The sequence below is a fragment of the Myotis yumanensis genome, unplaced genomic scaffold, assembly GCF_028538775.1.
Source record: "Myotis yumanensis isolate MYYU_CA2020_CCGP unplaced genomic scaffold, mMyoYum1.0.hap1 SCAF_2, whole genome shotgun sequence".
Taxonomy (NCBI): domain Eukaryota; kingdom Metazoa; phylum Chordata; class Mammalia; order Chiroptera; family Vespertilionidae; genus Myotis; species Myotis yumanensis.
This window is the reverse complement of record NW_027223753.1, coordinates 108,786,117-108,858,205: the sequence shown is the minus strand read 5'-3', so window position 1 is coordinate 108,858,205 and position 72,089 is coordinate 108,786,117. Positions and strand designations below refer to the sequence as shown.

Sequence of the window (72,089 nt, the reverse complement as noted above, 5' to 3'; positions counted from 1 at the left end):
AAGATAATACCGAAAATCAATGAAACTAAGAGCTGGTTCTTTGAAAGAATAAACAAGATTGACAAACCTCTAGCCAGGCTCACCAAGAAGCAAAGAGAGAGGACCCAAATAAACCAAATCAGAAATGATAGAGGTGAAATAACAACAGACTCCACAGAAATACAAATGATTGTTAAAAAATACTATGGACAGCTCTACTCCAACAAACTAGACAACCAGGAGGAAATGGACAAATTCCTAGAAAAATACAACATTCCAAAACTCAATCAGGAAGAATTTAAAAATCTCAATAGGCCAATAACTGTGGAAGAAATTGAAGCAGTCATCAAAAAGCTTCCAGCAAACAAAAGCCCAGGGCCAGACGGCTTCACAGGGGAGTTTTACCAAACATTCAAGGAAGAACTAAAACCTACCCTCCTCAGACTACGACAAAAAATTCAAGAGGAAGGAACACTTCCAAGCTCATTCTATGAAGCCAGCATCACCCTAATACCAAAACCAGGTAAAGACAACACAATGAAAGAGAATTACAGGACAATATCCCTCATGAACATAGATGCCAAAATCCTCAACAAAATCTTAGCAAATCGGATCCAGCAGTACATCAGAAAGATCATACACCATGACCAAGTAGGATTAATCCCAGGGATGCAAGGATGGTAAAATATACGCAAATCAATAAACGTGATACATCACATAAACAAATTGAAAGAAAAAATCCACATAGTCATATCAATTGATGCAGAAAAAGCATTCGACAAAATCCAACACTCATTTTTGATAAAAACTCTCAGCATTGTGGGAATAGAAGGATCATACCTCAACATAATAAAAGCCATATATGACAGGCCCACAGCCAACATCATACTCAATGGACAAAGACTAACACCATTTCCCCTAAGAACAGGAACAAGACAGGGATGCCCACTCTCACCACTCCTGTTCAACATATTCCTGGAAGTATTAGCCATTGCAATTAGACAAGAAGAAGAAATAAAAGGCATCCAAATTGGAAAAGAGGAAGTAAAACTGTCCTTATTTGCAGATGACATGATATTATACATACAAAACCCTAGAAACTCCATCAAAAAACTACTAGACTTAATACATGAATTTGGCAAAGTAGCAGGATACAAAATTAATGCCAAGAAATCTGAGGCATTTCTATACACCAATAGTGAACTGTCAGGAAGAGAGATTAGAAAAACAATCCCATTTACCATCGCACCAAAAAAATTAAGATACCTAGGAATAAACTTAACTAAAGAGGTAAAAGACCTCTACTCAGAAAACTACAGGACATTGAAAAAAGAGATAGAGGAAGACATAAACAGAGGGCAGAACATACCGTGTTCATGGATTGGTAGAATCAACATCATTAAAATTTCCATACTACCCAAAGCAATCTATAAATTCAACGCACTTCCCATTAAAATACCAACAGCATACTTCACAGATCTAGAACGAACTCTCCAAAAATTCATCTGGAATAAAAAAAGACCCCGAATAACTGCAATAATCCTGAGAAAGAGCAAAGTAGGAGGGATCTCAATACCAGATATCAAGCTGTATTACAAAGCCACTGTTCTCAAAACTGCCTGGTACTGGCACAAGAACAGACATATAGATCAATGGAATAGAATAGAGACCCCAGAAATCGGCCCGAACCAATATGCTCAATTAATATTTGACAAAGGAGGCAAGAACATACAATGGAGCCAAGATAGTCTCTTCAATAAATGGTGTTGGGAAAATTGGACAGATACATGCAAGAAAATGAAACTAGAGCACCAACTTACACCATACACAAGAATAAACTCAAAATGGATAAAGGACTTAAATGTATGACTGGAAACCATAAAAATTCTAGAAGAATCCAAGGGCAACAAAATCTCAGACATATGCTGAAGCAATTTCTTCACTGATACAGCTCCTAGAGCAGTTGAAACTAAAGAGAAAATGAACAAATGGGACTACATCAAAATAAAAAGCTTCTGCACATCAAAAGAAACCATCAACAAAACAACAAGAAAACCCACTGCGTAGGAAAACATATTTGCCACCGTCATATCTGATAAGGGCCTAATCTCCAACATTTATAGGGAACTCATACAACCTAACAAAAAGTAGATAAACAATCCAATCAAAAAATGGGCAAAGGTCTAAATAGACACCTTTCAAAAGAGGACATTCAGAAAGCCAAGAGACATATGAAAACATGCTCAAAGTCACTAATCATCCGAGAAATGCAAATCAAAACAACAATGAGGTACCATCTCACACCTGTCAGAATGGCTATCATCAACAAATCAACAAACGACAAGTGCTGGAGAGGATGTGGAGATAAAGGAACACTTGTGCACTGCTAGTGGGAATGCAGACTGGTGCAGGCACTATGGAAGACAGTATGGAGTTTCCTCAAAAAACTGGAAATGGAACTCCCATTTGACCCTGTGATCCCACTTCTAGAAATATATCCCAAGAAACCAGAAACACCAATCAGAAATGATATATGCACCCATATGTTCATAGCAGCACAAATCACCATAGCTAAGATCTGGAAACAGCCTAAGTGCCCATCAGTAGATGAATGGATTAGAAAACTCTGGTACATCTACACGATGGAATACTATGCTGCTGTAAGAAAGAAGGAACTCTTACAATTTGCAACGGCATGGAGCTGGAGAGCATTATGCTAAGTGAAATAAGCCAGTCAATGAAGGAAAAATACCACATGATCTCACTCATTCATGGATAATAGAAACCATTATAAACTTTTGAACAATAATAGTTACAGAGGCAGAGCTGCCTCACACAGATTGTCAAACTGCAGCAGGAAGGCCGGGAGGGTTGGGGGGCAGGAGGGAGGGGGGTAAGAGATCAACTGAAGGACTTATATGCATGCACATGAGCATAACCAATGAACATAAGACACTGGGGGTTAGGGGAAGCCGGGTTATTGTCAAGGGTGGGGGAAAAAAAGGACACATATGTAATACCCTTTGTAATGCTTTAGGCAATAAAAACAATTAAAAATAAATAAATAAATAAATAAATAAATAAATAAATAAACAACAAAAAAATCATTGATTTGATTCTCAAAATCCTCTACTCTACTGTTGAATCCTTCATATTCTTTATTTCAGTAAGTGTATGCTTAATTTCTGACTAGTCCTTTTCCAATTTTTTTTTTTGGCTTTCTCATTAAGTTACTGGAAAGTTTCACTAAGTCTCTTGGAGGTTTCTAGAAGATTCTTGAGTATCCTTATAACTGTGGTTTTGTACTCTATATCCAGTAGTTTGCTTTCTTCCATTTCTTTCAGTTGTGACATGTTTCTTTGTCTCCACATTTTGGCTGCTCCCCTGTGTTTCTTTTTTTTTCTCTTCATATTGGGTAGAGCTGCTATATCTGCTTGAGTTGGTAGAATGGCCTTGTGTACTAGGCATCCTATAGTGCTCCATGGCTTAGCCTCCCCAGTCACCTGAGCTGGATATTCTAGGAGCACCACTTGCGGGCTGGGTGCACAGTCTTGTTGTAGTTGAGACTTGATTGCTGTTTGTGTCACCAGGAGGAATTGACCTCCAGGCCAATTGGCTGTGAAGTCCAACTGAGACTACAGTGGGAGAGCTGCTGTGTAGGAGACACCCCTATGGAGCAGGACTTCCTTCAGGGGGGCTTTGGTGCTCACTGAGTCTGCACCTGAAGTGTGGCACTTATGGATGTGTAGAGTTGTAATCTGCTATGGTCTGACACTGACCACTGGGTGCACTTGTTCTTGGGTCTCCAGGGAGGTGCAAAGTTAGCCACTGTCTAAGGCCACCCAACAGGAGCTATAGAGAGATCTGCAGATTCCTCCTCTTTGTATTGGGTTTGGCAGTGCCCAGGCGAGACCCAGTTGTGAAGCAAGGCAGGGTTGTGCCAGTGCCAGATAGTGGGCCCTTTATTGATAGGATTGGGCCTCCCTGATACAGTAGCAGCTTGTTTGAGAGATTTTAGCAAAGTCTGAAGCCTGTGCAAGGACAGGTCATTCATATGCAAAAGCTACTGCAAATAGGTTGGGTGGGGCTGAAAATTGGATGGGGCCGTGTTCCAGGGAATCACCAGGGTGGAGCAAACAGAAATCACTGCCAGATAGCCATGTGACAGGGGAGGTCCTAGCATAGGAAAAGTGACCCCTGTGAGCACATCTGTGTAGAAGGAAGTTGCCCCTGAGTTCCTGTCCTGATGCCAGACAATGTAGTTCCTCCTCTTATATGTCTATGTCCCCCAGAGCCTAGCCTTGCTGCTGGAGCTCAGAGGAAGTGGGACCTTGTAAGTTCAGTTCATGTGCCAGCCCTTTAATAGGAACTGCTGGGTCTCCAGTAGCCTCTGTGTTACTGATCCCCACTCCCCACTGTCTTTTAGAGCCCATAGTTATAGGGACTTCTCTTCCCATCTCTGGGATCCTGTGCTGGGGGTCTGGTGTGGGACTGGGACCCGTTGATCCTCAAGTGGGGCTTCTGCAGAGATGATCTCCCTCCCAATTAAAAAAAGTGGTACACTGGGTGTCAGTTCAACCCATTCTGCACCTCCACCCCCGCCCCCCCCAGTCTCAATGTGCTTCCTTATTTACTTCTCTAGTAGGACTTCCATTCATCGAGCTTTTAGGCAGTTATGGATGCTGGTTGTTCTGTATTTCAGTTGTAATTTTGATGTGATTGTGGGAGATGGTGAGTAGAAGCATTTACCTACATGCCATCTTGGTTCTTCTGGTTCTCAACTTTTAATGTGTTTTGTTATCTTGTTATCAATATATGCTTTGTTTTTCATTTCAAATTCTATGGATATTAAAATTATAATAGCAATTTAATAATGTGTTCTTCTATACTCTCTAATTTTATTACTTTGTTTATATAACTATTGAAGAAAAAATTATCCAGAAAAATGATTTTAACCTTTAAGTATCTGATCAAAGTATAAAATTCTGAAAGCAGGGCCATATTGTTAGGAGGGGTTTTAAGAATGTTGAATAGGTTTATGTAGCTTCCTGCTGGTGTCATAACAACAGAAATGTTGGATGTGTAAGTTAGAGAGTGACATATGGTGATGTATTCTCACAAGAAAGGTGGTGACCACAGTCCCCACTACTCTGACTTCTTCCACTGTAGTTAGGCTTTGAAACAGCAAATAATTTTGAAATTCTAAATGAATATTGATTCCTTAATTCATTTGCTCTCTCATTGATTCTAACTAACATTGGCAAAAATGCATAATATATGTGATGAGACCCCTTATTTTTTTATTAATAAAGCATAAAATAACATTGGCAAATAAATGCCATTTTTATTTTTAATTAAAAAAATAGTTGAAATATATGGTGCTCTGGCCTATATGGATCAGTTGGTTGGGCATCGACCCTTGCACTAAACGGTTGCTGGTTTGGTTCTGGGTCAGAGCATATGCCCAAGTTGAGGGCTCAATTCCTGGGTAAGGGGTGTGAAGGAGGCAACCCATCCATCTTATGCTCTCACATTGATGTTTCTCTCTTGCTCCCTCTCCCTTCCCCTTTCTCTGAAAACCAATTAAAATTAAAAAATATATATGGTGATGGAAGGAGACTTGACTTGGTTTGGTAATCATGCAATAGAGATGATGTATTGTATGATTGCATAGTTTAAACCTATATAATTTTATTAACCAAAATCACCCCAATAACTTCAATAAAAAATAAAAATAAATAAATATTTTTGAGTTAAAATTTAAAACTGGACATTTTAATTCAGTTATTTGCTGCACTCAAGCATGCACTTCTTAGTTCTCTGTCCTATGACACCTAATTTTCTGTATCTGTCAAATTTTACAATAACCCATACTGTTTCTTGTCATGCTTATTCTCTATGTTTAATTTATTAAAAAATATCTTTCCCGGGCGGATACCCAGCACCTTAGAGCCCAAAGGGAAGCTAGGAGGTGGAGAGGGCTATGTGGGATGTCAGGGAAGTGTTCCCAGGAGGGGTGTCTGGACAAGGATTTGATGGATGTGTAAGAATTGGCCTGAAACCTAAGGATGGGCAGGAAGGTGGGTCTAGGGCAGGAGTGGGGAAACTTTTTTCTGCTGAGGGCCATTTGCATATTTATAACATCGTTCCATCATTCGTGGGGGCCATACAAAATTATCAACCTAAAAATTAGCCTAGCTATCTTTGGTCAAACATTTAATTAACTCACCCTTAGTGCCTTGGCAGGGCCAGACCAAATGATTTCACAGTTGGTCGAAGGGCTGGATGTTCTGTACCCCTGGTCTAGAGACCTGGAGGCTGGGCTTGGTTGTGTGTAACTGCAGTGTTGCAGCTACAGGGAAAGTGTGAGGGAATGGAGGCAACATGGGCAGGGATCCTGAGGGGCCTCAAGTGTCCTGTCTAGGGCTCTGATGTTATTCTGGGAAGAGAGGGTGGTGAGGTTTAAAACACCAAAGAGCTGTCAGGTTTGGATTTTGGAAGTAGTAGCAAGTCAGCCTTTATGAAGAGCTTGCATTGAGTGAGGTCCTGTGCCAAGCTCTGGTAGTGGTTGTCATGCTTAATCCTCACCCTAACCCTCTGAGGTGAAGGTACGTGAAGACCCCAGTTTTACAGACGAGAAAACAGAGATGCAGGTGATGCATCTTGTCCAAGCACAAATACCAAGTAAGTCAGTATGTGGCAGAGCTGGGTTTGACTGAGGTGCTCAGGATCCAGAGTTGGAATAAAAAGGTTGCAGGGGACCAAGATTTGCAGACAGTTTTCCCTGGGAGTGGGGGAGGCTCAGGGCCTGCTGATCCACATCCCTATGGTCCTGTGTGGATTTCTTGGGCACTTCTAGGCACTAAGGCAGGACTCCATCTCTCCTTGGTCGAAGGTTGTTAAATCTGGGGGTGGGCTCTGGCATTCAGTTTTGTAAAATTGTTCCCTGGGTGACTCCAGTCACCTTTAATTAGGGTGCCTGATGGTCAGTGTTTGGATGTTGGGGTGTGTGCTTCTCCTGAGCAGTCCAGACGTTCTTGGGGCTTTGCCAGGTGGACTTTGGTGTCAGGGAAGAGCAGGTTCTCCAGGACCATCCAGGAGCTGTGGGGGCTGCTCTGGGCCTATTGTCTTGCTTCATGACCACTAAATCATTTGTCATCTCTGCTGTCTCTGTGGAGATGAGTCTCCTGCCTGCCACCAGCACTCACAGAGTTGCATCAGACCCACTCTATCCCTTGTTTCCTGATGCTGTGGGTGAGATTACTTTAATCCCTGGTGGGCTGGGAGTTGCAAGGGATCTGGCCTGGCTCCTGCTTGCTAGTCCCAGCCGGCTTCTGGGAACTATCCAGGGAATAAACAATGCTGGTGGGTCCAAGGCCAGCAGCAGGGCCCATGCTCAGGAGGCTCTAGGAGACAGTGATGGGGCCCAGGCCTGTTTCCTTGCATTTGTCGCCTTAGGCTCTGCTCCTGGGCTTTGGAGGTCCTGGGAGCTGGCAGCCTGGCTCGACCTGACCTGGCAGAATTCCAGGGTTGTTGGCCCCTCTGAGTGTGTGTGACAGGACCCTTGGAGGCAGGTGGATGGGTAATAGAGGAGACTTCATGCTCTTCTTTACACCCTCAAGCTGCTTCTGGGAGATTTCCAGAAGGCTGAGGGCTAGGACTCAAGAGAGACTGGACCCTTGGGTGCAGATGGTGAGGCCCCTTCTGGCAACCCATCTGCACTCTGTGGGCTGCCCCAGCCATTCTGCCTATCCACCCTGCAAATCCCCTCCTCAGGGAGAGGGAGATAGATGAGCCTTCTCTTCTCCAAGGGAGAAGGGCTGAACTTGAAGAAGCCAGGAAGCCTTCTGGGCGAGGGTGTGGATGTGCAGGGGACCCAGCAACCTCTTCTGGGAGGCTTGGTGCCTCTTTATTAGTGTCTTGCAGCCACCCTCTATTTGAGACCCCTTGGCAGGACCTGGGTGAGAGTCTGACCCATGTGGGCTCCCGAAGCTCCCAGCCTTTATTAGGTGAACCAAGCAGCCTGAAAACGGTGACATCACTCAGCAAAATTCTGCTACTCTAATTGTAAAGTTTTATCATGGAGAATTTGAACATATATAGAGGTAGGCAGAATAGCCTGGTGAACCTCAGGGACCCACTGCTCTGTGGCCTGATCTGCCCTTCACCCCCACCCCCCTTTTTGAAACAAATTCTAGCATCCTATTCTTTGATCTATAAGCATTTTGGAGTGTATGGCAACACCATGATTATACTTGCAACAGTGAGAAATTCCTTGATCCCATTATATGTCCATTGTGTTCAAATTTTTGGTTGTCTTAGTTTTTTTTATATATATATAGTTGATTTCAGAGAGGAAGGGAAAGAAAGATAGGTCTATGATGAAAGAGAATCATTGGTCAGCTGCCTTCTGCACATCCCCTATTGGGGATCGAGCCTGCAACCCGGGCACGTCTCCTTGACTGGAATTGAACCCAGGACCCTTCAGTCCACAGGCTGACACTCTGTCTATTGAGCCAAACTGGCTAGGGCAGCAGTCATCAACTGGTGGTCCGCAGACCACTGGTGGTCCATGAGGTCCAAAAGGTTGGCGACTGCTGGGCCAGGGCGTCTCAGTTTTTTATAGTAGCTTGAATTAGGATCCAAATAAGGCCCACACAGTGCAATTAATTGGTGTCTTCTTTTTTAAAAAAAGGTAGTCTTTTTTTTTTATTTCAATTTTTTATTTTTTATTTTTTATTGATTTTAGAGAGGGCGCGATACATCAGTACATCCATGAGTTATCTCCCCTATGAGCCCAGTATGTGCCTGACTGGGAATCAAACCTGAGACCTTCCAGTCTGTGGACGACACTCCAACCAGCAGCCTCACCAGCCAGGGCAGTTGGTGTCTTTTAGATCTCTGCTGATGGATAGGCTTCCCTTTCATCTTTCCCCTCTTGTGCACTTTGTTGAAGAAACTGGCTTGACAGTCCCTCGGGTTGGCTTGTGTCTCTGCGTCACCTCCATGGCATCATCCAACATATCCCTCTGCCCTCTGTTTCCTATAAATTGATAGTTGGGTCCAGAGCTGCATTGTGTGGCGACGCATATTTCAAGTGCTCTGGAGCCAAGTGGCTACTGTGTTGGAAAGGACAGCGCAAAGATAGGATGTTCGTGACCACAGAAAGTTCTGGATGTGACAGCACTGCTGCTCCAGGTGTGGTCTGTCCATCAGTTAGTTTCGGGGTTGGTGGGGGGTGATTTTGGCCGAGCATTTCTCAGGTATTGTGTGCTGCTAATTTTGGCCAGGGACCCTTCCTGGGTTTTGTGTACTGCCTTGTGCATGTTTTCTGTCTGGGTCTAGGCTAGGAACAGGAACTCAACTGGTTTGCTGATTAAAATTTTGGGGGCCTTAAGATCATCTGTTGGCTGGGAGCACTCAGGACCTCACCCTTCCCTACCTGTACCCGTAAATGACAGGAGAGTGTGGGGGAAGCTCAGCCCCTGATGTCTGCACAGGATGTGTGTGAGGTAAGGTGAGCAACTCCTGGACTTGGTCTGGCCTGGTGTGTGTGTGTGTGACATGTTAGACTGCAGGTGCCCCATGCGATGCTGCCTTAAGGGCTGACTCAGCAACAGAGGGTTCCTTCTATGAGCCCTGGGCATGACTGTTGTGTGCCAGCCCTGTGCCAGGGGTCTTCAGGACCCACCTTTTTGAGGCTCAGTTATGAGGGAGCCATTGTTAAACCATAGACAGATAATGGGGGGGGGGGACACTTTGGAGGGTCTGTCTACAAGGTCCCCCAGTGTAAGTGACATTGAAGTCAAGACTCACAGAAATCATGTAGGGGCTAGTGAGAGTATCCCAAACAGATGGGGGACAGCCTGGCAGAGTGTCAGATGGAGAGGTGGGAGGTGGGGCCTTTATTGAGAGAACAGGTAGGGGAGGCATTGAAGGATCTAGGAGGAAAGTGGCATGGTTGGCATCTTCTAGAAAGAACACTGGCTGCTGTGTGGAGATAGCATGTACTAGGACAGTGGTCGGCAAACTCATTAATCAACAGAGCCAAATATCAACAGTACAACGATTGAAATTTCTTTTGAGAGCCAAATTTTTTAAACTTAAACTATATAGGTAGGTACATTGTTATTAACTTAATTAGGGTACTCCTAAGGCTTAGGAAGAGCCACACCCAAGGGGCCAAAGAGCCGCATGTGGCTCACGAGCCGCAGTTTGTCGACCACGGCAGTAGGAGGATCCGTGTGTCCTGCACATTCTGCTGGTCTCACCCTCACATTTCCTGAGCTGCACATGACAGTTGGCACTTGGGAATTCAGACTATAAATGTGTGTGTAATGTTAGTTTCCTGATGAGGCACAGAATGCAGATTTGCCAAAACTGTGGACAGGAGGGCACACACCTCCTATCCGTGGTCCCCTGAATGGGGACCAGGCTGGAGAAAATGTTCAAGTCATCTATTTGATGAGGGACTTGTAGCCAGAATATATAAAAAACCCTTGAAACTCAATGCAAAAAAAGACAAATGACCCAATTTAAAAATGGGAAAACGGACATATTTCTAAAAGAGATATACAAGTGACCAATCAGCACATTAATAGATGCTCAATAGATGTTTAGCTTTCAGAGAAATGCAAATCAAACCCCAGTGATAACATCCACTGGGATGACTAACACCAAAAAGACAGACAATAACAAGTATTGATGAGGATGTGGAGAAATTGGAAACTTCCTCCACTGCTGGTGGGGATGTAGAATGGGGCAGTCCTTTGGAAGACAGTTAGGCAGTTCCTCAGGAGAATAAACATAGAGGTACCATAGGACCTAGCAATTTTGCTTCCAGGTACCTACCCACGAGGAATGAAACGTACATCCACACAAAAACTAGTATGGGAATCGAATCTGAGGCCTTCCAGTCTACCTTCCAGTGTAGCTCAGTTGGTTGGGCGTCATTCCATGTACCCAAAGGTTGCTGGTTTAATTCCCTGTTAGGGCACATGCCCCGGTGGAGGGTATGCAGGAGGCAGCTGATCAGCGTTATGCTCTCACACATTGATGTTTCTCTCTTCTCCCTTCCTCTCTTTCTACAAATCAATAAACTATTCTATTTTTAAAAAATACATATATTTCCTTTTCTCTCTCCAAAACTAACTCATATGCTTTCCTTAATGTCCAACTCAAGGCAATCTTCCCTAACCAGTATCTATCTTTCCTTTCTCCTTGTTGCATACAGATGTTATATCTATTTGTATGCTGCTTCATGGTATTGAGTTTCTATTATTCATGGTATCATTCATATGTTAGCTCTTCAATGTAAATGTATGTTCCCTGATAATAGGGCCCGGCCATAGAGTCTTTATATAACAGAATAAATCCTCATATTTTGTATTTCATTGTCCAATGTTCTTTTGACTTTATCATGAACTGATATTATTATGACAGCAAAAATGGAGTGTCTTTTTATATGTTTAACTAATCCACTCATGTTTAATTGCTACATAGCCAGTCAAAACAAAAATATGAACTTAAATTCCTTCATGTATGTAATGTGGCATCTACTGGAAGTTTGCCAAGTGCCCTTAAAGTGAGCTTAAGAAACTTAAATCAACTTATTTTTAAAAATCATTGCCACAGTGTTTAGCAGAAGTTGGACATAAAAATAAATGTTTAAAAAATTGAAGCTCCAAGATGGTGGCAGATAGGATGGCAGTGAGAAAGAGAGTGTGAGTGAATGAAAGAATGAAAGGGGAGTGTATAGAAGTGTGGGGCATGTGTGTATGTGTGAGTGAGGGACAGCTATGTTCTGCAGGACTGTTGGGATATATATGGTGGTGGAAGGAGACTTGACTTGGTGTGCAATACAAACATGCAATACAGATGATGTATTGTAAGTGGACCAGGTTCCCCTAGCCAGGCAGCCTCTACTACTGCTGAAATCTCTCCTGGGTCAGCCAGCTCTGCTGCAGAGACTGTGCCGTCTTGAAGGGGAGAGTGGCTGTGACCGAGAGCCCAGCCTCACATCCACCCAGGGAGACCTTGGACACCACCTGGGATGCTACAGCCACATCAGCCAGGGACCAGCTGTCTTGGCTGTGAACCCACGAACATCAAGACTCCAGTCTTCCTGCCCACGGGCTCCTAAAATGTTTGTTCAGGGGGAGACAAAATGGCTGCCGAATAGGCGGCCAAGTCCGGTGCCTTCTCATGGAACAGATAGAAGAAACAGCTCAATTGACTAATATCCACGCGGAATTGGTGAATTAAACACAACCGGAGAAATAATTCATGGAAAAAAAGGTCAGAAGTAGTCAGGAGACCGGTGGGATGGGGATCTGGGCTGGAGGGAGAAACGCGCATAGTTGGGACTAGAGTGTCAGAGGGAGACTGCACTGCACTAAGTCCGTGTACATGGGGGACATATATAGCATTTGACTGTGGAAGGGTGTCCACAGGGCTGCTGGCAGTGGAGGACTCTAGATCTAAACTCACGGCTATGGGAGGCTGTGTGCAGAAAGGCAGCCTGAAGCTCTGCACTGGCCATTCAGTGCCTGGGGGAAAGAGTTGCTCAGCTGCGTGGTTGCCCTATCTTTACAATTTCCTTGCTTTTACCCAGAATCTTTCCATCACAAACACTAACTTAGGTTGCAGTGCAGGGGAGGGTGGTTTTGTGGAAACTGGGGAACAAAATAGGGATAAGTGATCAGGAAGCCAGCTCTGGGATAGTCCTTTCCCTCCAACCCTGAACAGACATTTTTCTCCTGGAGACCAGACCCCTCCTAGCAGCGCAGATGCACCCAGCCTTGATCTTGGCAGGGAAACAAAGATTCAAAATACCCCCAGGGAGCCCTTAGGGCCTGGGTGGAGGGACCACATTGTCCCAGAAACTAATACACAGACACCGCCACCTACAGACTGTGTCAGAAATAGACACTTGTGTGCATACAACTGAAAGCAGGCAGAAAAACAAAGCAGGCAGATTGATCCTGCTGGCTGAAAACAAGGCAATGGCATCTGATGTAGAGGAGTGGTGGATCACTGGGAGCTTCAACATGGTGCTGACTATCTAACAAGAATCTGAGATGTGGCAGACAGAACAGAGGAGAGGGGTCTTAGACCAGCCTCCATGGGACATTAAATATTCAGCTGAAGTGAATGAACTTCACTATTTCACTTTTTAAAAGATCTTTTACCTAAGAAACTAAAATTTTCTTTTCTTTATTTTATACTAGAGGCGCAGTGCACAAAACTTGTGCCCTGGTAGGGTCCCTGGCGGCTGCCGGCTGCCTGCCAGGGCCACCCTCCCTTCCCCTGGCTGGCCCTGCCCACTGGTCGAACTCCCGGACAACTCCCGGTCTAGGGGAAAATTTGCATACTACACTTTTAATATATATATATATATATATATATATATATATATATATATATATATTTTATTTATTTATTATTATTGCTAGAGTACTGGTGCATGGATACATGCACTGCCAGAATCCTTCGGCCTCGCCTATGGTGATCTGGCCGAGGCCGGCAGTCCAACATCCCCCAAGGGGTCCTGGAGTGCAAGAGGGCACTCTGCAAAGTTGTTGTGGCTCAGCAGCTCTGGCATTGAGTGTCTGCCCCCTTGTGGTTGGTGCACATCATAGCTACCAACCAGTTGGCTTGTCGGACTGTTGCTTAGGCTTTTATATAGATTATCATTCTTTCTTTTGTTAGTGTTCTACATTCTATTTTTACATTATTATTATATTTATCATTATTTTACTCTACCTCATTTTTTCCTTTATGCCAATACTTTCTTCCACATTTCCCTCTTTTTAATTCCTGTTTCTCTTCTCCTGTTCTTGCTTTAGTTTTTCTCTCTCCTTTCTTTTTACTCCTTGATAAAAATTGATCTTCTTTATATGCTCTATTGACACATTACATTACTATTTTAGTGGTCTCTGTTGGCTTATTCATATATCTAATTTCCTTTCCCCTGCTCCAATTCCCTGCACCCTTCTCTTTTCTCTTTCTTCGTGTGCCAATTTTTTTCTTCTTGTTGTTGCTTGTTTGATTGTTTGTTTTTGTTTTGATTTTGATTTTATGCTTTTGTTTTTTCCTTTCCTTGTTTGTTCACTTCTTCTACTAACAGCTTAATTAGTTTCACTCACCAAACTAAGGCCTATCTGTGCCCTACCCTATTCTTTTTCAAAAATAGATAAATACATAGAAAGATTAAAGAAAGGGGAAATGTTTTTTATTGAGTATCTGTTTTTTACTTTTCTTCTTACACACTCATTCTCTTTCTACCTCCTCTATACTGAATCATGGCCATTCCCCCATTCATTCAATTCCTTTACCTTACCTTCTGGAAATAAGCTCTGCCCCTTCAGATTCAGCTCCCCTCCTTTTTTTCTGGCTGTTTGTTGTTTGCGTTTTCTGCATTAGTTGTTGGTTTTGTGGAGTTTCCCCCCATATACATATATTTTTCCCTTCTTTTTTCTCCTTTTTTCTTTTTTCTCTTACCTTTTTTTCCCTTTTCTCAGTATAATTTTTGTGCTCTCTTCTCTCCCCTAATTCCTTTTTCTCTGAAGGTGACCTTAATTTGGGGTTATCTGTGTCGTGAATACACTCTTGTTTTGTTCTCTTTCTGTTGTGTCTTGTCGAGTTGTATTTTGTACCATTTGGTCAATGTGGTAGAGAGTGAGCCACATAACTAGACACCCTGAGAAGAACAAAAATGGGAAGACAAAAAAGCAAACAAAAATCAACCACCATACCAAAGAAAAGGAGTAATTACCGTAAAAGGAAGGTAACGAAATGGAAGCAAGCAATTTGTTAGAGAAAGAATTCAGAGCAATGGCCATAAGGATGCTGAAAAGGATGGAAGATAAATTCAACAACATGTGTAAGAACAAAGAAGAAATGAAGAAGAACCAAGAGGAAATGAAGAATGGCATCACTGCAATAAAGAACACAACAGAAAGCATCAACAGTAGACTAGAAGAAGTGGAGGACCCCATCAATGAGTGATAAAACAAGGTAGGAAAAAACACTCAAGCAGGGAGAAACCAGATGGTGGCATAAGGTATAAACCTGTACATGCTGCCCCTCACAATAACATTAAAACTACAACTATAAGACAAAAACAGCTATCATCCAGAGCCACGGGAAAGCTGGCCAAGTGGAAGTTCTACAACTAGAAGGAAAAAAAAAAAGCATATTGAGACTGGGTAGGAGGTGCAGAGGTGCCAAGAACAGAGGTACGGAGGCGCGCGAACCTGGCTGTACCTGGGTGCGCGTTTTTTGTTTGTTTGTTTGTTTTGTTTTTTTTTCAATTGGAAGGGGATACAAGCTCTCGAATGCACTGAACTCCTTTACGACAAGACTCTGGGGTCCCAGACTCCTACCGGGAGAAACTGGACTGTCTTACAGCGGGTCAGAAAGCAAGGGTGACTTTCTCACAGAGCTGCTTGCAGGGATCATTGTTGCGGTGGGGGTGCGGGATTCGGGGACGCAGAGACATGGAGTCGTAGAGACAGCTGACAACAGCCATTGCTGTTTGCCCCACCCTGGTGATTCTCTGAGACCCCGCCCCACTCAATTTACATGTCCACCCAAGCTGTGCGCAGCAGTGCAAAGGAATTACCTGTGCTTTTGCAGCCTAACCTAACAAACTGCAGCGGGCTCAGAGAGCTCCAAAACTTCCAAACCCCAAACAAAGAGGAAAAATCTGCTGATATCACTGTAGCTCCTGCTGGGTGGACTCACACAGTGGTTGACTTGGAGATCCAGGAGCCAGGGTACCCCTGGTCAGATACCAGATTTCAACTCATCACATCCATAAGGGACACACTCAAGAAGCAGACTCAGTGAGCACCAAAGCCCCACTGAAGCAAGTCCTACCCCATAGGCTGTCTCCAGCACAGCAGTTCTTCCACTGTAGACACAGCGGGTCCTCGCAGTCAGCCAAAAATGCGGAGACAAAGAAACATGTCATAAATGAAAGAAATAGAGGAAAGCAAATTAATGGAGGGCATAGAGTTCAAAACAACAGTTACAAGGTTACTCAAGAATCTTCTACGAACCTCCGAGGAATTTAGTGAGACCTTCGAGGATCTTAATGAGAATGTCAAAAAAATGGAAAAGGACCAGTCAGAAATTAAACATACACTGACTGAAATTAAAAATAATATACAGAGATCCAACAGCAGACTAGAGGATCCTAAGAATCAAGTCAAAGATTTGAAATACGAAGAAGCAAAAAAACACCCATCTGGAAAAGCGAAATGAAAAAAGAATTCAAAAATATGAAGATAGTGTAAGGAGCCTATAGGACAACTGCAAACATACCAACATCTGAATTATTGGGGTCCAGAAGAAGAGAGAGAGTAAGATACTGAAAGCCTATTAGAAGAAATTATGACAGAAAACTTCCCCTACCTGATGAAAGAAATAGACTTACAAGTCCAAGAAGTGAAGAGAATCCCAAATAAGAAGAATCCAGAAAGGACCACACCAAGACACATCATAATTAAAATGCCAAGGGCTAAAGACAAAGAGAGAATCTTAAAAGCAGCAAGAGAAAAACAGTTAGTTACCTACAAGGGAGTACCCATATGACTGTCAGCTGATTTCTCAACAGAAACCATGCAGGCCAGAAGGGAGTGGCAAGAAATATTGAAAGTGATGAATAGCAAGAACCTACAACCAAGATTACTCTACCCAGCAAAGCTATGATGTAGAATTGAAGGTCAGATAAAGAGCTTCACAGACAAGAAAAAGCAAAAGGAGTTCATCACCACCAAACCAGGATTATATGAAATGCTCAGGGATATCCTTTAAGAAGGGGAAGAAGAAGAAAAAGTTAAAGATAAAAATTATGAACAACAAAGTGACAACAAGTAAATATCTATCAACAAGTGAACCTAAAAATCAAGTCAGAATAAACTGGTGAATATAATAGAAGAAGGGGAATAGAAAGGAAGTGGATTGACAATTCTTGGGGGGAAGGAGGTGTGGGGGGTGCGGGAAGAGACTGGACAAAAATCTTACACTTATGGATGAGGACAGTGGAAGGGGGTAAGGGCATGGGGTGGGGTGGGAACCAGGTGGAGGGGAGCTATGGGGGAAAAAAAGAGGAACATCTGTAATAATCTGAACAATAAAGATTTATTAATTTTAAAAAAACAAACAACAACAACAACAACAACAAAAAACACTCAAGCAGAGCAGCAATTGGAAAAAAATACTTAAAAAAAAAAGTAGGAGAGGAGACAACCAAGATGGTGGCATAGGTAAACACCTGAACTTGCTGTCGAGTACAACCACATTAAAACTACAACTAAAAGACAAAACGAATAGCATCCAGAACCATGGGAAGGCTGGCTGAGTGGAAATTCTACAACTTCAAGGAAAGAGAAAAGTGCATTGAGTCTGGTAGGAGGTGCAGAGGTGTGGAAGTATAGAGGTACGGAGGCGCACACAAAGGGGGCTGGCAGCTGGGTATGCTGTTGTCTTCAACCAGGAGGGAGATACAAGCTCCCAACTGCTCTGAAATCCAGTTCTGGGTGAGAATCTGGGGACCCAGACTCATACAGAGAGAAACTGTAGTGTCTGGCATTGTGCTGGAATGTGAGGGTGGCTTTCTCACAGAGGTGCTTGCAGCATTCATTGTTCCTGCATGGGGCCAAGGGACATGGAGATCCAGGAACCTATCGGGGGAGGGCCAACGGCAAACATTGCTGTTTGCACTGCTCCTTGACTCCCTGAGACCATGCCCCACCCAATTTACAACCCCACCCAAGCTGTGCATAGAGGCTTTTGCATACTAAAGGCCTGGCTTTTCTCTGCCTAAAAACCTGTCAAACTGCAGCTGGGTCAGAGAAACCCAGAGCTTCCAAAAGAAGGCCTAAGGCTTTTCAGCAGCCTGAATTACTTCACAGCTGTGCCTCATCTGGGCACCTCTAAACCCCAAAGAGGAGGTATCTGCAGATCTCTCTGTAGCTCCTGCTGGCTGGCCTCAGGCAGTGGTGGACTTTTCACCCCCTTGGAGATCCAAGAGCCCATCTACCCAGTGGTCAGAGTGAGACCATCCAGATTACAACTCTTCACATCCGTAAGAGACACACTCAGGGGGCAGACTCAGTGAGCGCCAAAGCCCCACTGAAGCAAGTCCTGCCCCATAACGGTGTCTCCAGCACAGAAGTTCTCCCATTTTAGACACAACTGGCCCTCACAGACAATTGGCCTCGAGGTCAATTCCTATCAGTGATACCAACAGCAATCAAAGCTTAACTACAACAAGACTGTGCACACAGCCCACAAAGGAGTGCACCAAGAGTGTCCACCTCAGGTAATTGGGTAGGCTGAGCCACTGGGCCCTATAGGACACCTAGCACACAAAGACACTCTATCAACACAGGGAAGCAGCCAAAATGTGGAGACAAAGAAACAGGTCACAAATGAAAGAAATGGAGAATGCAAACTACTGGATATAGAGTTCAAAACCATTATTATAAGGCTACTCAAGAATCTTCTAGAAACCTCTGAGAAATATAGTGAGACCCTCAAGGATATGAAAAAGGACCAATTAAAAATTAAGCACACACTGACTGAAATAAAGAATAATATACAGAAATCCAACAGCAGACTAGAAGATCCCAAGAATCAAGTCAAAGATTTGAAATACAAAGAAGCAAAAAAACAAACAAAAAAACAAACAAACACCCAACTGGAAAAGCAAAAAGAAAAAAGGATACAAAAATATGAAGATAGTGCAAGGAGCCTCTGGTACAACTTCAAGTGTACCAACATCCAAATTATAGGGGTGCCAGAAAAAGAGAGAGAGCAAGATATTAAAAACCTATTTGAAGAAATTATGACAGAAAACTTCCCCTACTTGGTGAAAGAAATAGATTTACAAGTCCAGGAATCGCAGAGAACCCCTAACAAGAGGAATCCAAAGAGGACCACACCAAGACACATGATAATTAAAATGCCAAGGGCTAAAGACAAAGAGAGAATCTTAAAAGCAGCAAGAGAAAAACAGTTAGTTATCTACAAGGGAGTACCCGTATGACTGTCAGCTGATTTCTCAACAGAAACCATGCAGGCCAGAAGGGAGTGGCAAGAAATATTGAAAGTGATGAATAGCAAGAACCTACAACCAAGATTACTCTACCCAGCAAAGCTATTATTTAGAATTGAAGGTCAGATAAAGACCTTCACAGATAAGAAAAAGCTAAAGGAGTTCATCACCACCAAACCAGTATTGAAAGAAAAACAAGGTAAAGATAAAAATTATGAACAATAAAGTGACAACAATTACATATCTATAAAAAGTGAATCTAAAAATCAAGTGAATAAAAAATCTGATGAACAGAATAAACTGGTGAATAAAATACATCAGGGGCATAGAAAGGGAGTGGACTGACAATTCTCGGGGAAAGGGAGTGTGGGGGTTGCAAGAAGAGTCTGGCCAAAAATCATACACCTATGGACAGGACAGTGGGTGGGGGGGGGGTAAGGGCAGGGGATGGGGTGAGAACTAGGTGGAGGGGAGCTATGGGGTAAAAAGGAAAAACTGTAATAATCTGAACAATAAATATTTTTAAAAATAAATAAATAAATAAAAAACAGTAGGACAGCCTAAGGTAGCTTTGGGACAACGTGAAACAAAACAACACCTGCAAAATAAGGGTGCCAGAAAGAGAGAAAACTGAGCAAGTAATAGAAAATCTGTTAGAAGAAATAATGACAGAAAACTTCCCTGATATTGGGAAGAAAAACTCAAACAAGTCAAGAAGCTCACAAAGTTCCAAATAAGATGAACTCAAGAAGACTGACACCAAGACACCTCATAATTAAGTTGGGAAACACCAACAACAAAGTAAGAATCTTATAGGCTGCCAAAATGAGACAGAAAGTTACCTACAAGGGATCTGGCATTAGACTATCAACCGATTTCTCAACAGAAACACATCAGGCCAGAAGGGAATGGAATGAAATATACAAAATGATGCAAAGCAAGGGACTGAATCCAAGAATAATGAACCCAGCAAGGCTATCATTCAAAATTGAAGGGGAAATCAGGAGCTTCACAGACACAAAAGGGATAAGGGAGTTTATTACCACCAAGCCAGCAATGCAAGAAATGCTAAAGGGACTGATGTTAAAAGAAGAAATGGGAAGGAAAGAAGGAGCACAGGCATAAAGAGTAAAAATGGCGGCAAAAAAGTGCCTATCAATAATAACCTTAAATGTAAATGGATTAAATGCTCCAATCAAAAGACAGGGTAGCTGAATGGATAAAAAGACATGACCCATATCTCAGCTGTCTACAAGAGACCCAACTCAGAACAAAGGACTCACACAGACTGACAGTGAAGAGATGAAAAAAAATATGTTTCAGGTGAATGGAAATGAAAAAAAAAAGTGGGGTAGCAATACTTATATCTGACAAATCAGATGTGAAAATAGAGGTCATATGAAGAAATAAGGAAGGCCACTTCATAATATTAAAGGGAGCAATTCAACAAGAAGATAAGACTCTGGAAAACATATATGCACCCAATACAGGAGAACACAAATACATAAAAAAAAACCTTCTGGAAGATATCAAGGGAGAAATTGACATCAATACTGTTGTAGTAGGGGACTTTAATACCCCATTGACATCACTGGATAAATCCTCTAAACAAAAACTCAGCAAAGAAACAGAAATTCTAAATGACTCATTAGATCAGATGAACTTAATAGACACCCCAAAGCTACAGAATATACATTCTTCTATAGTGCACCAGGGACAGTTTCAAAGATAGACCACATATTGGAACACAGGCAAACTCTCTTCAAATTCAAGAAGATAGAAATCATAACAAGCATCTTCTCAGATCACAATGGCATAAAATTAGAAATCAACTACAATAAAAACAATGAAAAAATTTAAACACTTGGTAGCTAAATAGCATGCTATTGAATAATGATTGGGTTACCAAAGAGATCAAAGAGGAAATAAAAAGCATCCTGGTAACAAACAACAATGAAAACACAACAATCTATGGGACACAGTGAAAGCAGTCCTGAGAGGGAAGTTCATAGCTCTACAGTCCTACAGCAAAATACAAGAAAAAAATGGTAATAAATTATCTAACCCTACAACTCAAAGAATTAGAAAGAGAGCAAGAAGAAAAGCCCAGAATAAGCAGAAGAAAGAAAATAATAAAGATTAGAGCAGAAATAAACAACATAGAGACAAAAGAAATAAACAATACAAAAGATCAATACAACCAAGAGCTGGTTGTTAGAAACAATCAACAAACTTGATGAACCTCTAGCCAGGCTCACCAAGAAGCAAAGAGAAAGGACCAAAATAAACAAAATCAGAAATGAAAGAGGTGAAACAACAACCGACCCCACAGAAATACAAAAGATTATGAAAAAATACTATGAACAATTCTATTCCAACAAACTGGACAACATAGATGAAATGGACATATTTTTTAGAAAAAAAAACAACAAGCTCCCAAAACTGAATCAGGAAGAATAAAAAACATGAATAAGCCAATAACTACAAAAGAAATTAAAGTAGTAATCAAAATATTCCAGCACACAAAAGCCCTGAACCAGAAGGCTTCACAGGGTACTTTAACCAAACATTCAAAGAAGAAATAAAACCTTTCCTCTTCATACTATCCCAAAAAATTCAAGAGAGGGCACACTTCCAAGCTCTTTCTATGAAGCCAGCATTACCCTAATCCCAAAACCAGATAAAGACACCACAAATAAAGGGAACTACAGTCCAATATCCTTGATGAACATAGATGCTAAAATCCTCAAAAAATTCTAGCAAATCAGATCCAACATTACATTTGAAAGATCATACATCATGACCAAGTGGGATTTATTCCAGGGATGCAAGGATGGTACAATATCCACAAAGCAATAAATGTGATACATCACATAAACAAATTGGCAGACAAAAATCACATAAAAATATCAATCGATGCAGAAAAAGCATTTGACAAATTCCAACATCGTTTCCTGATAAAAATTCTCATCAAAGTGGGAATAGAGGGATCATACCTCAACATAATAAAAGCCTTATAGGACAAACCCACAGCCAACATCATACTCAATGGGGAAAAACTAAATTCATTTTCCCTAAGAACAGGAACAAGACAGGGATGCCACTTTCACCACTCTTGTTCCATATAGTACTAGCAGTGCTAGCCATAGTGATCAGACAAGAAGAAGAAATAAAAGGCATCCAAATTGGAGGTGAAGAAGTAAAACAGTCATTTTTCCCAGATGACATGATATTATACATAGAAAACCCCAAAGACTCCATAAAAAAACTACTAGACTTAATAAATGAATTTGGGAATGTAGCAGGATACAAAATTAACACCCAGAAATCTATTGCTTTTTTATACATGAATAATGACCTTACTGAAAGAAAAACTGGAAAAAAAATCATGTTTACCATTGCACCAAAAAATTAAGATACCTAGGAATAAACTTAACTAAGGACGTAAAAGATCTGTACTCTGAAAACTACAGGACATTGAAAAAAGAGGTAGAGGAAGACATAAACAAATGGAAGAACATACCATGTTCATGAATTGGTAGAATCAACATCATTAAAGTGTCCATAGTACCCAAATCAATTTATAGATTCAATGAAACCCCCATTAAAATACCAATGGCATATTTAAAAAACCTAGAACAAACTCTCAAAACATTCATTTGGGAAAAAAAGAGTGTGAATATCCACAGCAATCCTGAGAAAGAAGAACAAAGGAGGAGGGATCTCAATAGTAGATATTAAGCTGTATTACCAAGCTATGGTTCTCACAACTGCCTGGTTCTGATACAAGGACATATAGACCAATGGAACAGAACAGAGAACCCAGAAATAAACCCAAGCCATTATGCTCAATTAATATTTGATAAAGGCAGCAAGAGCATACAATGGAGTCGTGACAGTCTCTTAAATAAATGGTGTTGGGAAAATTGGATAGATATATGCAAGAAAATGAAACTACACCACCAACTTACACCATACACAAAAATAATCTCAAAATGGATAAAGGACTTAAATGTAACACGGGAAACCATAAAAATTCTAGAAGAATCCAAAGGCAATAAAATCTCAGACATATGCTGAAGCAATTTCTTCACTGATACAGCTCCTAGGGCACTTGAAACTAAAGAGAACATGAACAAATGGGACTAAATCAAAATAAAAAGCTTCTGCACAGCAAAAGAAACCATCAACAATACAACAAGAAAACCCACTGCATGGGAAAACATATTTGCCAATGTCATATCTGATAAGGGCCTAATCTCCAACATTTATAGGGAACTCATACAACTTAACAAAAAGAAGATAAACAATCCAATCAAAAAATGGGCAAAGGACCTAAATAGACACCTTTCAAAAGAGGACATTCAGAAAGCCAAGAGACATATGAAAACATGCTCAAAGTCACTAATCATCCGAGAGATGCAAATCAAAACAACAATGAGGTACCATCTCACACCTGTCAGAATGGCTATCATCAACAAATCAACAAACGACAAGTGCTGGAGAGGATGTGGAGAAAAAGGAACACTTGTGCACTGCTGGTGGGAATGCAGACTGGTGCAGCCACTATGAAAGACAGTATGGAGTTTCCTCAAAAAACTAAAAATGGAATTCCCATTTGACCCTGTGATCCCACTTCCAGGAATATATCCCAAGAAAACAGAAACACCAATCAGAAAGGATATATGCACCCCGATGTTCATAGCAGCACAATTCACCATAGCTAAGATCTGGAAACAGCCTAAGTGCCCATCAGTAGATGAATGGATTAGAAAACTGTAGTACGTCTACACAATGGAATACTATGCTGCTGTGAAAAAGAAGGAATTCTTACCATTTGCAACAGCATGGATGGAACTGGAGAGCATTATGCTAAGTGAAATAAGCCAGTCAATGAATGAAAAATACCACATGATCTCACTCATTCATGGATAATAGAGACCATTATAAACTTTTGAACAATAATAGATACAGAGGCAGAGCTGCCTCAAACAGATTGTCAAACTGCAGCGGGAAGGCGGGGAAGGGTTGAGGGGCAGGAGGGAGGGGGTAAGAGATCAACCGAAAGACTTGTATGCATGCATATGAGCATAACCAATGGACATAAGACACTGGGGGGTAGGGGAGGCCAGGGGATTGTCAAGGGCAGGGGAAAAAAAAGGACACATATGTACTTTAAGCAATAAAAAAATTTAAAAAAATAAATGGTGCTGGAAAATTTGGTCAGATACATGCAAAAAATGAAACTAGATCACCAACTTAAAGCATACACAAAAACAAACTCAAAATGGTTAAAGGACTTAAATGTAAGATGGAAAACCATAAAAATCTTAGGAGACCTAATAGGCAGCAAAATATAAGACATATGTCATAGCAATATCTTTACCAACACAGCTCCTAGGGCAATGGAGACTAAGGAGAAAATAAACAAATGGGACTGTATCAAAATGAAAAGTTTCTGCACAGCAAAAGAAACCATCAATAAAACAACAAGAAAGCCCACTGAATGAGAGAACATATTTGCCAATACTATTTCAGATAAGGGTTTAATTGTGGGAAGCCATCCATTGTCTTCACTATTAGAGAAGTATAAACAAGGATCCCGGAAAGCTGGTGAACCTTGAGCCCCTGGCAAGGGCCAGAGCTATGCACCGATTGTTTAGTCCAGACAATGGGGGCTCAAGCAATTTCCTTACCAAATAGTCTCAGAGTAAATCTTTCTAATATTTACTGACCTTTAAGATAGTCTGTCTGTTACCGAAATTACCTGCCTGACTAAGAGCTAGATGTGTATCCAAAATTGAATAAAAGGTTGGCAAGGCCTGAGCACCAGTGGAAGTCCTTTCCTTTCCATTGGGCTTCCCGCCTGGCCCCTTAATTTCCAAATGATTATTTCTTGTCTCGTCTCTGTCATTGGCGTGCGGCCCTTCTCCAGATCCCAAACCCTGGAACACGCAGGACATAGATACACATTTAATTTCCAAAATTTACAAAGAACTCATACAACTTAACAAAAGGAAGATAAACAATCCAATCAAAAAATGGGCACAGGACCTAAGTAGACACTTTTTAAAAGAGGACATACAAAGGCCGACAGACATGAAAACATGCTCAAAGTAACTAATCATCTGAGAGATGCAAATCAAAACAACAATGCAGTACCATCTCACACCTGTCAGAATGGCTATTATCAACAAACTAGTGGCCTGGTGCAGGAAATTCTTTCATTCAGCCCAGCCTGCACTCTCTCCAATTGGGGAGCTCTTGCAAAATGTCCAACTTCCTGTTTAGGCCCAATCCCACAGGGACTGCTGACTCCTAACGGCTCACCTGCCTGCCTGCCTGATCGCCTCTAACTGCCTCTGCCGGTCTGACTGATTGCCCCTAATTGCCTCTTTCTGCTTGCCTGATTGCCCCTAACCCCTCTGACTGCCTGCCTGATCGCCCCTAACCTCTCTGCTTGCCTAATCACCCCTAACTGCCTCTGCCTGTCTGATCACCTCCAACTGCCCTCCCCTGCCGGACTGGTTGCCCCCAACTGCCCTCCCCTGTTGTACTGATCTCACCACCAACTGCCCTCCCCTGCCAGCCTGATCTCACCCCCAACTGCCCTCTCCTGCCGGCCTGATCACCCATAACTGTCTCTGCCTTGACCCCCACCACCATGGCTTTGTCTGGAAGGAAGTCAGACATCCAGAAGATGGATGGTTGACCAGGTCTAATTAGCACATTACCCTTTTTATTAGTATAGATAGAATATATAGGATAGGATTGCTTAAATGGAGAGGGAAAGCCTTTTTTCAGCAGGAGGAGATGCTCTTACAGACAAAAATACATAATCCCTATATCTGGACTAATAGCCAGCCATATGCACTATACAGCCAAATTGGTCATTAAAAAATTGAACCGCTTTCTTACACCTTACACCAAATAGCTATTGCCCTTAAAACTCCTCCTCAGTCCCCACCTTAGGTTCTGCCTTTGCAGTTTACCAAGATTTGGTTCTGATTGGTTGATTTCTATGCCAGTCAGTATCAAAAGCTCCGCCTCCTAGGCAGCCATTGGCTCCTCGCAGTTCACCTATATTTGGTTCTGATTGGTTGTTTTATTTTTTTAATGTATTTTATTGATTTTTTACAGAGAGTAAGGGAGAAGAAGAGGGATAGAGAGTTAGAAACATCAATGAGAGAGAAACATTGATCAGCTGCCTCCTGCACACCCCATACTGTGGATTTGCCCACAACCAAGGTACATGACCTTGACCAGAATCGAACCTGGGACCCTTCAGTCCACAGGCCCATGCTCTATCCACTGAGACCAACCAGTTAGGGTATGATTGGTTGGTTTTTATGCCAGTCAGCATCTCCAGGCCCATCTCCGGGCCTGATCAGAGAGGTGGGGCTCATCAACAGCCAACCCAAGCTGCTGGCAAGTGGGCTAAACTGTTGATCTCTTGGAGAGAGAGAGGCTCGGCTTCTGGTAAGGCCTAGAGAAAAGCAGGGTCTGATCCGCAGCCTTAAAGATCAGACCCTGCTTCTCTCTCTCTCCAGGCCTGGCCAGCAGCTGTGGTAGCCGCTCTACAGCCCCACCTCTCTCTCTCCCCATGAGGTCAGCAGTTCAGCCTGCTTGTCAGTCCCTGCCCACCTGAACCTGCTGCACAAGCATCCTGGTGTTCGGTTGAGCCTTCAGTCCTTTTGGATGTTATGGACCCTGGGTTTTCATATATTATAATCACCGAAGACAAGTGCTGGAGAGGATATGGAGAAAAAAGAACCCTCTTGCACTGCTGGTGGGAATGTAGATTGGTGCAGCCACTGTGGTAAACAGTATGGAGTTTCCTCAGAAAACTAAAAATGGAACTCCCATTTGACCCAGTAATCCCACTTCTAGGAATATATCCCAAGAAACCAGAAACACCAATCAGAAAGGATATGTGCACCCATATGTTCATAGCAGCACAATTCACCATAGCTAAGATTTGGAAACAGCCTAAGTGCCCATCAGCAGATGAGTGGATTAAAAAACTGTGGTACATCTACATAATGGAATACTACTCTGCGATGAAAAAGAAGGAACTTTTACTATTTGCAACAGCATGGATGGAACTGGAGAGCATTATGCTAAGCAAAATAAGCCAGTTGGTGAAAGATAAATATCACATGATCTCACTCATTTGTGGGATAATGATCAACATAAACTGATGAACACTAATATATCCAGAGACAAGGGGTGGTGATGGTGGGGGGAGTTAGAGATCAACCGAAGGACTTGTATGCATACATATTAGCATAACCCATGGATACAGACCCTGGGGCAGTGGGGGCTTGCCCTCGGAAGTGGGAGTGGCTGGGGACAGTGGTCAATTGGAGAAAAAGGAGACATATGTAATACTTTAAACAATAAAAAAAAATCATTAACACCGGTGTGGTTATTAATTCATTTCATGGTTTCATATTACATTATATTTCACTTGATTTAATAAAGTAAGAATGCTAGATTACTTAACTTAACAATCATGTATCTTTACTTGGTTTATCTTTATATAGCATATTTATGTCTTTGAATTTTGTTTAAAAATCTTTAGGTATGTATTGTTATGGTATATTAGCATTTTATTTTAAATATGAATTAGTTAAATGTATAACTCAGGTTATAGAAAGCATAATAAAATGTTGATATTTCTAAACTTAAAATTAATATAATGAAAATTGTGTTTTATTGAATATTTACAATAGAAATATTTTCTTTTAAAATATAAATGAATAAATATAAATAGCTTTTTTGAGAATAATTACTTAGAAAGAGATTTCTATTCTCTACTTGGTATATATTATAATTCAAAAAATATATTTTTAACTGATTTCAGAGAGTAAGGAAGAGGGAGAGAGAGAAATATCAATGATGAGAGAAAATCATTGATAAACTCCCTCCTGCACACCCCCACCTGGGGATTGAGCCACAAACCAGTCAAGTGCCCTGACCAGGAATTGAACCACCCCCACCCTTCTTTTCATGGACCACTTTTGTAGGCTACTAGTATAGGGTTCCAGGGAAGAAAGTTGGGGCCTGGTACCCCCACTATGCTGCCAACCCTGCACTTAGAGAACAAGTCAAAACTATAAATTATCATAGCAATTAGCACCTGTACTTGGAAGATGGGCAAAGTGAGGGGGCTCAGCCTTAAGGAGTTGATGTTGATAAAACCAAGGGCATCCACTGGCTAGTAATTATCCTGAATGTTCATGCTCACCGGCTGCTCTTTGTAGAGGGATAGTAGGAACTCCCTGCCCAGGATGTACATCTGGCCCTTGAAGGGAGATACCAGAACTTTCCTTTCCACATAATCCTGTCACTTAGTGATTCAGTGGCAGATAAATTCATACTCAGAACTGTGCCAGAACCTGGTATGCTGGGTGAATTTCAAGCCAAGGCTGTGTTTTATTTTGCATACTTCCTAATCCAATGTGAAGGTCTCAGTGTTTAAATGAGTATGATAAAGGACTACCTCAGATGGGATCTTGTAAATACATCTGGACTTCATCCTGATGAAGTGGTTTTCTTGATGTCACTGCAGCCCAGGCCATGCTTTCCTGCAACTTCATTCAAGTAAATAAAGAGCTCCAAGGACATGCCATGGGTGGTGCCATCCTTAATGTTGGTCACCTTCTCAAGGACCTCTTTCTTGAACTCAATTTCAAGAATGTCAAGTCTGTTTGGACCTTCGGCAAGGTCCTGGGTCTTTGTGTTGCGGCTTTATTAGATGTATTGCAAATACGTTCTCCCAGGATTCTAGCTTGTACATGAGGTCTTTTCCATGCTCCATGAGTCCTTAAAGGTGACTGGGATGGGGATTCCATGTTGCTTTATATAGTCTACTAGAGGCCCAGTGCACGGATTTGTGCAACAGTGGGGTCCCTTGCCCTGGCCTGCAATCTGGGACCCCTTGGGGGATGTTGGAGAACCAGTGTTGGATCAGTGGGGTCCCACAGGGCAGGCCAAGGGACCCCACTTCCATGCACTGGGCTGGTTTTGGCCCAATCCCCACAGGCTAGGCCGACAGACCCCACTGGTGCATGAATCTGTGCATGGGGCCTCAGTATGCATGTAAGATCTTTGGTTAATCTCTTCCCGCCCCCCATCCTCCCCCTTTCCCTCTGAGATTCATCAGTCTGTTCCATGTTTTCATTCCTATGGTTTCTGCTCCTGCATTGAGTGTCTGCCCCCTGGTGGTCAGTGTGCATCATAACTACCAGTTGGCCAGTCGCTTAGGCTTTTATATATATAGACTAGAGGCCTGGTGCACAAAAATTTGTGCACTCGGGGGCGGGGGGCGGGTGTCCCTCAGCCCGGCCTGTGCCCTCTCCCAGTCTGGGACCCCTCGGGGGATGACCACTTGCTGGCTTAGGCCTGCTCCCCGGGGGATTGGCCCTGAAATGGCAACCAGACATCACTCTAGCAGCCCAGCAGCCCTCGGGGGATGTACACTTGCCAGCAGGGAGCAGACCTAAGCTACAGTCAGACATCCTTAGTGCTGCTGAGGAGGCAGGAGAGGCTCCCACCACCACCGCTGCACTGGCAGCCATCAGCCTGGCTGGTGGCTGAGCAGAGCTCCCCCATGTGAGAGTGCACTGACCACCAGAGGGCAGCTCCTGCATTGAGCGTCTGCCCCCTGGTGGTCAGTGTGTGTCATAGTGACCAGTCCTTCCCAGTCTTTCTGCTGTTAGGGTCAGTTTGCATATTACCCTTTTACTATATAGGATAGAGGCCTGGTGCATGGGTGGGGGCCAGCTGGTTTACCTTGAAGGGTGTCCCGGATCAGGGTGGGGGTCCCGCTTAGGTGCTGGCCAGCCTGGGTGAAGGGCCAGTGGCTGTTTGCAGCTGGTCACACTCCCTTCAGGGTGGGGCTCCCCACTGGGGTGCCTGGCAAGCCTGGATGAGGAGCTGTTTTCAGGCTGGCCACACCCCCTTTAGGGTGGGGGTCCCCACTGGGGTTCCTGGCCAGTCTGGGTGAGGGGCTGAGGGCCGTTTTCAGGCCAGCAGGCTACTGAAGCTCCCAGCCTCCCCTTTTTTTCTTTTTTTTTTTATTCTGGGATTTATTTACCTTCTATAATTGAAACATTGTTGCCATCACTGGTGCTCCCAGCTCTGAGGCTGCAGCCAGCTGAAAGCAGGTATCTGGGGTTTGTTTAGCTTCTATAATTGAAACATTGTTGCTTCCAGAGTTCAGAGCCAGGCGGCGGCAGGCGGGGAACCTTGGCTTCCTCCATCACTGGAGCAAGCAAGCCTCATGTTCGTTTCAGCTGCATGGCTGCCGGCTGCCATCTTTGTTGGCAGTTAATTTGCATATCGCCCTGATTAGCCCATGGGAAGCCTAGCGGACATATGGTTAATTACCCTTTTTGTCTTTTATTAGATAGGATTAGATCATTGCATTTCTGGACCTGGTTGCAGAACTCAGGCATCCTCTATCAAGTGATTACCTTAATCTGGGGGGCCAGTGAGTATCAGGTTAGCTTAAAACATATCTGGTTATTTCCCCTTCCCATGGCACCTTGGGACACATACTTGACTCCCTCTCACTGGTGGATCTCTACTTGTTTGTGGGGATCCAGATCCTGGCCAGAGAGGTGCCCAGAAGGAAGCAGTCCTCTATAGTGCACTAGACTGGATGGCAGGACAGATGAACTTCACAAACTCTTTGCTGACATCCTTGATGAACACCTGTTTGGTCCCAAGATTTAGCACCTTGCTGGTTTCCTCAAAGTCTTCATTCTTACTGATTTGGGCCAGGCAGGCAATAACATTATAGCCTTGTTCCTGCAGCCACAGGAGAAAGCAGTAGGTATCCAGGTCACCACTGTAGGCCAGAACCACAGAGACTTTGCTGGACACTGTCTGGGGTTGGCAGTGTGTGTTTTTGGCTTCTCAAATCTGTTGTCACCTCTTGGAAAAGCACTTGGGGTCCAGGTGGTAGTGGCAGAGCAGGGGGCCAGTTGCAGTAGGTATCCTGGACTATAAGCCCAGGGCCAGGGCAAGTTTTTTTTCTCTTTCTCCCCTTTTTTCCCCTCAATACATCCATACCCTCTTCCTCAGTTGTCAGCCTGCTCTTAATGAATCCATTTCTATTTTGTTTGTTAGTTCATTTTGTTCATTAAATTCCACATATGAGTGAAACCATATGGTACTTGTCTTTCATTGACTTATTTCACTTAGCATAATGTTCTCCAGTTCCATCCATGCTGCTGTAAAGGTTAAACTCCTCTTTCTTTTTATGATTGAATAGTATTCCATTGTATAATTACAGTTTTGTTATTCACTCATCTGCTGATAAACACGGGGCTGCCTCCAAATCTTGTCTATTGTACGTAACACTGCAATGAACATAGGGGTGCTAGTATTCTTTAGAATTAGTGTATTGGGTTTCTTTAGATAAATTCCCAGGAGTGGAATTCCTGGGTCATAAGGCAGTTCTGCTTTTAATTTTTTGAGGAAACCATACCGTGTTCCACAATTGACTGCAACAATCAGCATTCCCACCAATATTGCCAAGGCTTTCCTTTTCTCCATACCCTCACCAGCACTTGTTGCTTGCTGATTTATTGAGGATAGCCATTCTGACAGGTATGAGATGTTACCTCATTGTGGTTTTAATTTGCATTTCTCTGATAATTAGTGATGTTGAGCATCTTTGCATATGTCTATTAAAGATCTGTATGTCCTTTTTTTATGTTCTTCATAAATTTTGGATTTTAACCCCTTGTTAGATGTATTGCAAATACGTTCTCCCATTCAGTGAATTGTCTTTTCATTTTCTTGATGGTTTATTTGCTGTGCAAAAATTGTTTAGTTTGATGTAGTCCCATTTGTTTATTTTTTCTTTTGTTTCACTTGCCCAAGGACACATATTAGAAAATAACATAGCTACAAGAAATGCCTGAGATTTTACTGCCTATGTTTTCTTTGAGGATTTTTATGGTTCTGAGTGTAACATTTTTTTTTTTTTACTTTTAAAGTATGTTTATTTTTAAATTTCAGTAACATACATTATTATATTAGTTTCAGGTGTATACCCCAATGATTAGACATTACATAACACATTAAGTGGTCATCCAATTAAATCTAGTACCCATCTAACACCATACATAATTATTACAATATTATTGAGTACTAGAGGCCCGGTGCACAAAAATTCCCTCAGCCTGGCCTATGCCCTCTTGCAGTCTGGGATCCACCTGCAGGGAGATCAAGGCTCAAGCTGGCAGTCAGACATCCCTCTGGCAGCTGAGGAGCCCTCAGGGGATGTCCACTTACCAGTAGGGAGCAGACCTAAGCTGCAGTTGGACATCCTTAGTGCTGCTGAGGAGGCGGGAGAGGCTTCCGCCACCACCGCTGCACTGGCAGCCATCAGGCTGGCTTGTGGTTGAGCAGAGCTCCCCCTGTGGGAGCGCTCTGACCACCAGGGGGAAGCTCCTGCATTGAGCATCTGCCCCCTGGTGGTCAGTGTGTGTCATAGTGACCAGTCATTCCCAGCTGTTCTGCTGTTAGGGTCAGTTTGCATATTATCCTTTTACTATATAGGATAGAGGCCTGGTGCATGGGTGGGGGCCAGCTGGTTTGCCCTGAAGGGTGTCCTGGATCAGGGTGGGGGTCCCACTGGGCTGCCTGGCCAACCTGGGTGAGGGGCTGATGGCTGTTTTCAGGTTGGCCATAGCCCCTTCAGGGTAGGTGTCCCCGCTGGGGTGCCTTCCCAGCCTGGGTGAGGGGCTGAGGGCCATTTTCAGGCTGCCCAAACCCCCCGGTGACTGAAGCTCCCAGCCTTTCCCCTTTTTTTTATTCTTTCCAGCTCCATGGCCATGGTGACTGGAAGCAGGTATCTGGGGTTTATTTACCTTCTATAATTGAAAGTTTGTTGCCTTGAGAGGAGGCAGAAGCCAACCGGGAAGCTTGGCTTCTTTTATCACCAGGGCAACCAAGCCTCCTGCTCGCGGCCGGCTGGAAGCAGGTATCTGGGGTTTATTTATCTTCTATAATTGAAACTTTGTTGCTTTGAGTGGAGCTCAGAGCCCACTGGGAAGCTTGGCTTCCTCCATCATTGGGGCAACCAAGCCTCCTGCTCGCTCCAGCTCTGTGGCTGCTGGCCGCCATCTTGGTTGGGTTAATTTGCATATAGTTGCTCTTATTGACTGGTGGGCGTGGCTTAAGGTGTAGCGAAGGTACGGTCAATTTGCATGTTTGTCTATTATTAGGTGAGATATCCCCTATGCTGTCCTTTACTTCCCCATGACTATTCTATACAACCAATTTGTACTTCTTAAACCCTTCACCTTTTTCATTCATCATCCCAACTCCCCTTCTATCTGGCAAACAACAAAAACTAATCTGTATCTATGAGTTTGTTTCTGTTCTTCTTATTCATTTTTTTTGTAGATTAAATTATTGATAAATATGTATTTATTGCCATTTTATTGTTCATATTTTTTATCTTCTTCTTAAAGAATGGCCTTTAACATCCCATATAATACTAGTTTTGTGGTGATAAACTCTTTTCGCTTTTTCTTGTCTAGGAGGCTCTATATCTGTCCTTCAATACTAAATGATAGCTTTTCTGGATAGAGTCATATTAGTTGTAAGTTCTTGCTTTTTATCACTTTGAAAATTTATTGCCTGCAATGTTACTTTTCAGAAATCAGCTGACAGTCTTATGAGAGCTTCCTTGTAGGTAACTAATTTTTTTCTCTTGCTTCTTTTAAGATTCTCTGTCTTTAAAATTTGGCATTTAATGATACTGTGTTTTTGTATGGGCCTCTTTGGGTTCATCTTGTTTGGGACTCTGTGTTTCCTGGACTTGTATGTCTGTTTCCTTCACAAAGTTAGAGAAGTTTCCTGTGATTATTTTTTTCAAATAACTTATCAATTCCTTGTTCTCAGTCTTCTCTTCCCAGTACCATGATGAGGGGAATGTTGGTGTGCTTGAAGTTGTCCCAGGGGCTCCATACACTATCCTCATATTTTGGATTGTTTTTATTTTTTTTCTGTTTTGATTAGATGTTTTTTTGCTTCCTTATATTCAAATTTCCGATTTGATTCTTGCTTTATCTACTATATTGTTGTTTCTCTATAAATTATTCTTTATTTCAGGTAGTATATCCTTCCTTTCTGACTGATCCTTCATTTTTAAAGATTTTTTAAAAAGTTTATTTTTAGACAGAGAGGAAGGAAGAAGGAAAGAGAGAGAAATATCTATGTGAGAGTGACACAGCATTAGCTTCCCCCACATGCCCCATACTGGGGATTGAGCCTACAACCCGGCATGTGCCCTGACCAGGAACCAAACAGGCAATCCATCAATGCCAAGGACAATGCCCAACAAACTGAGCCACCTTGGCCTGGCCTAACATTCTTTTTGATGCTGTTGAGGTTCTCACAACATTCAGTGAGTATCCTTATAACCAGTGTTTTGAACTCTGCATCTAGTAGATTGCTTGCCTCCATTTTGTTTGGTTCTTTATTTGAAGTTTTGTTCTGCTCTTTCATTTGTTTCTTTATTGCCTCATTTTGGCAACCTCCTCGTGTTTGTTTCTATGTATTTAGTAGAGCTGCTATGTCCTATAGGGTCAAGTGGCACAGTCTCCCTAATAACCCAAGCTGGGTACTCTAGCCCCATATGGGCTGTGTACACCCTCTTGTTGTAGTTGAACATTAATTGCTGTTAGCACATCAATGGGAGGGCTTTATCCCCAGGCTGATTTGCTGCAAGGATTGGCTTCCACCACTCATGACAGTGGAGGATTATTTTAGAGGTCCATCCAACAGTGCAGGACTTACGTCAGCAGTGCTCTGGTGCCTGCTGAGTTTTCCATTTCAGTCTGTCACTGTGGAGGTGATTGGGTAGTGTTTTGATGTAGTCTGAAGCTGTCCACTGAGTGTGCTGGCTCTGGGGTTTCGTGGGAGGTACAGGCCTGCACTTACAACTCAGGCCCAGATACCCCTAGCAGACATTGCAAACAAATTTCACATGAACAAGGTGGGTGTGGGACAGGCCCTCATTCCTGCAGAAGGGGGGGATTGGAACCTCAACCCAATACAAATTAGCTGCGGCTGTGTTTACTCAATAGGGCAGGACAAAGAACTCGAGTTCAAAATTTAAGTATTTAATTCATATTGAGTTTAATCTTGTGTATGGTGTAAGAAGGTGATCTAGTTTTTTGTGTTTTATTTTACATATTTTTCCTTTATTGATTAAGGTATTACATATGTGTCCTTATCCCCCCATTGCCCCACCCCCCTGCTCATGCCCTCACCCCCTGGTGTCTTTGTCCATTGGTTACACTTACATACATGCATACAAGTTCTTTGATTGATCTCTCCCCCAAACTCCAACCCTCCCCTACCTTCCCTCTGAGTTTTGAGCATTAGATAAATGCTTCTCTGTCTCTGGATCTGTTTTTGTTCATCAGTTTATGTTTTTCATTATAATCCATCCACAAATGAGTGAGATCATGTGATATTTATCTTTCTCTGAATGGCTTATTTCACTTAGCATAATGCTCTCCAGCTCCAATCATACTGTTGCAAATGGTAGGAGATCCTTTCTTTTTACAGCAGCATAGTATTCCATTGTGTAGATGTACCACAGTTTTTTAATCCACTCATCTGCTGATGGGCACTTAGGCTGTTTCCAAATCTTAGCTATGGTAAATTGTGCTGCTATGAACATAGAGGTGCATATATCCTTTCTGATTGGTATTTCTAGTTTCTTGGGATATATTCCTAGAAGTGGGATCACTGGGTCAATTGGGAGTTCCATTTTTAGTTTTTTGAAGAAACTCCATACTGCTCTTCACAGTGGCTGCGCCAGTCTGCATTCCCACCAGCAGTGAAGAAAAGTTCCTTTTTCTCCCCATCCTCGCCAGACTTGTCCTTTGTTGATTTGTTGATGATAGCCATTCTGACAGGTGTGAGATGGTACCTCATTGTCATTTTGATTTGCATCTCTTGGATGATTAGTGACTTTGAGCATGTTTTAATATGTCCCTTGGTGTTCATTATGTCTTCTTTCGAAAAGTATCTATTTAGGTCCATTGCGCATTTTTTGATTGGATTCTTTATCTTCCTTTTGTTAAGTTGTGAGTTCCCTGTAAATGTTGGAGATTAAACTCTTATTGGAGATAACATTGGCAAATATGTTCTCCCATGCAGTAGGCTTTCTTGTTGTTTTGTTGATGGTTTCTTTTGCTGTGCAGAAGCTTTTTATTTGATACAGTCCCATTTGTTTATTTTATCCTTAGTTTCCATTGCCCTAGGAGCTGTGTTGGTGAAGATATTTCTTTGGCAAATGTCTGAGATTTCGCTCCCTGTGGATTCCTCTAAGATTTTTATGGTTTCTCGTCTTACATTTAACTCCTTTATCCATTTTGAGTTTATTTTTGTGTATGGCGTAAGTTGGTGATTTAGTTTCATTTCTTTGCAAGTATATGTCCAGTTTTTCCAACACCTTTTATTGAAGAGACTGTCCTGACTCCATTGTATGGTCTTGCCTCCTTTGTCAAATATTAATTGATCATAATGGCTTGTGTCAATTTCTGGGTTCTCTGTTCTGTTCCACTGGTCTATATGTCTGTTCTTGTGCCAGTACCAGGCTGTTTTGAGAACAATGGCTTTGTAGTGTAGCTTGATATCTGGTATTGTGATCCCTCCCACATTGTTCTTTCTCATGATTGCTACAGCTATTTGGGGTCTTTTTTTTATTCCAGATGAATTTTTGGAGAGTTTGTTCTAGGTCTGTGAAACATGCCATTGGTATTTTAATGAGGAGTGCATTGAATCTATAGATTGATTTGGGTAGTATGGATATTTTAATGATGTTGATTCTACCAATCCATGAACATGGTATGTTCTTCCATCTGTTTATGTCTTCATCTATCTCTTTTTTCAGTGTCTTGTAGTTTTCTGAGTAAAGGTCTTTTACCTCCTTAGATAAGTTTATTCTTAGGTATCTTAATTTTTTGGTATAATGGCAAGTGGGATTTTTTTAAAATATCTCTTTCTATAAATTCACTATTGGTGTATAAAAATGCCTTGCATTTCTTGTCGTTAATTTTGTATCCTGCTACATTGACAAATTCATTTATGAAGTCAACTAGTTTTTTTATGGAATCTTTAGGGTTTTCTATGTTCAGTATCATGTCATCTGCAAATAGTGACATTTTTACTTCTTCTTTTCCAATTTAGACTTTTTTTTTTATTCCTTCTTGTTGAATTGCTGTGGCTAGCACTTCCAGTACTATGTTGAACAGGAGTGGTGAAAGCGGGCATCCCTGTCTTGTTCCTGTTCTTATGGGAAATGGTTTTAGTTTTTGCCCATTAAGTATGATGCTGGCTGTAGGTTTGTCATACAAGGTTTTTATTATGTTGAGGTATGATCTCCCTATTCCAACTTGTAGAGTGTTTTTATCAGAAAAGGGTGTTGGACTTTGTCAAATGCCTTTTATGCTTCAATTGATATGATTATGTGATTTTTGTCTCTCAATTTGTTTATGTGATGTATCATGTTTATTGATTTGGGGATTTGTACCAGCCTTGCATTGCTGGAATAAATCCCACTTCATCATGGTGTATGATCTTTCTAATGCACTGCTGGATCTAGTTTGCTAGAATTTTTTTGAGGATTTTTATCATCCATATTCATCATAGATATTGGCATGTAATTCTTTTTTGTAGTGCCTTTATCTGGTTTTGGCATTAGGGTGATTCTGGCTTCATAGAAACAGCTTGGAAGTGTGCCTTCCTCTTGAATTTTTTGGAATAGTCTGAGAAGGATTGGTTTTCGTTCTTTGAATGTTTGGTAAAACTCCCCTGTGAAACCATCTTGTCCAGGGCTTTTGTTTGCTGGAAGCTTTTTAATTACTTTTTCAATTTCATCAATAGTTATCAGCCTATTCTGGTTTTTTTATTCTTTCTGATTGAGTTTTGGAGTCTTGTATTTTTCTAGGAATAAGTTTGTTTTGTCGAGGTTGTACAGTTTGTTGGAGTAGAGTTGTTCATAGTAAATGTTTTGCAATCATTTTTATGTGTGTGGGGTCAGTTGTTTCTTCACCTCTCATTTCTGATTCTGTTTATCTCAGTCCTCTTTCTTTGCTTCTTGGTAAGTCTGGCTACAATTTCATCAATCTTGTTTATACTTTTAAAGAACCAGCTTTTGGTTTCATTGATCTTTTGTATTGTTTTTTGGTCTCTATGTCAATTATTTCTGCTCTAATCTTTGTTATTTTCTTCCTTCCGGAAGAAAGCACATTACTTTTTTTTTCTTTTTTAAAAGAATATTATAACAAGTATTACAAACAGTATTACATATGTGTCCTTCCCCCCCCCCCCCACCCCGCCCTTGACAATCCCCTGCCCTCCCTTACCCCCCAGTGTCTTATGTCCATTAGTTATGCTTATATGCATGCATACAAGTCCTTCAGTTGATCTCTTACTCCCCTCCCTTCTGCCCCCCAACCCTCTCTGGCCTTCCCACTGCAGATTGACAATCAGTTTGAGGCAGCTCTGCCTCTGTATCTATTATTGTTCAAAAGTTTCTAATGGTCTTTATTATCCATGAATGAGTGAGATCATGTGGTATTTTTCCTTCATTGACTGGCTTATTTCACTTAGCATAATGCTCTCCAGTTCCACCCATGCCGTTGCAAATGATAAGAATTCCTTCTTTTTTACAGCAGCATAGTTTTCCATCATGTAGATGTACCACAGTTTTCTAATCCATTCATCTACTGATGGGCACTTAGGCTGTTTCCAGATCTTAGCTATGGTGAATAGTGCTGCTATGAACATATGGGTGCATATATCCTTTCTGATTGGTGTTTCTGTTTTCTTGGGATATATTCCTAGAAGTGGGATCACAGGGTCAAATGGGAGTTCCATTTCCAGCTTTTTGAGGAAACTCCAAACTGTCTTCCATAGTGGCTGCACCAGTCTGCATTCCCACCAGCAGTGCACAAGTGTTCCTTTTTCTCCACATCCTCTCCAGCACTTGTCGTTTGTTGATTTGTTGATGATAGCCATTCTGACAGGTGTGAGATGGTACCTTATTGTTGTTTTGATTTGCATCTCTCGGATGATTAGCGACTTTGAGCATGTTTTCATATGTCTCTTGGCCGTCTGGATGTCCTCTTTTGAAAGGTGTCTATTTAGATCCTTTGCCCATTTTTTGATTGGATTGTTTATCTACTTTTTGTTAAGTTGTATGAGTTCCCTATAAATTTTGGAGATTAGGCCCTTATCAGATATGACGTTGGCAAATATGTTTTCCCACTCAGCGGGTTTTCTTGTTGTTTTGTTGATGGTTTTTTGCTGTGCAGAAGCTTTATATTTTGATGTAGTCCCATTTGTTCATTTTCTCTTTAGTTTCAAGTGCCCTAGGAGCTGTATCAGTGGAGAAATTGCTTTGGCATATGTCTGAGATTTTGTTACCTTTCGATTCTTCTAGAATTTTTATGGTTTCCTGTCGTACATTTAAGTCCTTTATCCATTTTGAGTTTATTTTTGTGTATGGTGTAAGTTGGTGGTCTAGTTTCATTTTCTTTCATATATCTGTCCAATTTTCCCAACACCATTTATTGAAGAGACTATCTTGGCTCCATTGTATGTTTTTGCCTCCTTTGTCAAATATTAATTGAGCATATTGGTTCGGGCTAATTTCTGGACTCTATTCTATTCCACTGATCTATGTCTGTTCTTGTGCCAGTACCAGGAAGTTTTGAGGACATTGGCTTTGTAATACAGCTTGATATCTGGCATTGAGATCCCACCTACTTTGTTCTTTCTCAGGATCGCTGCAGCTATTCGGGGTCAGATATTTGAAGTGGTCCATTAGTATTTTAATGGGAAGTACGTTGAATTTAAAGATTGCTTTGGGTAGTATGGACATTTTAATGATGTTGATTCTACCAATCCAAGAACATGGTATGTTCTTCCATCTCTTTATGTCTTCCTCTATCTATTTTTTCATTGTCCTGTAGTTTTCTGAGTAAAGGTCTTTTACCTCTTTAGTTAAGTTTATTCCTAGGTATATTAATTTTTTTGGTGGGATGGTAAATGGGATTGTTTTTATAATCTCTCTTTCTGCAAGTTCACTATTGGTGTATAGAAATGCCTCAGATTTCTTGGGGTTAATTTTGTATCCTGCTACATTGCCAAATTCATGTATTAAGTCTAGTAGTTTTTTGATGGAGTCTCTAGGGTTTTGTATGTATAATATCATGTCGTCTGCAAATAAAGACAGTTTTACTTCCTCTTTTCCAATTTGGATGCCTTTTATTTCTTCTTCTTGTCTAATTGCAATGGCTAATACTTCCAGGACTATGTTGAACAGGAGTGGTGAGAGTGGGCATCCCTGTCTTGTTCCTGTTCTTAGGGGAAATGGTGTTAGTCTTTGTCCATTGAGTATGATGTTGGCTGTGGGCCTGTCATATATGGCTTTTATTATGTTGAGGTATGATCCTTCTATTCCCACCTTGCTGAGAGTTTTTAACAAAAATGAGTGTTGGATTTTGTCGAATGCTTTTTCTGAATCAATTGATATGACCATGTGGTTTTTTTCTTTCAATTTGTTTATGTGATGTATTATGTTTATTGATTTACGGATGTTGTACCATCCTTGCATCCCTGGGATAAATCCTACTTGGTCATGGTGTATGATCCTCCTGATGTACTATTGGATCTGATTTGCTAAGATTTTGTTGAGGATTTTGGCATCTATGTTCATGAGGGATATTGTCCTGTAATTCTCTTTACTTGTGTTGTCTTTACCTGGTTTTGGTATTAGGGTGATGCTGGCTTCATAGAATGAGCTTGGAAGTGTTCCTTCCTCTTGAATTTTTTGTCGTAGTCTGTGGAGGATAGGTTTTAGTTCTTCCTTGAAAGTTTGGTAAAACTCCCCTGAGAAGCCATCTGGTCCTGGGCTTTTGTTTGCTGGGACCTTTTTGATGACTGCTTCAATTTCTTCCAAAGTTATTGGCCTATTGAGATTTTTAGATTCTTCCTGATTGAGTTTTGGAATGTTGTATTTTTCTAGGAATTTGTCCATTTCCTCCAGGTTGTCTAGTTTGTTGGAGTAGAGTTGTTCGTAGTATTGTTTAACAATCATTTGTATTTCTGTGGGGTCTGTTGTTAATTCGCCTCTATCATTTCTGATTTGGTTTATTTGGGACCTCTCTCTTTGCTTCTTGGTGAGCCTGGCTAGGGGTTTGTCAATCTTGTTTATCCTTTCAAAGAACCAGCTCTTGGTTTCATTGATTTTCTGTATTGTTTTTTTGGTCTCTATGTCATTGATTTCTGCTCTAATCTTTATTATCTCCTTCCTTCTGCTCACTCTGGGGTTTTCTTGTTGCTCTCTTTCTAATTCTTTGAGTTGTAGAGTTAGATGATTTACTACCATTCTTTCTTGTTTTTTTGACATAGGCCTGTAGAGCTATAAACTTCCCTTTCAGGACTGCTTTCATTGTGTCCCATAGGTTTTGGATTGTTGTGTTTTCATTGTCATTAGTGTCCAGGATGTTTTTAATTTCTTCTTTGATGTCATTGGTAACCCAATCAATATTTAATAACATGCTATTCAGCTTCCAAGTGTTTGAGTATTTTGGGTTGTTTTTATTGTAGTTTATTTCTAACATTATGCCATCGTGGTCTGAGAAGAAGCTTTTTGTGATTTCAATCTTCTTGAATTTGTGGAGACTTTGCTTGTGACCCAACATGTGGTCTATTTTTGAATATGTCCCATGAGCACCTGAGAGGAATGTATACTCCATGGCTTTGGGGTGAAGTGTTCTGAAGATGTCAATTAAGTCCATCTGATCTAGTGAGTCATTTAGGATTGCTGTTTCTTTGCTGATTGTTTGTCTAGCGGACTTATCCAGTGATGTCAGTGGTGTATTAAAGTCCCCTATTATGATTGTATTGTTGTTGATCTCTCCTTTATATCTCCCAGGAGTTTTTTTATGAATTTGGGTGCTCCTGCATTGGTTGCATATATGTTTACCAGGGTTATATCTTCTTGTTCTATTGATCCCTTTAGTATTATGAAGTGGCCTTCCTTATCTTTTGTTATGGCCTTCACTTTGAGATGTATTTTGTCCGATATAAGTATTGCTACCCCAGCCTTCTTTTCCTTTCCATTTGCGTGAAAGATATTTTTCCATCCCTTCACTTTCAGTCTTTGTGAGTCCCTTCTAATGAATTGGGTCTCTTGTAGACAGCAGATGTATCGGTCATGTTTTATATCCATTCAGCCACTCGATATCTTTTGGTTGGAGCATTTAGTCCATTTACATTTAAAGTTATTATTGAAAGGTACTTGTTTGTAGCCATTTCTTTTTTTTGTGTGTGGCTGTTTTCTTTCTGAACTTGTTATTTCTTCATTTTACACCAGTCCCTTTAGCATTTCTTGCATGGCTGGCTTGGTGGTGATAAACTCCCTTAGCCTTTTTTTGTCTGTGAAGCTTCTTATTTCCCCTTCAATTTTGAATGATAGCCTTGCTGGATAGAGTATTCTTGGATTCAGTCCTTTGCTTTGCAGCACTTTGTAGATTTCCGACCATTCTTTTCTGGCCTGATGTATTTCTGTTGAGAAATCGTTTGATAATCTAATGGGAGATCCCTTGTATGTAACTTTCTGTCTCTGTCTTGCAGCCTGTAAGATTCTCTCTTTGTCCTGAACATTTTCCATGGTAATTATGATGTGTCTTGGTGTCAGTCTTTTCGGGTTCACCTTGTTTGGGATTCTCAGGGCTTGTGTGACTTTTTTCTTCCCCACCTCAGGGAAGTTTTCTGATATTATTTCTTCGAATAGGTTTTCTAATCCATGTTCATCTTTCTGTTGTTCTGGCACCCCTATTATTCGTATGTTGTTTTGTTTCATGTTGTCCCAAAGCTCCCTTAGGCCCTCCTCCTGTCTTTTAATTTTTTTCTCCAATTGCAGTACAGTTTGAGTGTGTTTTGCTTCCTTGTATCCTAATTCACTAATTCGGTCCTCCGCTTCTCCTAGTCTACTGTTGATACTTTCAATGGTGTTTTTTATTGCAGCTATGTCGCTCTTCATTTCTTCTTGGGACTTACTTAAGTTGTTGATTTTTTCATCTGTTTCTTGTAGCTTCTTGCGAATGGTATTGATTTTTTCCTCCATCTGGTGCATGTACTCTAGGACCCTTATTCTGAATTCTTTTTCCATCATGTTGCATGCCTCTGTCTCACTTAGCTGCTTTTCTGGCAAGTCCTCCTTTTCTTTCCTTTGGGGGTTTCTTTGTCTACCCATGTTTGATCTCACTGACATATCTAGTTTTTGAGCCATTCAGTGGCTGCTCCCTGGGTGGCAGTGGCTGCTCCCTGGGTGGCAGTGGCTCCTCGGGCTGTGGTTGCTCCTTGGGCAGTTGTGGTAGCAGCGGCTCCTCCGTTGATAGCAGGGCCTCTGGTGGGTGCTGTTCACATCTGTGGCGGCTCTTCTGGCTGGTGGAGGGAGGCTTCACACACAGTAACTGTTCCCCAGACAGAGCGTGTGGTGATCAGTAGGCCGCTGTTGGAAAGCACATTTCTTGTTGCTCTTTTTAATTCTTTAAGTTGCAAGATTAGAGAATTTGTTATCTTTTTTTTTTTTTTTTTTTTTTTTGAGGTAATCCTGTAGAGTTATGAACTTCCCTCCCAGGACTGCTTTTTTTGTGTTCCTTAGATTTTGGATTGTTGTGTTTTCATTGTCATTTGTTTCCAGGATGCTTTTTATTTCTATATTGATCTCTCTTTGGTAACCCAGTCATTGTTTAATAGCATGCTATTTAGACTTCTGGTGTTTTATTTTTTTATTGTATTTGATTTCTAATTTTATGCTATTGTGATCTGTGAAGATGCTTGATGTGATTTTTATATTCTTGAATTTGAAGATACTTTTTCTGTTTCCTAATATGTGGTCTATCTTTTAAAATGTCCCGTGGGCACTTGAGAAGAATGTATATTCTATAGTTTTGGGGTGAAATGTTCTGAATATGTCAATTAAGTCCATCTGATCTAAGTGAGTCTTTTTGGATTGCTGTTTCTTTGCTGATTTTTTGTTTAGAGGATTTATCCAGTGGTGTCAGTCGGGTATTAAAGTCCCCTACTGAATGTATTGCTGTTGATCTCTCTCTTGATATCTTCCAGAAGTTGTTTTATGTATAGGGGTGCTCCTGTATTGGGTGCATATATGTTTACCATAGTTATATCCTCTTGTTGAATTGATCCCTTTAGTATTATGAAGTGGCCCTCCTTACTTCTTGCTATGGCCTTTACTTTGAGGTCTATTTTGTCAGATATAAGTATTGCAACCCCAGCTTTTTTCTCATTTTCATTTGCTTGATAGATATTTTTCCATCCCTTCACTATCAATCTGTATTAATTCTTTATTCTGAGGTGAGTCTCTTGCAGACAGAAAATACATGGATCAATTTTGCTTATCCATTCAGCTATCCTATGTCTTTTGATGGGAGCATTTAATCCATTTACATTTAATGCTATTATTGATAAGTACTTGTTTGTTGCCATTTTTATGCTTTATGTTTGTATTCCTTCTTGCCTTTATGTTTCTTCTTTTTACAGAAATAAGTCCCTTTAGCATTTCTTGCATTGCTGGCTTGATGGTAATAAACTCCCTTAGCCCTCTTTTGTCTGTGAAGCTTCTGATTCCACCTCCAATTTTGAATGATAGCTTTGGTGGGCATAGTATTCTTGGATTCAGTCCCATCACTTTGTATATTTCATTCAATTCCCTTCTGGCCTGGTGTGTTTCTGTTGAGAAATCAGTTGATATTCTAATGGGAGATCCCTTGTAGGTAACTTTCTGTCTCTCTCTGGAAGCCTTTAAGATTCTTACTTTGTCATTGATGTTTGCCAATTCAATTATGATGTGTCTTGATATTGGTATTTTTGGGTTCATCTTGTTTGGGACTCTATGTTATTCTTGGACTCGCTTGGCTTTTTTCTTGCTAACATCAGGGAAGTTTTTTGTCATTAGTTCTTCAAACAGATTTTCTATTGCTTGCTCTGCTTCCTCTCCTGTTGTGGAGATGATTTTTTGTTTTATGTTGTCCCAAAGCTTCCTTAGGCTCTCTCCTGTTTTTCAAGTTTTCTTTTCAGTTGCCGCTGTGTTTGTGTGTTTTTTTCCTACCTTTTCTTCTAATTCGCTGATGTTGTCCTCAGCCTTTTCTAGTCTACTTTTTAATCCTTCCATTGTGTTCTTTATTGCAGCTATGTCATTCTTCATTTCCTCTTGGTTCCTTGTCATGTTGGTGACATTCTCATTCGGCTCCTTGTAATTCTCATTGAGTTGTGTGTATTTGTCATCCAGACGTTTGGGCATCCTTATAATCATTTCTCTGAATTCTTTCATGACATTTTCTTGCCTCAATTTCTTTTAATCCCCTTAATGATGATTTCTCTTTTTCTTTCCTTTTTGGATTTTTTTTTTTGTTTCTCCATTTTTTTTTGCTGTAACGTTTTAATTGTTTCTGTATCTTAGATCTAACTGCTTTGCTATCCAGGTTCTTTTGGGGTGGGGTGGGGGATACTGATGCAGTCTCTCAGTTTTCCTGGGTTTGGTGATCTAGCCAAACTCTCTTTACTTGAGCTATTTGGGTTCTCTTGATGGAGTTGGATCTTGAATGTTAGTTTCTTATTCGTGGATGAAATCTCATCAAGGGTTGGCATGTGACTCACACCTGGCTTTGTTGTGCAAGCTGTTTTGGATGTGATTGTGTTTCTGGCTCTTGTGGAAAAGGTTGTCTGAGGTCTTACTGGTATGTGCTCACTGTGTGTTCCCAGAGTCCATGGCCTGGGAGTATAAAGTCTCGGGGCCTGAGGCTCAGGTACTGTGACTTTGGCTGATGTGGTGTGACTCTTGCTGGAATAGCATCACTCTGCAACTCACTACGAGTGTTCTGGAGCCTGTGACAGTGGGGGGCAGTGTCTCTTTGTGATTGAGGCAGTGGGACTCTAGCCAAAGTGATTTCCATTTTCTGAATCATGAGGGAGTACAGGATTTGGCAGCTGGGGATGTGGGAATCTTGGAGACTGTGGCTGAAACAATGTGACCTTGTCCAGGGAGGCAAGTCCTCAGTAACTCACCAAGATGTCCAAAAGTAAGTAGCCAGGAGCAGGATGTCATGGATCCTGCTGAGGGAGCTGTGCGTCCTTGGTTGTAGAGGAACACACCCAGTAGCAGCTCACAGAGGGGCCCAGGAGCTGTCTGTAAGGGGTGTGTGCTCATGGGGCCCACACATTGAATAGGAGTGATTGTGGTGTGCCCCTGGCCCCATGGAGGGAGAAGTCCCAGTTTCTGCTTCGGGGTATATGTGCCCTTGGTTGGATATGCATGCTCAGCAGCTGCTTACAGAGGTGCCCAGGAGCTGTCTGCCTGGGTACTGAGCTTAGGGGATCCATGTGCTAGAGCGGTGCTACCATGTGGCCTGGATACCAGTATCCAGGGTTGTGCCATGCAGTGGCTCAGTGAAGCACCCAGGGGCCGCCTGCCAGGGCAGTGGGCTCTGGGGACTTGTGCGCTGGATCAGTTTGACTGCAGTGACCAGAGGTTGGCAGCTAAGGAAGGAGAAGTCCGAGTTTCTGCTGTCAGGGTCTTGCAACATGGTTGGATATGAGTGCACCTAGTGGCAGCTCACAGTGGCACCTGGGAGTTACCTGTGGGTAGGCAGCCAGGAAGAGGGAAGTCCGAGTTTCTACTGCGGGGGCCATGCATTCTTGTTTGGATATGGGTGTGCCTAGTGAGAGCTCAAGGAGGCACCCAGCAGCTGCCTATAGGGGCAGCGTGCTCAGTAGGCCTTCATGTAGGAAACACACAACTGTAGTGTCCAGAGGTCAGCATCAGGGGAGGGGGAAGTCCCAATTTTTGCTGCCTTGTTCCCTTGGTTGAATTTGCACATGCCAAGCAGGCACTCACAAAGGCACCGAAGTGCTGCCTTTGGGGTGGTGGGTTTAGGCGGCCTGCATGCTGGAAAGGTGCTACTGTGGTGTCCAAAAGTCAGCAGCTGTGGAGTAGGAAGACTCCGTTTTTGCTGCTGGGGCCTTGCACCCTTGGTTGAATTCACATACATCCAGCTGTGGCTCACAAGGCAGCCGGGGGCCATTTGCTAGGGGGGTGCACTCAGAGGGGCCCTTGCGCTGAAGCCATGTGACCAAGGTGTCTGTGGGCAGGCAGCTGGGAGGGGGGGCAGTTAAAATTTCTACTGCTGGGACTGTGTACCCTTGTTTGGATATGAACACACCCAGCAGAGGCTCATGAGGCATCCAGGAGCTGCCTTTGGGGTGGTGGGCCCAGTATGGTGAGTATGGTCTGCCAGCCCCTGCACCTCCTGCCAGATTTAACTGTTCCTCACTCACTCACACATACCACACACATCCACACACTCTCCTTTCACCCCCACACTCACTCACAACCTCTCCCGCACTTCTGTCCTGCTAGCCTCCATCTTCCCTCCCCCTTTTACATATTTTTAAGAAATGCCTTTTAAGTCAAGTGCAAATAGTAAAAAACTTCGAGGCAGACAAATAACAGTAGAGTAAATAGATTTGAGGGATACTTAAGAGACATAAATGACAAAGACTTGTCAACTAATACTTTGAAGTGGATGAGAGGGAGTGGAGAAGCATGACCTCTAGTCCTTGGGCTTGAGTAATTTTGTTGTTGTTGAAAGTATAATATATGTCTCCTTTCCCCCCATTGACCTCTCCCCACCCACTGCCGACCACCAGCATAGGCCCTCAACCTCTACTGTCTGTGTCCATTGGTTATGCTTATATGCATGCATATAAGGCCTTTGGTTGAACTCTTACCCCAAACTTCTACCCTTGCCTGCACTCCCTCTGAGGTTTGACTGTCTGTTTGATGCTTCTATATCTCTGGATCTATTTTTGTTAATCAATTTATGTTGTTCATTATATTTCACAAATGAATGAGATCATGTGATCTTTATCTTTCTCCTACTGGCTTATTTCACTTAGCATAATGCTCTCCAGGTTCATCCATCCTGTTGTGAATGGTAAGAGTTCTTTCTTTTCTTACAGCAGCATAGTATTCCATTGTGTAGATGCACCATAGTTATTTAATCCACTCATCTGCTGATGGGCACTTAGGCAGATTCCAAATCTTAGCTATTGTAAATTGTGTGGCTATGACCTTAGGGGTGCATATATTCTTTCTGATTGATATTTCTGATTTCTTAGGATGTATTTCTAGAAGTGGAATTACTGGGTCAAATGAAAGTTCCATTTTTAACATTTGAGGAAACTCCATACTGTTTTCCACAGTGGCTGCACCAGTCTGCATTCCCACCAGCAGTGTACCAGGGTTTCTTTTTCTCTGCATCCTCACCAGCACTTGTCATTTGTTGATTTTATTGATGATAGCCTTTCTGACAGGTATGAGATGGTATCTCATTGTGGATTTGATTTGCATCTCTTCAATGATTAGTGACTTTGAACATTTTTTCATATACCTCGTGGACTTCTGTATGTCCCTGTTGGAAAATTGTGTATTTAGGTCCTTTGCCAATTTTTTAAAATTGGATTGTTCATATTCCTTTTGTTAAGTTGAATGAGTTCCCTATAAATGTTGGAGATTAAACCCTTATTGGTGATAACATTGGCAAATATGTTCTCCCATGCAGTGGGCTCTCTTGTTGTTTTGTTGATGGTTTTTTTCCTTTTCTTTTCTTTTCTTTCTTTTTTTTTTTTTAGTGTGCAGAAACTTTTTATTTTGATGTACTCCCATTACTTTATTTTCTCATTAGTTTACATTTTCCTAGGAGATGTATCGATAAAGATATTGCTATGACATATGCTATGTCATCTGATATTTTGCTGCTTATGGATTCTTCTAAGATTTTTATGGTTTCCCGTCTTAAGTTTAAGTCCTTTATCTATTTTGAGTTTATTTTTGTGTATGGTGTAAGTTGGTGGTCTAGTTTCATTTTTTTGCCTGTATCCGTCCAATTTCCCCAACACCATATATTGAAGAGACTGTCTTGACTCCATTGTATGCTCTTGCCTCCTTTGTCAATATTAATTTGTGTCTATTTCTGGGTTCTCTGTTCCATTAGTCTACATGTCTGTTCTTCTGCTAGTACCAGGGTGTCTTGAGAACAGTGGCTTTATAAGATAGCTTGATATCTGGTATTGTGATCCCTCTAAAATTGTTCTTCTTTCCCAGAATTGCTATGGCTATTCGGGGGTCTTTTTTATTCCATATTAATTTTTGCAGAGTTTGGTCTAGTTGTGTGAAAAGTGCTGTTGATATTTTAATGGGGATTACATAGAATCTATAGATCATTTTGGGTAGTATGGATATTTTAATGATGTTGATTCTACCAATCCATAAACATGGTATATTCTTCCATTTGTTTATATCTTTATCCCTTTTTCAACATTCTGTAGTTTTCTGAGTACAGGTTTTATTTATTTATTTATTTATTTATTTATTTATTTACATCTTTAGTTCAGGTTATTCCTAAGTATCTTAAATTGTTTGTTGCAATGGTAAATGGGATTTTTTAAAATTTCTCTTTCTGTGAGTTCATTATTGGTTTATAAAAATGTCATATATTCCTGGGAGTTAATTTTGTATTCTGCTATGCTTCAGAATTCAATTATTAAATATAGTAGTTTTTTGATGGAGTCTTTCGGGTTTTCTATGAACAATATCATGTCATCTGTGAATAATGACAGTTTTATTTCTTCTTTTCCAATTTGGATACCTTTCATTTCTTCTTCTTGTCTGAGCACTATAGTTAGTACTTACAAAACTCTGTCGAACAGGGGTGGTGAAAAGGAGGCATGCCTGTCTTGGTCTTTTTCTTAGAAGAAGTGGTTTTGGTATTTGCCCATTGAGTATGATGTTGGCTATAGGTTTGCCATCTAAGGCTTTTATTACATTGAGGTATGATGCTTATTTTTCCACTTTGCTGAGTTTTTTTTATCAAAAAGGTTGTTGGACTTTGTGAAATGCTTTTTCTGCATCTATTAATATGACCATGGTTTTTTTCTTTCAATTTGTTTATGTGATGTATCGCATTTATTGATTTGTGGATATTGAACCAGCCTTGCATCCCCTGAATAAATCCCACTAGGTCATGTGTATGATCTTTTTAATGTATTGCTGAATGTGATTTTGTAATATTTTGTTGAAGATTTTAGCATCTATATTCATCATGGATATTGGCCTGTAATTCTTTTTCTTTGTAGTGTCCTTATCTGATTTTGGAATTACAGTAATGCTTGCTTCATCAAAAGAGCTTGTAAGTGTTCCTTCCTCTTGAATTTTTTGAAATAGTATGAGGCAGATTGGTATTAATTCTTTGAATGTTTTGTAAAACTTCCCTGTGAAGCCGTCCAGATCAGGGCTTTTTTTGGCTGGATTTTTTTTTTTAAATACTGCTTCAGTTTCATCTGTAGTTATCAGCCTATTCAGATTTTTTTATTCTTCCTGATTGTTCATTTCATCAAGGTTAGCCAGCATATATATATCTACACTAATAAAAGAGAAACATGGTAATTGGCGTACGACCGCTACCCTTCCCATTGGCTAATTAGCGAGATATGCAAATTAACCACCAGCCAATATGGCGGCTAATTTGCATACTGCAGGCAGGCGACAGTGCCAACCGCCAGCTCCCTTCCATCCAAGGCTGGCGGCAGAGGTCCCTGCCCTCATCCGGGCCTCCCGCAGGGGACCCAGGGCTGGCGGGTGGGACCGAGGTGTTCGGCACCCGATTCCGCCCACATCCGGGCCTCCCGCGGGGAACCCGGGGCTGGCGGGTGGGACCCTGGCAATAGGGCACCCGCCCTGCCCTCATCCGGGCCTCCCTTGGGGGACCCAGGGCTGGCGGGTGGGTCCGAGGTGTTTGGCACCCGATCCGCCCTCATCCGGGCCTCCCGCGGGGGACCCAGGGCTGGCAGGTGGGACTGCGGTGTTTGGCACCTGCTCCGCCCTCATCTGGGCCTCCCGCCGGGTCCTGGGGTTGGCAGTGGGGCCGCAGCTATTGGGTATCCACCCGGGTATCCGCTGTGCTACGGGCCGGGTGGCAGCAGTGATCTGCCCGCTGGCGCATCCCATGTGCTACCCAACTCGGGCGGGCAGGTCACGGGCATGCCTGGCAGCCTCAGTCAGTGCCTCAAGCCCCAGCAGCAGCAGCAGCAGCAGCAGCGGCAGTGGCAATAGCCCTGGCGGCAGTGCCCCCGACCTGCCCGCCCAGGTTTGAGCGGCCCCAAGCGGGCAGTGCTTTCCATCAGCCGATGGTTGGCGAATACGCATGCAGGTGAAATCACCAGCGCCTTCTTTCCCACAGGCCTGAGCCCCTCAGGCCTGTGGGAAAGCAGGCGCCCTGAGCTGGTGATCCCAAAGGCCTGATAGCCGGGCAGTGGAGGCCGTGTTGGGACTGGGGAGTGGTGAGCAGGCAGAACATGGCCCTGATTGGGCCAGTGGCTATGACGCCCACTGTAGCCAGCACACCGCCTGATCAGGGGGCTAGCAGCCAACCTCGCAGCCCCTCCCCCCTGCAGGCCTTCCCTTGATCAGACTCTCCCATCCACATGAAGAGCAGGGTGCTCAGAGCCTGGACCCTTCCTGGCAGCCCCGAGTCCCTGGGGTTAAGAATTCTGATGGCCCTGCCCAGAGAGTAGAGGTGCCTGAGGGGCAGGGACAGGGACCACAGGCCTCCAGGGAGCACCCCAGAGTTGGCAATGAGAGGAGAGGGCCTGTGAAGGGGGAGAAGGTGAAGCCAGTGGACATCAGCCCAGAATCCAGCCCTTCCCCTCCTGAGGCAGCAGGACCTAAACCCCAAACCCCAGCCAAAATTGGAAGAGCCTGAGGGAGCTTCAGGAAACTCTACGAAAAGCTGCACATTGAGAATGAGAGATTTCGTGAGGCCCTGACCCAGACCATGCTGTGGCTGGAGCAGCTCAAGGTGGAGCTGGAGCACGCCATGCAGAACCAAGAGCACTTTGCAGAGAGGCCGGCCATCCTGGAGCCGGCGAGATTTGAGTGCAGGGCTGTGGAGTGCAAGGCCGCTGAGCTGGAAGAGGAGCTGAAGGGCCTGTCCAATCTCCGAGCTGACAACCAGCGTCTCAAGGATGAGAATGTGGCCCTGATTTGAGTCATCAGCAAACTGTCTAAGTGACCCCGGAGGACTTGCTCCTGCACCCGCATTTATACAGCTGCTTTTGCCACATGCACCCCTTCCCTGTGTGAACATGAGTGATAGGGCTGTCGAGGAGTCTCTGAGAAGCCATAACCTTCCTTGAGATCTCCAGGTTAGGAGGGGAGGACAGAGCCCCCAGGAGCCAAGGGGGCCATCGGAGGCCAGGTAGGGGGACCAAGGCTGCAGGCAGGACCAGAAAGGAACTGGGGACCAGGAAGTGCCAAGACCAGTAGCCAGGACCAGAGTGGTCACCCAGAGGTCCCCTCTCACGTGTGCTGCCACCAGTCACCCCTCCAGGCCCTGAGCAGGGATCCTAGAATGTGCCAAGCATCCCGCCAGCCTGGGCTAGGTGAGCCTGTATATAGGATCTGTGTGCAATAGGGAGGGATGTCTTCTATTTTCTGCTGCCCCCAACCCATCGCTCTCCTGGGCAGGGGGAGAAGGTCTTTTTCAGACATAGCATAGGCACCACAAATTAAAATTGTGGAGTTGCCAAAAAAAAAAAGAAGAGCAGGCCGGCTGGCCAAATACCCCCTCTCTTCCACCCCCCCCCCCCCCCCGCCAGCCACATCCTTGACCAACCTGCCCCACCACAATAGGCCCACAGCCCCTCCCCGTGGCTATCTGCCCCTGATTGCACCCCCCCACCCCAAGAGGGGGCAGGGCTGGGCAGCCAATGTCCTGCAGCCCCTCCCCAGGTTGGCCCCACCCTTGATCCCCCCACTCCAATAGGGGGCAGGGCTGGCCAGCCAATCTCCTGCAGCCTCTCCCCTTGCCCAGCCCCACCCCAGATTGCCCCCCCCCCCCACCGCAATCAGGGGCAGGGCTGGCTGGCCAACCACCCATGGCTCTTCCCCCAGGCCACTGGCCCTGATCGCCACCCCCCAACCCATTTTGGGGGGGGTTGCCCAGCCCACCAACCACAGCCCCTCCCCATGGCCAGCCCCACCCCCAATCGGCCCCCCTAACCCCAATCAGCCTGTGGGGGCGGGAGTTGGGAGCAATCAGGCCGGTGGCAGGGGGTAGTTGGGGGCAAACAGGCTGGCAGGGGAGGCAGTTGGGGGTGATCAGGCCAGCAGTTGGGGGTGATCAGGCTGGCAAACAGAGTGGTTAGGGGCAATCAGGCAGGCACACAGGCAGGTAAGTGGTTAAGAGCCAGTGGTCCTGAGTTGCTAGAGGGATGTCCGACTGCTGGTAAAGGATCGGGCCTAAACAGGCAGTCTGACATCCCCCAAGGAGTCCCAGATTGGAGAGGGTGCAGGCCAGGCTGAGGGGCTCCCTCCCCCCAGTGCACAAATTTCGTGCACCGGGCCTCTAGTATATATATATATATATATATATATATATATATATATATATATACACACACACACATACACATACATACATTACAGCCCTTTGTATTTCAGTGGGGTCAGTTGTTACTGCACCTCTTTAATTTTTGATTTTGTTTATTTGAATTCTCTCTTTGTGTCCTGGGGAGCCTGGCTAGTGGTTCATCAATCTTGATTGTCCTTTTAAAGAACTAGCTATTGGTTCTATTGATCTTTTGTTTTGTTTTGGTTTCTATGTCATATATTTACCCTCTGATATTCATTATTTCCTTCCATCTACTTACTCTGGGCTTTTATTGGTGCACTCTTCCTAGTTCTTTAAGTTGTACGGTTAGACAGCTTATTACCAGTTTTTCTTGTTCTTTGAAATAGGCCTGTAGTGCTATGAACTTCTCTCTCAGAACTGCCTTCATTGTGTTCTATAGATTTTGGATTGTTGTATTTTCATTTTCGTTTGTTTCCAGAAAGTTTTATATTTCTTCTTTGATATTTTTGGTAATCCATTCATTGTTTAATAGCATGCTATTTATTTAGCCTCTGTGTGTATGATTAATTTTTATTGTTTTTATTGTAGTTGATTTCTCATTTTAATCCATTGTGACCTAAAAAACTGCTTGATATGATTTCAATCTTCTTGAATTTGTAGAGACTTTGCCTGTGTCCTAATATGTGGTCTATGTTTGAAAATGTCTCATGTGCACTTGAGAAGAATGCATAGTCTGTAGCTTTGGGGTGAAACATCTGAAGATATCAATTAATTCCTTCTTGACCTATTGAGTCATTTATGATCACTGTTTTTCTTCTGATTTTTTGTCTAGAGGATTCATTCAATGGGGTCAATGGGTTATTAACGTCTCCTACTATGATTGTGTAGCTATCAATCTCTCCATTGATATCTTCCAGAAGTTTGTTTTTTTTGTGTGTGTGTGTGTATTAAGTGTTAATGCATTGGATGCATATATATTTCCCAGAGTTATATCCTCTTGTTGTATCGATCCCTTTAATATTATGAAGTGACCTTCCTTATCTCTTGTTATGGCCTTCACCTTGAGGTCAATTTTGTCAAATATAAGTATTGCTACCCCACCTTTTCTTTCATTTCCACATGCCTGAAAATTTTATCCATCCCTTTACCTTCAGTGTGTGAGTCTTTGTTCTGAGGTGGATCTCTTGTAGATAGCTTATATATGGGTCATATTTTCTTATCCATTCAGCTACCCTATGTCTTCTGATTGGAGCATTTAATCCACTTACATTTAAGGTTATTATTGATAGGTACTTGTTTGCCGCCATTTTTATTCTATATTCCTGTATTTCTTCTCTTTCTATTTATTCTTTTTACAGCAGTACCTTTAGCATTTCACGCATTGCTGGGTTGGTGGTTATAAATTCCCTTAGCCTCTTTTGTCTGCGAAGCTCCTGACATTTTGAATGATAGCTTCAATTTTGAATGATAGCCTTGCTGGATAGGGTATTCTTGAATTCAGTCCCTTGTTTTGAGTTACTTTGTATACTTCATTCCATTCCTTTCTGGCCTGGTTTGTTTCTGTTGTGAAATCAGTTGATATTCTAATGGGGGATCCCTTGTAGTTAACTTTCTCTTTCTCTCTGGCAGTCTTTATGATTCTTACTTTGTTGATGACATTTGCCATTGTAATTACAACGTGTCTTGGTGTGGGCTTTTTGGGTTCATCTTGTTTGGGACTCTGTCCTTTTTGGTCTTGTGTGACTTTTTTCCTTCCAAGGTCAGGGAGTTTTTCTGTCATTTCTTCAAACAGGTTTTCTATTCTTGCTCAGCTTCCTCTCCTTCTGGCAATCCTATTATGCAGATGTTGTTTCATTTTGTGTTGTCCCAAAGCTCCCTTAGACTCTCCTGCTTTTTAAGTTGTTTTTTTCCAGTTCCTACTCTGCTTGGGTGTTTTTCTCCTTGTCTTCTGTCAGCTTCTTCTATCCTCCAGTTGAAATCTTCTATTGTGTTCTTTATTGTAATTTCTTCTTGATTTTTACACATGTTGGTCAATTTCTCCTCCAGTATTTTGAACATCCGTATAACCATTACTCTGAATTCTTTGACAAATTGCTTGACTCTGTTTCATTTATTTCCTCTTCTGGCAACTCTTTATTTTCTTTCCTTTGGGGATTGTTTTTTTTTTTCCTCCCCATTTTTGCTGTTGCTTTGTATTTGTTTCTATGTAATGTGAGTTGCTGTCACTTTCTGGCCCTGGGTCCCTGCTTGAGCTCCGAGAAGTTTAAGCCCCTAGAGTTCCAATTATCTAGGATTCCTTAGCACAGAGTCTGGGTCTTCCTAAAGTCTCATGTCTTTGTCTCTGCTCTGAGTTGAATTCCTTTCCCCTATGGTTCTGGTTCCTCAGTTTTCCAATGCAGTTGCTTTAGAGTCAGCAGGGGACATGTGCACATTTCTTCTGGTGTGTGACACCAGTGGGGTCCTGAAGTGCAGGATCCGGGCACATGGAATCCTGGTGTGTCTAGCTGGGTCCTGGTGTATGAGGTGCTGGTGTGCAGGGTGCTAGAATGCAGGGTGCTGGCATGGTGTTCAAGCGCTGGCTAGCAGAGTCCCTGAAGTGCCAGATCTGAGTGTGCAGCAACTGGGCACTCTGGGTCCACATGCACGGCATTCCTGAAGTGCTAGTTCTGGGTGTGGGGATCAGACACACAGTGTCCTGGTGAGCCGGGTCCTGGTATACGGGGTGATGGAGGGTGTGGTGTTGATTTCTGGGGTGCTGGAGCAGCGACTGGGCACTGGCACCTAGGGGTTCTTCAAGTCTTGGGTTCAGGTGTGCTTCCCTGAGTATGGGAACTGGTTGAGTGGGGAGGCACAATGCAGGAGGTGTCTCTGGCTTGTAGTCACTACTGGGAGCCAGCATTGAGGTTGGGTGCCTCTTACTGCAGAGGTGGCAGGTGAGCAGCTTACTGCGTGGGTGCCAAGTGGTGTCAAAGGGCAGTCTAGGTGTTGGTGTAGCTGTGCTCCTGGCCTCTGCTGCTTCCCCCTTCAAGATGGCATTGGCTCTGGGCCCAAGCCTCACTGGTTAGGGAGTGCCTGCCTAGGTAGCAGGGGCTCCACATCCAGAAGAGCCTCTCCACCAGTCCCCAAGATTTCTGTGAGATCTAACTGTCCCACACTCACCCCCTCCCTCTACTCACCACACATGTCCACACATGTCCCTCTCACTCCTTTACACACTCACACTCTCTCCCTCCCTGCTATCCTGCTGGCTGCCATGTTGGGATCCCCTGGCCTGAATAATTATATGACAGGATATGAAGCCTTGTAAGGGAATCAAGTTTGGAGTGAGGAGGTAGTAGTGGAGAAAAAAATAATACACTCCTCAACTGAGATGTGAGCTTTCAAAGTAATAATACAAAGTAGTAATTAACTATTTAGATCTTGAGGTCACAAAGTGGTTTGGGCTGGATATATATGCTTGGAGTCTCTGATGTATAGTATGGAGGCCCAAGGAATGACAACACTGATGGAGAAGAGAGAGGCAGCAAGAGAGCAAGATAGGAACAGAGGAAAAGAAAAGGAAAGAAGTTTTGGAGGAAAAAAAGATGGTGACCAGCAAGAAGGTAGGGAGGGATACTGTGTGAGAGAGTGAGGGAGCAATAGAGGAGTGTGTGGACATGGTGTGTGTGTGTGAGAGAGAGAGAGACAGAGAGAGAGAGAGAGAGAGAGAGAGAGAGAGAGAGAGAGTCAGATCCTGTGGGTCTTCCAGGGGGCTGCCTAACTGGGCAGTCTTGGGTGGCGAAAACTCGCTGCCACCACAAACAATCCAGGGAGGACACTGCTAGCACAGAAACCATGCCATCTTGAAGAACAGAGCTGCTTGAGACTAGGAACCTAGCCTTGCCACCACCCAATCTGGTCTCAGACGCAAACTGGGACCCTACAGCCACTAGGATAAAAGACCTGAGACCACAGCTGCAGACCCAGGGACACCAAGACTCCGGGCACCCCAACCGTGGATTTCTGTGAGTCACAGAGCCCATCCTCCTCCTTGCCAGCCCACTGTAGTGGCACAGGAACTGCTACCAGGGGTCCTCAAACTACGGCCCGTAGGCCACATGCAAATACAAATATTGTATTTGTTCCCGTTTTTTTTTGTTTTTTTTTTTTACTTCAAAATATGATATGTGCAGTGTGCATAGGAATTTGTTCATAGTTGTTTTTTTTTTTTAAACTATAGTCCGGCCTCCAATGGTCTGAGGGACAGTGAACTGGCCCTCTGTTTAAAAAGTTTGAGGACCCCTGTGCTAGACCCACACAGGGAGGCTGCGCAGAATTTGAGCCTGGGTGCACAGACACGGGGAGTTTGTTTTCCACAGCTCGTACTCCCGTGAACAGACTCCACACCCACACTGGGAGGCTGTGCTGGGTTTGAGCCTGGGTGCACAAACATGGGGAGTTTGTTTCCTGCAGTGCGCATTCCTGTGACCAGACCCCAGGCCCACACAGGGAGGCTGCACTAGGTTTGAGCCTGTGTGTGCAGACACAGGGAGTTTGTTTCCTGCAGCTTGCACTCCTGTGACCAGACCCCAGGCCCACTCAGGGAAGCTGTGCCACTGGACTTTGACTCTGGGTGAGGCCACACAGAAGTGTGTGTCCCGCAGTGCAGGAATGGACCTTCCGCTGACACAGGGAGGCTGTGCAACCCTGTTCCCCAAGCAGACCGGGGACCCTCATTCTCCACACAAGAGGCAGCACTGAGCACCAGTGACTTGACTCTGTTTCTCATTGCCTGCGCACGGGATTCTGAGTACATGCACACTAAGACCCAGTGACTCCAATACTCAGTGCATACGCACACAAGGACCTGATTCTCAGCGTGAGGCTGTGCCAAGTGACAGAGACTCAAATACTTGATTCTCAGCATGGGCACAGGAAGACACTGACTCCTAGCACACATTAGGAGACTCTGATTTTTGACACACAACAGCGGGGTCTCTTTTTCAGAACGGCACAGGCTGGGTCCCTGATTCTAGGTGAATGCACAAGGCTGCACTGAGTGCCTGTGACTCTGATCCTGGGTCAGCGTGACTCCCACAGACACAAGGCAGCCACACATCTTGGTGTCAGAGCTCTTCAATGACATTTAGGTGGCACGAAGCTCCCACAGCACACAGCCAGGGCCACCACAACTCGGTGATTGGTCTTTCTGGTGATAGTTAGAATGGAGAGACAATGAAACAATCCACAGAGAAAAGAAAAAGAGAAATCGCCCAGAGAGGAGATAAGAGAAACTGAGGCATGCAAAACATGACAGAAAAATAATTCAGAGTAATGGTCGTAGAGTTAATAAATGAAAAAAGACAAGAAAATCAACAATCTACGCAAAAATCAGGAAGAAATCAAAAGAGATATAGCTACAATCAAAAACTCCATGGAAGGTTTCAACAGTAGACTAGAATTAGCAGAGGACTGAATTAGTGAGTTAGAAGATAAGGTAGAGAAACAAGCCCTATCTGAACAGCAGATGGAGAAAAAAATTAAAGGCAGGAGGGAGCTTTGGGACAACTCGAAATGAAGTAACATATGTATAAAAGGGATGCCAAAAGGACAAGAAGAGCAGCAAGGTTTAGAGAATCTATTTGAGGAAATAATGACAGAAAACTTCCCTGACATGGGGAAGAAAAAAGTTACACAAGTACAGAGAGTCCCAAGCAAGATGAATCCCAAAAGACTCACACAAAGTCACATCATTATTACAATAGCAAATGTTAATGACAAAGAGAGAATCTTAAAGGCTGCAAGAGAGACAAAGAGTTACTTACAAAGGATTCCACATCAGATTATCAAATGTTTTCTCAACAGAAACACATCAAGCTAGAAGGTAATGGAATGAACTATACAAAGTGATGGAAAACAAAGGACTGAATCCAAGAATACACTATCCAGCAAGACTATCAATCAAAATTGAAGGGGAAATCAGTAGCTTCACAAATAAAGAAAGGCTAAGGGAGTTTATCACTCCCAAGCCAGTGCTGCTATAAATGCTAAAGGGAATGTGGTAAAAAGAAGAAATAGAAAGAGAGGAAGGAACATGGGCATAATGTACAGAATTGGCTACAAACAAGTACCTATCAATAATAACATTAAACATAAATGGATTAAATGCTCCAATCAAAAGACATCAAGTGACTGAATGGATAAGAAAACATGACCCATATATATGCTGTCTACAAGAGACCCACCTCAGAACAAGGGAATCGCACAGACTGAAAGTACAGGGATGGAAAAATATCTATCCGGCAAATGGAAATGAAAAAAAAAGTGGGGGTAGCAATACTTATATCTGACAAAATAGACCTCAAAGTGAAGACCATAAGAAGAGACAAGGAAGGTCACTTCATAATTCTAAAGGGATCAATACAAGAGGATATAACTATGGTAAATAGTTATGTGCCCAATGCAGGAGCACCCAAATACATAAAAATAACTACTAGAAGATATCAGGAAAGAGATTGACAGAAACACAATCATAGTAGGAGACTTTGATACCCTATTAACATCACTGGATAAATTCTCTAGACAAAAAATTAGCAAAGAAACGACTCACTAGATCAAATGGACTTAATCGACATCTACAGAACATTTCACCCTAAAACTAAAGAATATACATTCTTCTCAAGTGCACATGGGACAGTATGATAGACCACACACTGGGACACAGGCAAAGTCTCTCCAAATTCAAGAGGATTGAAATTATATCAAGCATCTTCTCAGATCACGATGGTCTAAAATTAGAAATAAACTACAGTCAAAACAATAATAAAAATTCAAACACTTAGAGGATGAATAACATACTATTAAACAATGAGTGGGTTACTAAAGAGATCAAAGAAGAATTAAAAAATCATTCTGAAAACAAACGACAATAAAAACACAACAATCCAAAAATCTTTGGGACACAGTGAAAGCAATCCTGAGCGGGAAGCTCATAGCATTACAGGCCTACCTCAGAAAACAAGAAAAACTGGTAATAAACAATCTAACACTGCAACTTGAAGAATTAGAAAGAGAGCAACAAGAAAAGCCCAGTGTGAGTAGAAGGAAGGAAATAATAAAGATCAGAGCAGAAATAAATGACATAGAGACCAAAAAAAAAAAAAAAAGTACAAAAGATCAATGAAACAAAGAGCTAGTTCTTTGAAAGGATAAACAAGATTGATGAACCTCTAGCCAGGCTCACCAAGAAGCAAAGAGAGAGGACCCAAATGAACAAAATCAGAAACAAAAGAGGAGAAATAACAACAAACCCCTCAGAAATATGAAGAATCATAAAAAAATACTATGAGCAACTCTACTCCAACAAACTGGTCAACCTAGAAGAAATGGACATATTCCTAGAAAAATACAAGCTCCCAAAACTCAACCAGGAGGAATGGAAAAATCTGAATAGTCCTATAACTATGGAGGAAATTGAAGCAGTATTAAAAAACTTCCAACTAACAAAAGCCTGGGACCAGATGACTTCACAGGGGAGTTTTATCAAACATTCAAACAAGAAAAAAAAACTATCTTCCTCAGACTATTCCAAAAAAATTCAAGAGGAAGGAACACTTCCAAGCTCTTTCTATGAAACCAGCATTACCCTAATCCCCAAACCAGATATAGACAATACAAAGAAAGGGAATTACAGGCCAATATCCCTCATGAGCATAGATGCCAACATTCTCAACAAAATTCTAGCAAATTGAATCCAGCATTACATTAGAAAGATAATACACCATAACCAAGTGGGATTTATTCTGGGGACTCAAGGATGGTACAATATCTGCAAATCAATAAATGTGATACACCATATAAACAAGCTGAGAGATAAAAACCATATAATCATATCCATTGATGCAGAAAAGCATTTGACAAAATCCAACACACTTTCTTGATAAAAACTCTCAGCAAGGTGGGAATAGAAGAATCATACCTCAACATAATAAAAGCCATATATGACAAACCCATAGCCAACATCATACTCAAAGGGCAAAAACTAAAACCATTTCCCCTAAGAACAGGAACAAGACAGGGATGCCCACTCTCACCACTCCTCTTCGACATAGTACTTGAAGTACTAGCCATTGTGATCAGACAAGAAGAAGAAATAAAAGGCATCCAAATTGGAAAAGAAGTAAAACTGTCCTTATTCGCAGATGACATGATATTGTACATAGAAAACCCCAAAGACTCCATAAAAAAAGCTACTAGACAAAATAAATGAATTCGGCAATGTAGCAGCACACAAAATTAACACCCAGAAGTCTATGGCTTTTCTATACCCCAATAATTAATTCACAGAAAGAGAAATTAAAAAAGCAATCCTATTTACCATTGCAAAAATAAAATTAAGATACCAAGAAATAATCTTAACCAAAGAGATAAAGGACCTGTACTCAGAAAATTTCAGGATGGCAAAAAAAGAGATAGAGGAAGACATGAACAAATGGAAGAATATACTATGTTCATGGAATGGTAGAATCAATATCATTAAAATGTCCATACTACCCAACGCAAACAATAAATTGAATGCAACCCCCCTTACAATACCAACAGCATCCCTCAAAGACCTACAACAAATTCTCCAAAAATTTATCTGGAATAAAAAAAGACCCCGAACAGCTGCAGCAATCATGAGAAAGAACAATGTGGGAGGGATCAAGCTATATCAAGCTATACTACAAAGTCATTGTTCTCAAAACTACCTGCTACTGGCACAAGAACAGACATATAGACCAGTAGAACAGAACAGAGAACCCAGAAATTGACACAAACCATTATGATCAATTAATATTTGACAAAGGAGGCAAGACCATACAATAGAGTCAAGACAGTCTCTTCAATAAATGGTGTTGGGAAAACTGGACAGATACTTGCAAAATATGAAACTAGATCACCAACATACACCATACACAAAAATAAACTCAAAATGGATAAAGGACTTAAACATAAGATGGGAAACCATAAAAATCTTAGAAGAAACCATAGGCAGTAAAATAGCGGACATTTGTCGTAGCATTATATTTAACAATACAGCTCCTAGGGCAATGGAAACTAAGGAGAAAATAAACAAATGGGACTACATCAATATTAAAAGCTTCTGCACATCAAAAGAAACCATCAACAAAACAACAAGAAAGCCCACTACATAGGAGAACATATTTGCCAATGTTATCAGCAATAAGGGTTTAATCTCCAACATTTACAGGGAACTCATACTACTTAACAAAAGGAAGATAAACAATCCAATAAAAAAATGGGCAAAGGACCTAAATAGACACTTTTCAAAAAAGGACATTCAGAAAGCTAAGATACATATGAAAACATACTCAAAGTCACAAATCAACTGAGAGATGCTAATCAAAACAATGAGGTACCACCTCACACCTGTCAGAATGGCTATCATCAACAAATCAACAAAGGACAAGTGCTGGAGAGGATGTGGAGAAAAAGTAACCCTCCTTCACTGCTGGTGGGAATGCAGAATGGTGCAGCCATTGTGGAAAACAATATGGCGTTTCCTCAAAAATTTAAAAATCAAACTTCCATTTGACCCAGTAATACCACCTCTAGGAATATATCCCAAGAAAACAGAAATTGATCATAAAGGATATATGCACCCCTCTATTCATAGCAGCACAATTTACAATAGCTAAGATTTGGGAACAGCCTAAAGGCCCATCAGCAGATGAGTGGATTAGAAAACTATGGTACATCTACACAATGGAATACTACACTGCTATAAAAAGAAGGAATTCTTACCATTTGCAACAGCATGGATGGAACTGGAGAGCATTATGTTAGGTGAAATAAGCCAGTCAGTGAAAGATAAATACCACATGATATCACTCTTTTATGGATAATAAGTAACATAAACTGATGAACAAAAATAGATACAGAGGCAGAGAAATATCGAACAGACTGTCAAACTACAGTGGGAAGGATGGGGAGGGTTGGGGAGGGGAGGTAAGAGATCAACTGAAGAACTTGTATGCATGCATATAAGCATAACGAATGGATGCAAGATACTAGGTGAGGGCATGTGCTGGGATGTAGAGGAAGCCGGGGGAAGGTCAATGGGGAATAAAAGGAGACATATGTACTACTATTTGTAATGCTTTAAACAATAAAATAAAATTTAAAAGAAAGGAGAGATACATAAAAAAAAGTTTTGGAGAAGGAAATGTTCAATTATAATAATACTCAGAAAGTTCAAATAAGAATTGAAAATATTCTTATTATTTAATACACAGTATTCTTCCAGTTATCCATGTAACCAATCACCCCCAAACTGCTAGTTTAATGCAATAACTTATTTTTATCTTTCATGGTTTGGGGATTGATTGGGCTCAGACTTTTTGTCAGTTGCTGAGGCTGAAATCATCTGAAGGCTTGATCAATCAGGACAGCAAAGATAGCTTACTCACCCACATGTTTGTGCCTCACTGCTTCTGCTCATGGTCTCTCTCCAACAGAGTAGTCTACACTCCTACATGGCAGCTGTAGTATAGTCAGAACAAGTATAGTGATTTTATTTATTTATTTGTTTAATCTATGCTGCTTCGCTTTTAATTCCTAACAGTAGAGTCTGATAAGAAAAATAGAGAATTCATTAAATAATTTTAAATTATTTATAAAAATTACTTTGCCCAACTTATAATTATTTCCCCCAAACAGTTTCAAATGTCTAACAGAATGAAAGAAAAAGCAGTTTGACATTGATTTTAATGAACATTTTAATGTTATGCATAACAGAACATTATGAATACAATGGAAACAGTTTTATCAATAAAAAATTTTTCAACACAAAGCGGGAGGTAATAATTTGATACCTGTATTATAACATTTATTTTTTTTAAATATTCTAAGTTTGAGGGTGAAACAATTTTGCATTCCAAACTCCGGAAGAGAAGGACAGATGAAACTGCCATACTAGTTAATGGCTGCACCTAAATATGATACCATATTACTTTTGATGTCATAGGGCTACCTAGATGCATGGGAATAGTGTGAAAAAATATATTTCTCTTGATGAGGGAGTAGCATGGTCTTGTTGCAGAAGCATGCTGTGATTAGAGATATTGTTGTGGCTATATTTTAAAGCACATTATTCTATGTTACTAACTACAGTTATTATTTATTGCATATCACATACACTGAGATGTAGTAAGAGCTGTTTATACATTATCTCCATAGCTTACTATAAAACTTTTAAGGTAGATACTATTATCCTCATATTACTAAGTGAGAAAACAAGCTCAATGTGGTTAAAAGACTGGTTAAGGTGTCATGGCTAAGAACATAACAAATGCCCACTTGTTATTTTTATATTTAGTAGACTACTGAACCCATGATTTTTCCTGTAATTATTTTAAAATGATAATTAGTAAGAAATGTTTATCCCATTGTCAGTGGAAAACATTTATGAGCGAGGAGGATAAAGTGAAGGAGGAAGGGAAGCGGGAGAAAGCTAGAATAAAGAAATAAAAGTTTTATGAAGAAGGCAACTTGCCAATTGTGTTTACTTCCATATCTGTAGGGCCTAGACTACTACTGCCCAACAACCATATGTTAAGTGATTTAAAAATGTATTTACCTATTTCCCATTTTCTGACAATTAAAATTAGCCTCCAAATAATATTTATATCAATGCATTGTACTTTTCCTTAAAATATTGCTTTATGAAAATATTTGTGATCATACTGTTAATAATTGCCAATATCAGCACCATCATTATCCCAATGTATGAAGTAGCTACCTTCATCATTATCATGCAGTTCTTATTCTCAAAATGCTAATTGTTTCAAAGAAAGCAGAAATATATAATGACATTTAGAATCCCCCTAAATATTCATGTCAATCTATAAGACAGAGGTTACAAACCAAAGGTAAAATTTATATGTAAAAAAGTAAAGAGTGTATCATAAAAGTTTTGTGTTTGAAAAGAAATTTAGGAAAAATCTTTTGGTTAGTATGAGAACATTTCATAGACTTTCACTGGTTCTTTGAATAAGGAAAACTTATTTGAAGAAGGAAGACACAGCAGATTATGCCCTGTGCTCCATTATTTCTGAGATTCCAGGAAGGCAAGAATGAAGAGAGAAGACCACAGATGCTAGAAACTTTTGGAAAACATTGAGCATTTGTGAACAAAACTTTTCTTACCTTCAGTACCAGCAGTTATGACATTTTGAATGTTGTTCTTTTTTTCCCCCAGCTTTTTCTCTAATTCTCTTCTGTGTGATTGTGTACTTCTGGGATTTGAGAATCACTCTGCAGATATCCTGCCTGGAACCTAAAGTCCTAGCTAAATGCAATGAAAAGTGTTTAGGGACTGATTTTAGGATCTCTGGTGATTTAGGGCCTATCAAATCTTCCATTGTTTCTAAGAGAACAAATGTTTTTAACAAGTACAGTGTAGCCATAAGAAAGGGCCTTAGATGAACACCTGTATGGTACTGCTCCACAATGATAGATATCTTTATCACTGATAATTTGTAAAATACCTTAAAGTTAGGAATGACAAGTCTAAATTTTTAAAATTGTGGAGATCAATGTAAAACCTATCATTTGGGTCCTAATAAAGTCATCAGTGAATTCTTATATTGGTGAGATCTGGTCAAATGAATCTAGTTAGCTTCAGTTTAAATATTAACTAACACCATAATAGTTTTAGTAAAAACACTAACAAAAACAGGAATAATTTGAAAGTTCTTTTCATTAGAAGTTAAAAATACATGTCTGGAATAAAGAAATAAATAAAATCACTACACTTGTTCTGATTATACTACAGCTGTGGTATTGCATTTAGTTCTGAACATCATATTGACAAGAAGAAGGCAACTGGTATAATACATTGCTGAAAATTATTTCAAATGATAAATATTACAAGTTACTGGGAAAAAGACAGGAAAGGAAATGTGCAAAGGAAAAGACATAATATCCAAATTTTCCAAGAGTTTTTGTGGGCAAACCAAGAATCAGCAATGTAGCTTAATTTATTTGTCTGCTATGAGGAACCCATAGTCATAATCCATTCATTCATTTATTCAACAGTTATTGAGTGCCACTATGCGCTAAGCAGTGTACTGGGTACTGCAGATATGGACATAAACAAAACACAAAAATTCCCATCTTCACTGAGTTCTCATTGCTTTTTTTGCTTCTTGAAATTTAAATCTTCAGAGTAGATTCCCATATTTAATTTTAAATTGAGCTAAAATACTTAGTACTATTTTAGTTATGACCAGCATTGGCTAAAAATTACACAGAATCTCTTTTCATGGATCTTTCGATTCCTGCTATACATATATTTCATCTGCTTTTAAAATTAAAGACAACATAAAACACGTGATTACATCATCTGGATAAGTGTTAACTTTACTCAACAAGAGCTAACAAAAATATTGAGTCTGTAGAGGTTCATCTGATATTGGACAACCCACCTTTCACAGACTTTGATTCCAACTTTCACATGTGCATTCACACCATGTGCTGTATGGGTCAGTGGACTGAAACCACATGGTGGGCAAGGTAGTTAATATTATCAAAGGAGCATCTGGAGGATGTTCAAGGTTAATGAGAATTCCATTCTTAAACATTTTATTGAATATTGAGAGTTCTTTCTAAAATTCTTAGATTCAGTAAAGTATCATTTTTATCAATATGAGCTTAAATTTTGCTTATTACGTGAACAGTTTCACTTTTCTCAAATAATATATCAAAAATAAATAAATAGTACTCCCCATTTTTTACTTTTTAATATATGAATGAGTATAGACTTACAAGCAACCATACACATCTTTGTAAATAACATAATACAAAAGAAAATTATGCAAATATGGTCTCAAAGGAGTTTTCCATAAAACATGGACATTTGGGTTATATTGCAGCATAATTACTTAAGTGAAGCACTTTTGAAATATTCTATTCTTTTTTTGAAGAAAATTTCTCCTGCCCAAAGTTGTTTTCTCCTGTTGTTTCATAAGAAAATTCACTAAATAGTCTGTTGCAGGTGAGAACACAGAGGCTAAGAAAGGGAAAGTGATTTCTCTAAAGTCACACAGCTGATAAGTGGATAAGTCAGGATTTAAAAATGTGATCTTCTGATTATATTGTCCAGGAATTTCATTTACTTTTTTATTATCCTCTGATTTCTGGCTTCCCTGGTTGTCCTGACCTAATTTGAGTTTTAAAAGGGTTTTTGTTGTTGTTTTGTTGTTGTTGTTTTTTTTTCTGTGCACCAACATTAAGTTAGATAACAAAGCTGTCAACATAGGAAACATTCAAACCTGTAGAGAATTCTTGTCAGTTTATTTGAGCCAAACTGATGACAATCGCCAGGAAGCAAAATCTCAACAAATTGAGATAATGCTCCAGAGAATGCCAGTTTTGCACCTTATTTTTTACATTACAATCAAAGGAGAAAGTGTAATGAGTTACATAAAATCTATTGATTGGTAGGTTAGGGAGGTGAGAGAAAGTAAAGTGGGGAAACCACTGGGATAAACACTTCTTTTACAAAGGTGGGTGCAGGATAATTAATGGTCAGCAATTAACTCAACAACTATGAGGGGACTTGTGGTCTCTGTACTTGTGGTGTGGTATCTGTACTTTGAGGTTTGGAAGAAGAAAATTACTTTCATATTCCAAAGATATGTTATCATATATGCAAAAAGACAATAGAAAGGCTCAGGTAAGGTAAATATTGACTTTTACTAGGGAAGATTTTAGCATAGAACATGACTATCTGCTATAAACTGCTTTTAGTTAAAAAGTTTTCATTTCATACCATCCTTTATGATTACTTTAGATCTATTGAGTTTGTAAGGCCATCATCATGCTTGCCACCACTGAACTTGTCAGGTTTAGTATGTGGCCCCTTTTTGTCCAAAACAGTAAGAGAAAATTTTCAGGAGTGGAAATCTACTCTTTAAAAAATGATTTTGTATTGGTTTTTAGAGAGATAAGAATGGAGAAGCAGAGAGAGAAAGAAGTATCACTGCTGATGGGAATGTAGACTAGTGCAGCCATGGTGGAAAACAGTATGGAGTTTTCTAAAAAAATTAAAAACGGAACTTCCATTTGACCCAGTGATCCCACTTCTAGGAATATATCCCAAGAAACCAGAAACACCAATCAGAAAGGATATATGCACCCCTATGTTCATAGCAGCACAGCTTACAATAGCTAAGATTTGGAAACAGCCTAAGTGCCCATCAGCAGATGAGTGGGTTAAAAAACTGTGGTACATCTACACAATGGAATACTATGCTGCCGTAAAAAAGAAGGAACTCTTGCCATTTGCAACAGCATGGATGGAATGGAGAGCATTATGCTAAGTGAAATATGCCGGTCAGAGAAAGATAAATACCACATGATCTCACTCATTTGTGGAATATAGAGAACAACATAGACTGATGAACAGGGACAGATCCAAAGACAGAGAAATGGCGATCGGACTATCAATCCCCAGAGGGAAAGTAAGGGAGGGTGGGGGTAAGGGGAAGAGATCAACCAAAGGACTTGTATGCATGCATATAAACCAAACCAATGTACATGGACAACAAGGGGATGAGAACATGGTGGGGGTGAGGTTGGGGGTTAATGGGGGATGAGGACACATATGTAATACCTTCACCAATAAAGAAATTAAAAAAACACACACTAAAACTGGAACTCCCATTTGACCCAGTGACCCCACTTCTAGGAATATATCCCAAGAAGCCAGAAACACCAATCAGAAAGGATATATGCACCCCTATGTTCATAGCAGCTCAATTGACCATAGCTAAGATTTGGAAACAGCCTAAGTGCCCATCAGCAGATGAGTGGGTTAAAAAACTGTGGTACATCTACACAATGGAATACTATGCTGCCGTAAAAAAGAAGGAACTCTTGCCATTTGCAACAGCATGGATGGAACTGGAGAGCATTATGCTAAGTGAAATAAGCCAGTCAGAGCAAGATAAATACCCCATGATCTCACTCATTTGTAGAATATAGAGAACAACATAGACTGATGAACAGGGACAGATCCAAAGACAGAGAAACAGCGATCGGACTATCAATCCCCAGAGGGAAAGTAAGGGAGGGTGGGGGTAAGGGGAAGAGATCAACTAAAGGACTTGTATGCATGCATATAAGCCAAACCAATGGACACGGACAACAGCGGGATGAGAGCATGAGTGAGGGGGGAGTTTGGTGGTTAATGCGGGGATGAGGACACATTTGCAATACCCTAGCCAATAAAGAAATTAAAGATAAAAAAAAGATCTTAGCTATTGTAAATAACACCACTATGAACATAGGGGTACATATGTTCTTTCTGATTGGTATTCCAGGCTTCTTACGATTTCTTCCTAGAAGTGGGATCACTGGGTCAAAAGGAAGTTCCATATTAAATTTTTTGAGGAGACTCCACACTGATTTCCATACTAGCTGTACCAGTCTGCATTCCCACACGCAGTGTAATAGAATTCCTTTTTCTCAAAATCCTTGCCAGCACTGGTAGTTTGTTGTTTCATTGATGGAAGCCATTCTGAAAGATGTGAGGGGTGTAACTCATTGTCATTTTAATTTGCATCTCTCTCATGATTAGTGACATTGTGCATTTTTCCATATATCTCTTGGCCATTTGTTTGTCTGCTTTGGACAAGTGTCTATTTAGGTCGTCTGCCCATTTTTTAAAATTTTATATTATTTTATTTTAAAAATCTTTATTGTTGAAAGTATTACATAAGTCCCCTTTATCTCCCACTGATGCCCCAACCCCCACCCCAGGCCTTCACCACCCTATTTTATGTGTCCATGGCTTATGCATAATTGCATATAAGTTCATTGGTTGATCTCTTCCAACCCATCCACCCTCCCCTGCCTTCCCTCTGAAATTTTACATTTTGTGTGATGATTCTATGTCTCTGGATCTATTTTTGTTCATTAGTTTATGTTGTTCATTAGATTCCACATATGAGTGGGATCATGTGAGACTTGTATTTCCCAGACTGCCTTATTTTGCTTAACATAATGCCCTCTGGGTCCATCCATGCTGTCTCAAATACTAAGATTTCTTTGTTTTTTACAGCTGTGGAGTATTCCATTATGTAGGTGTATTACAGGTTTTTTTATGTTTTTTATTTTATTTTATTGTTCAAAGTATTAAAAACAGTAGTATATATGTCTCCTTTTTTCCCCATTGACCTTCCCACAGCCTCCCCTAACCCCTGGCACATGCCCTCACCTCCCCTCCCCCAGTGTCCTGTGTCCATTGGTTATGCTTGTATACATGCATACAAGTCCTTCGATTGATCTCTTACCTTCCTCCCCAAACCCTCCCCAGCCTTCCCACTGTAGTTTGACAGTCTGTTCAATGCTTCTCTGAATCTGAATCTATTCTTATCATTTTATAATGTTATTTATTATCCACAAAAGAGTGAGATCATGTGGTATTTATCTTTCACTGACTTGCTTATTTCACATAGCATAGTGCTCTCCAGTTCCATCCATGCTTATGCAAATGGTAAGAATTCCTTCTTTTTTATAGCAGTGTGGTATTCCATTGTGTAGATGTACCATAGTTTTCTAATCCACCCATCTGCTGATGGGCATTTAGGCTGTTTCCAAATCTTAGCTATTGTAAATTGTGCTGCTATGAACATAGGGGTGCATATATCCTTTCTGATTAGTGTTTCTGTTTTCTTTGGATATATTCCTAGAAGTGGTATTACTGGGTCAAATGGGATTTCCATTTTTAGTTTTTTGAGGAAAGTCCATATGTTCTTCACAATGGCTGCAGCAGTCTACATTCCCACCAGCAGTGCATGAGAGTTCCTTTTTCTCCACATCCTCTCCAGCACTTGTCATTTGTTGATTTGTGTATGATAGCCATTCTGACAGGTGTGAGACGGTACTTTATTGTTGATTTGCATCTCTCAGATGATTAGTGACTTTGAGAATGTTTTCATATGTCTCTCTGCCTTCTGTATGTCCTCTTTGGAAAAGTATCTATTTTGTTTCATTGCCTATTTTTTGATTGGGTTATTTATCTTCCTTTTGTTAAGTTGTATGAGTTCACTATAAATGTTGGAGATTAAACCCTTATCAGAGATAACATTGGCAAATACATTCTTCCATGTAGTGGGCTTTCTTGTTGTTTTGTTGATGGTTTCTTTTGATGTGCAGAAGCTTTTTATATTGATGTAGTCCAATTTGTTTATTTTGTCTTTAATTTCCATTGCCCTAGGATCTGTATCAGTGAAGATATTCTTTTGGCATATGTCTGAGATTTTGCTGCCTGTGGATTCCTCTAAGATTTTTATGGTTATCTGACTTATGTTAAGTCCATTATCCATTTTGAGTTTATTTTTGTGTATGGTGTGAGTTGGTGGTCTAGTTTCATTTTTTGCATGTATCTGTCCAATTTTCCCAACACCGTATATTGAAGAGACTGTCTTGACTCCATTGTATTCTCGTGG

General features: G+C 41.5%; 1 pseudogene; it reads right to left on the bottom strand.

Moving 5' to 3' along the window:
• Positions 1–28,055: 28,055 nt before the first annotated feature.
• On the bottom strand, positions 28,056–45,425 carry LOC139002537 (argininosuccinate synthase pseudogene; annotated as a pseudogene).
• Positions 45,426–72,089: the final 26,664 nt, after the last annotated feature.